At 39.1% G+C, this 72,089-nt stretch overlaps 1 protein-coding gene across 1 annotated transcript; it reads right to left on the bottom strand.

Annotated features, from left to right (window-relative positions):
* Window positions 1–24,151: 24,151 nt before the first annotated feature.
* LOC107826820 (uncharacterized protein At4g22758) lies at window positions 24,152–27,212 on the bottom strand. Its single transcript, XM_016653853.2, has 2 exons — window positions 26,373–27,212; window positions 24,152–24,510 (listed from the first exon to the last, which is right to left on the bottom strand). The coding sequence occupies exons 1-2, from the start codon at window positions 26,602–26,604 to the stop codon at window positions 24,332–24,334; spliced, it is 411 nt and encodes a 136-aa protein (XP_016509339.1). The 5' UTR covers window positions 26,605–27,212; the 3' UTR covers window positions 24,152–24,331.
* Window positions 27,213–72,089: the final 44,877 nt, after the last annotated feature.

Consider the following 72,089-nt stretch of genomic DNA (forward strand, 5'->3'; position numbering starts at 1 on the left):
GGTAGAGCTCAGCACAGCCTTTCATCCGTAGACTGACGGATAGTTGGAGCGGACAGTTCAAATCTTGGAGGATATGCTCAGAGCATGTGTGATTGACTTCGGAGAGCAGTGGGATCGATTCTTGCCTTTGGCCGAGTTTACATACAACAACAGTTATCATTCCAGCATCGAGATGGCTCTATTTGAAGCTTTATATGGTCGGCGATGTCGTTCGCCCATCTGATGGTTTGAGTCCGGCGAGGCTAAGTTATATGGTACTAATTTAGTGAAGGGTGCCTTAGAAAAGGTAAAGTTGATTCAGGAGCGACTTCACACAGCACAGTCATGACAGAAGAGTTACACGGATCAGAAGGCGCATGACTTATCATTTATGGTGGGCGAGAAGGTTCTCTTGAAAGTCTCGCCGATGAAGGGAATCATGAGGTTCGGGAAGAAGGGCAAGTTGAGCCCAAGGTTTATAGGCCCATTTGTGTGTTGAGACAGGTTGGAGAGGTTTCTTATGAGCTTACTTTGCCTCCCAGCCTATCGGGAGTTCATCTGGTTTTCCATGTGTCCATGCTCCGGAAGTATCATGCTGACAGGTCGCATGTGCTAGACTACAACACGGTTCAGTTAGATGAGAGCTTCGGTTATGAGGAGGAGCTAGTTGCCATTTATGACATACATGTTCTCCAGTTGAGGTCCAAGAAGATTTCTACGGTAAAGGTTCAGCGGAGGGGTCAACCAGTCGAGGAGGCGACTTGGGAGACAAAAGAGGACATGCGAAACAGATATCCACACCTATTCAGCACTCCAGGTATGATTCTAGACCCGTTCGAGGACGAATGTTTGTTTAAGAGGTGAAGAATGTAACGACCCAATCGGTCATTTCGCTTTCTAAATCCCCGTTCCCCTAAATAACACTCCTTGTATGTGCTTTTACTGTGTTATGACTTGTGAGGATGGTTAGTTCGGGATTTGGAAGGTTTCGGGTTGAAATCGGAATACTTAGTTTCTTAGTTTTGGCTTAAAGGGGCTAAGTTTGACTTGGGTTAATATTTTTAGTAAACGATCTCGGAACCGGAATTTGACGATTCCAATAGGTTCGTAAGATTATTTTGGACTTGGGGGTATGTTCGGATCGGGTTTTGGATGACCCGGGAGCGTTTTGGCGCATAAAGTTGAAAGTTGGCGCATTGAAGGTTTTAAAGTTCTTTAAATTTGGTTTGGAGTAGCTTTTGGTATTATCGAGGTCTGTTTGGGTTTCCGAGCCTGGGAATAGCTCCATAAGGTGATTTAATACTTGCACGCAAAATTTGGTGTCTCCAAGTAGTTTAAGTATGAATCGGCGCATTCGGAGTAAGTTGGAAGAATTTGAAGTTCATAAGTTGATTCAATTGGTTTTGGGTTGCGATTCTTAGTTTTAATATTGTTTTCCACATTTCGAGGGTGTGAGCGAGTCTGTTTTATGTTTATAAACTTGTTGGTACGTTTGTACGGGGCCTTGGGAGCCCCAGCTGAAGCATTAGAGTTCTGGTGCAATCGCACCAGCGGAGGGCCAGTCGCAGGTGCGAGCTCGCAAAATCGACCCAACAGCGGCAGAAGCGGCCCAATGGGGGCTGCCTAGATATGCAGGTGCGGAGCATGGTGCACACCTGCGGAAGCGCATGTGTGATGGGAGCGACCGCAGAAGCGGCAAAAGCCGCAGGTGCTACACGTGCGTAGCAGAAGCGGTCCTGTAGAAGCGGGTCAGTTTCCACAAATGCGGAAGTAGGCCAACTGGGGAAGAGCCGCATCTGCGATGATATTTTCGCAGAAGCATAAGTGCTGGAGGCAGTGAGGTTCATTTAATACGGAACTTAGGCCAGTTATGACTCATTTCTTTCACTTCTTGGACGATTTTGGAGCTTCTTAGAGAGGGGTTTTTACCTAGCTATTGGAGGTAAGTAATTTCTATCCAATGTACATTAAATACATAGATTATGGGTAGATTTTAACACGTAAAATTGTGAAAATTATGGGTTTAGATGAAAAACTTAGGTTTTAATAAAAATTACGATTTAACCACGAAAATGGTTATGTAATTGGGTGAAAATTATATATTTGAGTTCGTAAGGTTATGGTTAACAATTATCTTCGACAATTTTCGGAATCCGGGAACTTGGGCCCGGGGATAAATGATAGGAATCTTCCAATTAGAGTTGGGTAATCACTCTAATAGTTAGATCATGAATTTTTGAACATGTATTGATTAATTTACACAATATTTGACTAGTTTCGAATTGTTCGGCACCGAGTTGAGGCTTTAGAGTAAATTTGAGGCAGGGAAGCGAGCTTTGATACAAGGTAAGTCTCTTGATTAACCTTATAAGAGGGAATTTATCCCATATGTGATTTAAATTACTATTTGCTCCTAATTATGGGGGCTACGCACGCACGAGGTGATGAGAGTCCGTGCGTAGCTACTAATTATGTTTGTGTCCGGATAGTTTAGGACCCGAATCGTGAGATACTTGTAATGTTGTACCCTATTTTTTAATTAAAGTGCCTAAATTATATTGGAACTTGATAGAGGAATTGTAAAAGACCGACTTCCAATTACTTGAGTTTTGGCGGGATATTTGACCGTTAATAGACATTGTGCTCCTTTGTGTATTAGCTTTGTAATGAATTTTAAATAGAATGCTTATAAAGTATCTTCTCTTCTTGTGAAGCGGGCCGAACACCTCGGTAGTAGAATAGATGCAACTATGGTTCGTGTCGCTCGACCATCGGCAGTGTACATATTATTCTGGATCGGGTCGTACGACCTCGGCATAATCGAGCGTGATATTACTCGAAGCTTAATTATATTTGATATTATTTTATGGCCTAAGAGGTTAAAATTATATATAACAAAAATTGACTTGGGATTTACCATTTGTGAAAAAATTATTTATTCCCTTCTTGTTATTGAGATATCATTATTATTATTATCATAAACCATGCTCATTTAGAATTTCTGTATTATTATTATCATAAACCATACCATTTGTGTACTCACGCTACACTTCTGCACTAACTGTGCAGGATCTAAGGTAGGTGCATCTGGCAGTCATACCAGCACACACCCTTATTACCCTGAGGCCTAGTGGTGAGCTGCTTCCTGAGCCGTTCCGCAGCACCTAGAGTCTCTCTTTTGCACTTATTTTTCTATCTACTTTTATTTCAGACAGTAGTTAGAGTTTTGTATATTCTACTAGTTGCTCATACACTTGTGACACTAGGTCTTGGCACACATACTAATAGACTTTATGGTTTTGGAGTATTTACATCACTATGATTGCCACTCAGTTGCCTTTGTTTATTTACTAAATTGTTTACTCCTTAATTTCTTAATAAATAGAATTTAATTACTTGAAAATTGTTTAAAAGGAGCAATCAAATGGTTAGTTCATTGTTGGCTTGCCTAGCGGCGACGTTGGGCGCCATCACGGCCTATAGGAGAAATTGGGTCGTGGCAATCACTAGCTTGGGTATAATAGTAAAAATGACATGTTCTTCCCTTGTGGCTAAGGTTCTTCTCAAGTCATAGCACACATGAGCAAAGCAGCTGAAATTAAAGTTCAATAAATTAAATTACTTGAAAGCAAATAAATTTCAAAAATAAAATAAAGCCAAATTGATATTTTTCCAAAACTAGGACAGTAATACTCCTATATAGTTTGATATCTCAATTCTCACGAGTGCATGTGTGTGTGTGAGAGATCGTATCTAATTAGTTATTAGTGAACCACAACAACAACAACCCAGTATAATTCAACATGTACGGTCCGTGGAGGGTAGTGTGTACGCAAACCTTACCGATACCATATGAGATAGAGAGGTTGTTTTCGATATACCCTCAACTCAAGAAGATGGAAAAAAAAATAGAACAGTGACAAAGGTATTAGTGAACCATAAGACCATTTTAATATAATTTAGTTAATTCCATATTTTGGGGGAAATATATTCCATTGACAATATGTACGATTGGATACGCACGCGCGTGTGTGTTTGTGTAGTAGTCACATTGTTCATTAGTGTAAATCCATTATGAAGGTATAACTACGAGGATATTGCAACAATTAAATTGGAGGGAGAGTAGAAGCTATGGATTCGGCTTAACGTAATAGTGTTGGTCCAAATCATATATTTGTCTTCAAAAATTTATTGGATATGTAGAAATTATTAATTTAGAATGTAATAACTTAAAAGATTTAGAATCTCGAATCCATAAGCTTCAAATCTTAGTTCCGCCTCTGTCATGCTAGGGTTCTAGTTCTCTAGTCTAGTGTTAGCTCTTCGGATCACTGTCTATAAATTATTTTTAACTGGCAATCAGTTTCAATAATTTTTACGTAGCATGTCTGAGTGTATAAATGTATGTTAATAGATAAATCGTTGCTTACTCTTCGAAAAGAATAAGATATATTGAGTTTTAGATGTTCAAATTTCCTTTTAATTGCAACTTATTGTAATTATAAGACCTTGCCAGAATGGTAAAGCTGAAGTGACCAGAATCCTTGATCTTAATACTTATATGTTATATTCTACTTGAGAGGACAGTAAATTAGTATTATTTAACTCCCATTTATGTGAAGAGTATTTTAATTCGATTTAAATTTGATGTTATGTCATTACTCAAAATATCCCTAACAATGGATTGCTAGCTGGAATCAAGAAAGCAGAGTACAAAATATCGCTTCTGCAGAGTACTTGCCTTATGATGCATATTGGAGCGTCAGCTCATGAAATATCACATTCACCATTCATATCAGATTACAATGCATGTGAACTGCAAAGTTAACTCTACTTGTCACCAAAAGGAAGAAGGAGTAAATGTAGGAAAATTAAGTAGAAACGATGTGTATATAATGCCACGAGATAAATATATTAATTAGTTAACTGACGACAGAACAATCACATAAACAATTCTTCCAATAGGAAGGTGCAACTGAGGACAGAATATCACATAAATGATCTTTCCAAAAGGAAAGCTTCAAATGATTATAGAACAACAAAGAAAAACATAATGATCATATTGTTGCGGAAGCCAAATGTATATAGTGTGAATGAGTCACAATTACTATACCAAAAATTATGACAACCACTAAATAATAAACAAGACAATAAGACAACAATAAAAGAACACCAGAATTTACGAGGTTCGGCCAATTTTGCCTACTTCCTCGGACACAATCAATATTTTATTCCACTCCAAAATTACAAGTGAAATAATACTAAAGAGAGAAGATACAAATGCCTTAAGAAGATAAAAGGCAAATGAGAGGTGTGTATAAATCCTAAACATTAGGCCTCCTTTTATAGGGTGAAATTCTCATTCAAAATTATCATCCACCGATGTGGGACTTTTGACAATTTTAACAAATCTCCACCTTGGCAAAATTCCACATCTTCAATTTTCTCTCAATAACAAATTTTGGTTGTGTCTTCATCTTCAATCTTTAGTGTTCAACAATGTTGATCAAATCCAAACAATGTTGAAACTTGACCGCAGTCACCACTTTTGTCAGCATATCAGCAGGGTTCTCCGTAGTATGAATTTTCTTCACCGTGACTCCACCTTCTTCTATGATTTCTCGTACGAAATGATACCGAACATCAATGTGCTTTGTCCTTGCATGATAAACTTGGTTCTTCGCTAATTGAATAGCACTTTGACTATCACAAAAAATTGTAATATTTTTTTGTTCAATACCAAGCTCCTTTAGCAACCCCTGAAGCCAAATTGCCTCCTTCACAGCCTCTGTAATAGCCATGTACTCTGCCTCTGTTGTAGACAAAGCAACTGTTGACTGCAAAGTAGACTTCCAACTAACTGGTGCCTTTGCAAAAGTAAACACATAACCAGTAGTTGACCTTCGTTTGTCCAGATCACCCGCAAAATCTGAGTCACAATATCCAACTACAGACCGATTGCCTTCCTGCTCAAAAACTAACCCAACATCTACAGTACTATGAATATACTGTAGAATCCATTTCACAGCTTGCCAATGCTCCTTTCCTGGATTATGCATATATCTGCTAATAACTCCAACGGCTTGTGAAATGTCAGGTCTCGTACAAACCATTGCATACATCAAGCTACCAACAGCATTTGCGTATGGTACCCTTGACATATACTCCTGTTCAGTTTCATCCTTTGGCGACATAGTAGTACTTAGCTTAAAATGGGGAGCAAGTGGTGTACTAATTGGCTTAGTCTTCTTATCTATGCCAAAACGCTGTAGTACTCTCTTCAAATATTCTTTCTGAGATAAACAGAGTTTCTTTGAACGTCTATCTCTTATTATCTCCATGCCAAGAATTTTCTTTGCCTCACCCAGATCCTTCATCTCGAACTCCTCCTTCAGTTGAATCTTCAACTTATCAATTTCTTCCGAATTCTTGGAAGTTATCAACATATCATCAACATATAGGAGAAGATATACAAAGGAACCATCATTAAGTTTGCGTAAATACACACAATGATCGTATTTGCTTCTCTTGTACCCTTGCCGCAATATAAACTTGTCAAATCGCTTGTACCATTGTGTAGAAGATTGTTTCAATCCGTACAACGATTTTTCAAGTTTGCATACCATATTTTCTTTTCCAGCAACTTTGAATCCTTCTGGCTGATTCATGTAGATTTCCTCCTCCAAGTTTCCATGTAAAAATGCAGTTTTTACATCCATCTGAACTAGTTCCAAATCCAACTGTGCTACCAAAGCCAATATAATTCTAATGGAGGAATGTTTTACAACTGGAGAAAATACTTCATTGTAATCAATTCCCTCCTTCTGAGCATATCCTTTGGCCACCAATCTTGCTTTGTAGCGAACATCTTCTTGGTTAGGAAATCCTTCTTTCTTTGCAAATACCCATTTGCACCCAATTGTTTTCTTTCACTTCGGGAGATTGGCCAATTTCCATGTATGATTCTGATGAAGGGACTGCATTTCTTCATTCATGGCAATCCTCCACTTATCTTCTTCTGAACTTTGGATTGCGTCTTTATAAGTGGTAGGAACACCATCAGCTACAATTGAGGTTGCACAAGCAACCGTCTCTATGAGACGAACAGGTTTCATTATTGTCCTTTTTGGCCTGCTGGATGCTATTGATTCAAGTTGTTGTCGAGGTTCCTGAGTTGGAATCTCCCTCTTTACTGGCTCTTCTTCCAGAGGGTAATCTTCATGAGTTTCCTCCTCTGCTTCTTGTGTAGGAAAAAAAAAATTTCCCTCAAACTCCAACTGCTTTGATGCACCACCAGTTTGTTTGACATCTTCAACTGTCACCTTATCTGTTATGGCAGATTCATCAAAGGTAACATCTCTGTTGAATATAATATTGCTTGTCTCTGGACACCATAAGCGGTATCCTTTGACTCCAGAAGTAATCCCCATAAATATAGCCTTCTTTGCTCTCGGATCCAATTTTGACTCTTTCACATGATAGTATGCAATTGAGCCAAACACGTGCAAAGAGTCATAATCTACAACAGGTTTTCCATACCATTTTTCAAATGGTGTCTTGCCATCAATAGCAGCAGATGGTAGACGATTAATGAGGTGGCATGCATATGTAATTGCCTCAGCCCAAAATTTCTTTGCCCAAGCCAGCATTGGACAACATACACCATACCTTCTCCAGTAAAGTCCGGTTCATACGTTCTGCCACTCCATTCTGTTGTGGTGTATGTCTGACAGTGAAGTGTCGGACGATGCCATCATTTTCACAGACCTTATTGAAATGATAATTTTTATTCACCTCCATTATCTGTGCGAATACACTTGATCCTCCTGCCTGTTTGATTCTCCACCATCATTTTCCATTTGAGAAAAATTCCCAACACTTCATCTTTCCTCTTCATTGTATACACCCACACTCTTCGGGAAAAATCATCAACAAATGTTACAAAATAGTGCTTCCCACCCAATGAAGGTGTTTTGGAAGAACCCCAAATATCAGAGTGTACATAATCCAAAATACCTTTAGTATTATGGATCTCTGTACCAAATTTAACCCTTGTCTGTTTCCCTTTGACACAATACTCGCAAAACTCCAAGTTGCAAGTCTTTACGCCTTTTAACAATCCTTGATTAGATAGAGCTTTCAAGGATTTCCCTCCAGCATGTCCCAAGCGCATGTGCCATAGCCTGGTTGCTTCTGCCTCTTTGTCATCACTGGATGTCACTGTTGCTGTCCCAATAACTGTACTACCACGATAGCAGTACATGTTATTGTTCTTCCGATTGGCCTTCATTACCACTAGTGCACCAGAGCATATTCTCATCACTCCATTTTCTGCAATGATTTTGAACCCTTTTGATTCTAGGGCTCCCACAGAGATGAGGTTCTTCTTCAAACCCGGTACATATCGAACATCTGTTAATGTTCTGATCATTCCATCATGGCTCCTTAATCTTATTGAACCAATGCCATATGAGGTAAGAGGGCTGTTATCCGCTGTATGGATGACTCCATATTCTCCTTCTTGAAAATTCACGAACCAGTCCTTGTTGGGACACATATGATAGCTACAAGCCGAGTCCATCAACCATATGTCTGATGATGTTGATAACTCTGTTGTATCTAATGATAAGTCTGAATCATCACACTCAGCTACATTTGAATCCATAATGGCCTTTCCATTATTATTTCTGGCCTTATTCTTCAACTTCGGATAGTCTTTCTTCCAGTTCCCCTTTTCTCGACAAAAGGCACATTCATCTTTGCTGGGTCTAGATCTCGACTTGGATCTTCCCTTCTTAGTCCTCGTTTGATTTTGAGGACGACCCCTCACAATTAGTGCTTCTCCTTCTCCGCCCTTCTGTTTTTCTCCCTTTCTTTGTTCATAGCTGTACAAAGCCGAACAAACTTCTCTGAGAGAAATTTCGTCATTTCCATGGAGTAGAGTAGTTTCAAGGTGCTCGTACTCATTAGGAAGTGACCCCAACAACATCAAGGCCAAGTCACCATCATCAAAAGTTGCATCCATATTTTGCAAATCTGTGACCAACTTATTGAAACTGGTGATATGTTCATTCATTGTGGTACCAGGAACATAGGTGAAGCGAAACAGTCTCTTCTTCATGTACAATTTATTTTGACTGTTTTTCTTCAAAAATTTATCCTCCAGTACTTTCCATAATTTACTTGCAGAAGTTTCCTTTGTGTATGGATATTTCTGCTCTCTAGCAAGGTAGGATCGAATGGTACCGCAAGCAACACGATTGATAATTTTCCAATCTTCTTCTCCAATAACATCTGGCTTCTTTTCTTCAATGGCAAGATCTAGCCCTTGTTGAAAAAGAACATCTAGAACCTCGCCTTGCCACATCCCAAAATGTCCTGACCCGTCAAAAATTTCTACCGCAAATTTTGCATTTGACACAATTCTTGTCATAAGCGAAGATGCCAACAATGACATATTATTGACACTTGATGTAGATTCTTCTTGTTTACTGTCTCCCATTTTGACACAAATATTATTTAGTAGCTGACGACACAAATCAAGATTATTTCCTTTCTGGTGTGGAAGATCAGACTAAGCTGCAACCACAGAGCATACTCAGACAGAACCTTGACTCAGTTACCAAGATAGATCTTTTCTGATGTGGAAGATCAGACTATGCTGCAACCACAGAGCATACTTAGACAGTACCTTGGCTCTGATACCAATTGTTGCGGAAGCCAAATATATATAGTGTGAATGAGTCACAACTACTATACCAAAAATTATGACAACCACTAAATAATAAATAAGACAATAAGACAACAATAAAAAAATACCAGAATTTACGAGGTTCGGCCAATTTTGCCTACTTCCTCGGACACAATCAATATTTTATTCCACTCCAAAATTACAAGTGAAATAATACTAAAGAGAGAAGATACAAATGCCTTAAGAAGATAAAAGGCAAATGAGAGGTGTGTATAAATCCTAAACATTAGGCCTCCTTTAATAGGGTGAAATTCCCATTCAAAAATTGTCATCCACCGATGTGGGACTTTTGACAATTTTAACACATATGACACAATGAAGTGTAACATTTCAACAATGCTACTTCAGTGAGGCAAAGAGAATCTCATATGCCTCACACTCAAGGCTTCTTTGGCACTCGAGGGATTTCTGGCTTTGGCAACGTTGGCAATTCAGGCTTAGGAATGGCGGGTATCTCGAGTTTTGGCATCGTTGGAAGTTCAGGCTTTGGCAATGTTGGAAACTCCGGCTTTGGGATTTCTGGCAATTCAGCCTTTGGCAATGTTGGTAGCTCGGGTTTGGGAATTTCAGGGAATTCAGGCTTAGGTAAAGTCGGGATTTCTGGTAGATGTGGCAGTTCGGGCTTAGGAAGCTCAGGCATAGTTACTTCAAGAAGATGGCGCGCTTCTGCTTGAATTACATAGCTGCTTGTTAATGATAAAGTGACAAGTAATAACAAGGAAAAGGATGGGTTGTGGTGATAAGCCATTGTTGAAGGTGCGATAAATTCTTGAAGATTTGTATTTTATACTTTCAGTGATTATGTCTTAGGCTACTTTGGTTGAGTTTATATAGATATTGGATGTGGAGAATAGGAAGGAGAATTGAGCTTTGGTTGTGGTTGGTAGGAAAAACTGTTTGTTAGTTCATCTTCTCAACAATAACCTCATTTAATTTAAAGCAAACTCTCCATGCATAATATCTATTACATAATTTATGTTGAACTTCCTAAAAGCTTAGGTCATAACATAACAAAGTTCTTCTAGTAGGTAATCCAGCAAGAATTCACGTTTCTTCCAAGTTTTTAACGTTGCAAGATGGCAAGTAACCAGTTTCAACGCCTGGTTTAATCTATAATATTTTATAGGTCATAATTGTCTGTTTAATCTATTTTATTGATTAATTTACATAATATTTGACTAGTTTCGGATTGTTTGGCACCGAGTTGAGGCTTTAGAGTAAATTTGAGGTAGGGAAGCGAGCTTTGAGACAAGGTAAGTCTCTTGACTAACCTTATAAGAGAGAATTTACCCCATAGGTTATTTAAATTACTATTTGCTCCTAATTGTGGGGCTACGCACGCACGGGGTGATGAGAGTCCGTGCGTAGCTACTAATTATGTTTGTGTCCGGGTAGTTTAGGACCCGAATCGTGAGATACTTGTAATGTTGCACCCTATTTGTTAATTAAAGTGCCTAAATTATATTGAAAATTGATAGAGGAATTGTAAAAGACCGACTTCCACTTACTTGAGTTTTGGCGGAATATTTGACCGTTAATAGACATTGTGCTCCTTTGTGTATTATCTTTGTAATAGATTTTAAATCGAATGCTTATAAAGTATCCTCTCTTCTTGTGAAGCGGGCCGAACGCCTCGGTAGTAGAATAGATGCATCTATGGTTCGTGTCGCTCGACCATCGGCAGTGTACATATTATTCTGGACCGGGTCGTACGACCTCGGCATAATCGTGCGTGATAATACTCGAAGTTTAATTATATTTGATATTATTTTATGGCCTGAGAGGTTAAAATTATATATAACAGAAATTGACTTGGGATTTACCATTTGTGAAAGAATTATTTATTCCCTACTTGTTATTGAGATATCATTATTATTATTATCATAAACCATGCTCATTTAGAATTTCTGTATTTTTATTGTTAGCCCATAGTAAGTGTCGATGTCGACCCCTCGTCACTACTTCTTCGAGGTTAGACTAGATACTTACTTGGTACATGTTGTTTATGTACTCACGCTATACTTCTGCACTAACCGTGCAGGATCTAAGGTAGGTGCATCTGGCAGTCATACCAGCACACACCCTTGTTACCCTGAGGCCTAGTGGTGAGCTGCTTCCTGAGCCGTTCCGCAGCACCTAGAGTCTCTCTTTTGCACTTATTTTTCTTTCTACTTTTATTTCAGACAGTAGTTAGAGTTTTGTATATTCTACTAGTTGCTCATACACTTATGACACCAGGTCTTGGCACACATACTAGTAGACTTTATGATTTTGGAGTATTTACATCACTATGATTGCCACTCAGTTGCCTTTGTTTATTTACTAAATTTTCTACTCCTTAATATCTTAATAAATGGAATTTAATTACTTGAAAATTGTTTAAAAGGAGCAATCAAATGGTTAGTTCATTGTTGGCTTGCCTAGCGGCGATGTTGGGCGCCATCACGGCCTATAAGAGAAATTGGGTCGTGGCAATCACTAGCATGGGTATATTAGTAAAAATGACATGTTCTTCCCTTGTGGCTAAGGTTCTTCTCAAGTCATAGCACACATGAGCAAAGCAGCTGAAATTAAAGTTCAATAAATTAAATTACTTGAAAGCATATAAATTTAAAAAAAAAAAATAAAGCCAAATTGATATTTTTCCAAAACTAGGACAGTAATACTCCTATATAGTTTGATATCTCAATTCTCATGAGTGCATGTGTGTGTGAGAGAGAGAGATCATATCTAATTAGTTATTAGTGAACCACAACAACAACAACCCAGTATAATCCAACAAGTAGGGTCCGGGGAGGGTAGTGTGTACGCAAACCTTACCCCTACCATGTGAGATAGAGAGATTGTTTTCGATAGACCCTCAACTCAAGAAGATGGAAAAAGAAAATAGAACAGTAACAGTGACAGTAACAGAAGCCATAAAGGTATTAGTGAACCATAAGACCATTTTAATATAATTTAGTTAATTCCATATTTTGGGGGAAATATATTCCATTGACAATATGTACGATTGGATACGCACGCGCGTGTGTTTGTGTAGTAGTCACATTGTTCATTAGTGTAAATCCATTATGAAGGTATAACTACGAGGATATTGCAATAATTAAATTGGAGGGAGAGTAGAAGCTATGGATTCGGCTTAACATAATAGTGTTGGTCCAAATCATATATTTGTCTTCAAAAATTTATTGGATATGTAGAAATTATTAATTTAGAATGTAATAACTTAAAAGATTTAGAATCTCGAACCCATAAGCTTCAAATCTTAGTTCCGCCTCTGTCATGCTAGGGTTCTAGTTCTCTAGTCTAGTGTTAGCTCTTCGGATCACTGTCTATAAATTATTTTTAACTGGCAATCAGTTTCAATAATTTTTACGTAGCATGTCTGAGTGTATAAATGTATGTTAATAGATAAATCGTTGCTTACTCTTCGAAAAGAATAAGATATATTGAGTTTTAGATGTTCAAATTTCCTTTTAATTGCAACTTATTGTAATTATAAGACCTTGCCAGAATGGTAAAGCTGAAGTGACCAGAATCCTTGATCTTAATACTTATATGTTATATTCTACTTGAGAGGACAGTAAATTAGTATTATTTAACTCCCATTTATGTGAAGAGTATTTTAATTCGATTTAAATTTGATGTTATGTCATTACTCAAAATATCCCTAACAATGGATTGCTAGCTGGAATCAAGAAAGCAGAGTACAAAATATCGCTTCTGCAGAGTACTTGCCTTATGATGCATATTGGAGCGTCAGCTCATGAAATATCACATTCACCATTCATATCAGATTACAATGCATGTGAACTGCAAAGTTAACTCTACTTGTCACCAAAAGGAAGAAGGAGTAAATGTAGGAAAATTAAGTAGAAACGATGTGTATATAATGCCACGAGATAAATATATTAATTAGTTAACTGACGACAGAACAATCACATAAACAATTCTTCCAATAGGAAGGTGCAACTGAGGACAGAATATCACATAAATGATCTTTCCAAAAGGAAAGCTTCAAATGATTATAGAACAACAAAGAAAAACATAATGATCATATGACACAATGAAGTGTAACATTTCAACAATGCTACTTCAGTGAGGCAAAGAGAATCTCATATGCCTCACACTCAAGGCTTCTTTGGCACTTGAGGGATTTCTGGCTTTGGCAACGTTGGCAATTCAGGCTTAGGAATGGCGGGTATCTCGAGTTTTGGCATCGTTGGAAGTTCAGGCTTTGGCAATGTTGGAAACTCCGGCTTTGGGATTTCTGGCAATTCAGCCTTTGGCAATGTTGGTAGCTCGGGTTTGGGAATTTCAGGGAATTCAGGCTTAGGTAAAGTCGGGATTTCTGGTAGATGTGGCAGTTCGGGCTTAGGAAGCTCAGGCATAGTTACTTCAAGAAGATGGCGCGCTTCTGCTTGAATTACATAGCTGCTTGTTAATGATAAAGTGACAAGTAATAACAAGGAAAAGGATGGGTTGTGGTGATAAGCCATTGTTGAAGGTGCGATAAATTCTTGAAGATTTGTATTTTATACTTTCAGTGATTATGTCTTAGGCTACTTTGGTTGAGTTTATATAGATATTGGATGTGGAGAATAGGAAGGAGAATTGAGCTTTGGTTGTGGTTGGTAGGAAAAACTGTTTGTTAGTTCATCTTCTCAACAATAACCTCATTTAATTTAAAGCAAACTCTCCATGCATAATGTCTATTACATAATTTATGTTGAACTTCCTAAAAGCTTAGGTCATAACATAACAAAGGTCTTCTAGTAGGTAATCCAGCAAGAATTCACGTTTCTTCCAAGTTTTTAACGTTGCAAGATGGCAAGTAACCAGTTTCAACGCCTGGTTTAATCTATAATATTTTATAGGTCATAATTGTCTGTTTAATCTATTTTATAGAAACAGGAGCAACTCCAGTACTAAATTAATGCTTATTATCTACATCAAGTAAAATCCTGTTTACTTTTCTCTGTACATGCTTAGTGGTTTTCTAGACTAGTCATTGAACCATTTTTACAGGACCACCGTAAATATGCCCCAGGACACTGGTAATATTGGCAAATGCTAAAACTCGTGGCCAAGAACTGCGGTCTGTCTATTGTTTAAGTACTGTTTGTTATGTCACATGCAATTCTGACACTGAATTCCGGGATTAGAAGTAACATGCAATTATTTGACAATTTCTGACACTGAAAACGAAAAATAGCTTTCATTTATTTTCTAAACCTTGCTTCAGATTATAGTCCATTCCTGATATTCTTTTTGCTTCATGTCTCTCCTTTCAGATGGAGGTAGATATGTAACTACTTAATCTTGCTTTTCTTATGCTGAAAATTCTATGCTTCCTTCTACTTCTTCATAAATCAAACTGCTCGATCGATTCTACTGTTATCTGCTCCTAATTTTAGTCTTGTGTTCCTCTGCGTCACCAGAGATAAATTAGGCTTATAATCTGACATTTTTTGCAGTGTCTCGAGATGTAAGAAAAAGTAATAAGAGTCTAAGCTCAGCTAAGAGCAATTTTCCAGGATAGTCTTTAACTGGATATGAACACTATGTATTTATCCTCTAGAATTTAGACTAAGCTTCAGCTTCATACCTAGAGGAATTATGCACAATTTTCTTATGTCCTTGAGCAGTCTCGAATATGAAACATGAATCAAAAACTAAGATTATTTTGCCTAGAATGAGAAGGAACCAACGACAAACTTTTGGAACAGATTTTAAATTTGCAACGATAATATGGATACATAAGAGAATGTTCTGATGATTGTTGCATGATAAAAGTTATTTGTCAAATATTGAGTTTGCTAGAACTCTAGGAATTGCAATTATAGTCATTCTATAAGCATTGCAAGTTTCTTTAAATACAAAATAATTGTATATGAATGCCATTAGAAACACAAATACAGTAGTGAACTGATGATAGAACAATCACATAAATATTTCTTCCAACAGAAGCTGCAACTGATGACAGAATATCACATAAGTAATCTTTCCAAAAGGAAAGCTTGAAATATCTCTAGTACAACAAAATTTAACAAAAAGAAAAAACATGATCACATGACACAAGGGAAGTCTAACATTCAAAATTGCTGCTTCCATTAAAAGAGGATGTCATTCGCATCAAACTCAAGGCTTTTTAGGCACCTGAGGGATTTCTGGCTTTGGCAAAGTTGGAAATTCAAGGTTAGGTATGGCAGGAAGCTCGAGTTTTGGCAACGCTGGCAGCTCAGGCTTTGGAAATGTTGGCAACTCCGGCTTTGGGATTTCAGGAAATTGTGGCTTTGGCAGAGTTGGCAACTCAGGTTTTGGAATTTCAGGGAATTCAGGCTTAGGCAAAGTTGGGATTTCCGGGAGATGTGGCAATTCAGGCTTAGGAATCTCGGGCATAGTTACTTCAAGAAGATGGCGCGCTTCCGCTTGAATTACATAGCTACTTGTTAACGACAAAGTGACAAGTAATACCAAGAAAAAAGACTGGTTGTGGCGATAAGCCATTGTTGAATGCGATAAATGCTTGAAGACTATAGTATTTTATGCTTTTAACGATTATGCCTTAGACTTTACATTGAACAAGTTTATATAGACATGGGATGTGGAAAATAGGAAGGAGAATTGAGCTTTAGTTGTGGTTGGTAGGAAAAATTGTCTGTTAGTTCATCTTCTCAACAATAACCTCCTAATTTAATTTAAAGCAAACTCTCCATGTATAATGTCTATTACATACTTTATGTTGATCTTCCTACAGGATTCATCATAATATAACAAAGGTCTTTGTAACACCACAGAGTCCCACACCGGCAAAACACAAGAGAGATGGTGGGTATATAAGTTAAGAAGCCTTAGACCCTAATGACACGTTTTAAACCCGTGAGGACCTAGGCCCATAGCGGACAATATATATCACTAGCGGACTGCGCTGTTATAGTCTTGTAGTAGGTAATCCAAAAAGAATTCACCTTTCTTCAAACTTCTTAACACTTCAAGATGGCAAGTAATTGGTTTCAACTCCTTGTTTAATCCATAATATTGTATAGGTTATAATTGTATGTTTAATCTAGTTATTTGAAACATGAGCAACTCCATTACAAAATTAATGCTTATCTACATCAAGTAAAATCCTGTTTACTCTCCTTCCGGATACTGAAGAAGTAAAGAAAAAAGATACAAATCCATTAGCATCTATATACATGCTTAGTGGTTTTCTAGACTAGCCATTGAACCATTTTTACAGGACCACATAAATATGCCCCAGGACACTGGTAATATTGGCAAATGCTAAAACTCGGGGCCAAGTACTGCTGTCAGTTTATTGTTTAAGTACTGTAAGTTATGTCACAAGATCCTCACTAAATTCTAGGATTAGAAGTAACATGCAATTATTTGAAAATTTCTGACGCTGAAGACGAAAATATAGTAGTTTTCTTTTATTTTCTAAACCTTGCTTCAGAATGTAGTCCATTCCTGATGTTCTTCTTTTGTTTCATATCTCTCCTTTCAGACGGAGGTAGATATTCATAAAGAAAACTGCTCAGTTTTACTGTTATCTGCTGATGATTTATTAGTCCTGTTTTTCATCTGCTTCAATACTATTGTTACTTTAACCGTGAATTTCTCCAGAGCTAAATTAGGCTTTATATACTGACAGTTCTTGCAATGTCCCACAATGTAGGAAAAAGTAAAGGAGGCGCAGCTAAGAGCGATATCCCAGGATAGTCTTGAACTGGATATAATTAAACACTTTGAATTTATCCTTTAGAATCTAGACTCAACTTCAACTTCATACCTAAGAGGAATTATATATGCTAGTTCCATGTGATGCACAATTTTAAGTTCTTGAGCAGTCTTGAATAGGAAATATGAATCGAAAACCAAGATTATTTTGCCTAGCATAAGAAGAAACCAACAACATAAGCTTTTGGCACAGATTTAAAATTTGCAGTGACTTATGGATATTGATAAGAGTGTTCTGATGATTGTTGTATGAAAAAACTATTCTCAAATGTTGAGTTTTGAATATTCTAGGAATGCAGTAGTGAACTGAAGATAGAACAATCACATAAATATTTCTTCCAACAGAAGCTGTACGCCACTGATAACAGAATATCACATAAATAATCCTTCCAAAAGGACAAAGCAACAAATGACTGTATTACAACAAAATTAACCATAAAACAGAAAATGTGTGATCGCATGAGACGAGAAGTGTAACATTCAAGAACACTGCTCGGTCAGGCAAAGAGGATGTCATTCCTCAAAACTCAAGGCTTCTTTGGCACTTGTGGGATTTCAGGCTTTGGCAAAGTTGGTAGCTCAGGCTTAGGAATGGCAGGGATCTCGAGTTTTGGCATCGTTGGAAGCTCAGGCTTTGGCAATGTTGGAAGATCCGGCTTTGGGAGTTCCGGCAATTGGGGCTTTGTCAGAGTTGGCAGCTCGGGTTTTGGAATTTGAGGGAATTCAGGCTTAGGGAAAGCTGGGATTTCCGGGAGATGTGGCAATTCAGGCTTAGGAAGCTCAGGGAAGGTTGTTTCAAGAAGATGACGCGCCTCTGCTTGAATTTTATAGCTACTTGTTAACGACAAAGTGACAAGTAATAACAAGAAAAAAGATTGGTTCTGGTGATAAGCCATTGTTAAAGGTGATGAATGCTTGAAGACTAGTATTTTATGCTTTCAATGACTATGCCTTAGGCTTTACTTTGAACAAGCTAAGTTTATATAGACATGGCATGTGGAAAATAGGAAGGAAAATTGAGCTATGGTTGTGGTTGGTAGGAAAAAATGTCTGTTAGTTCATCTTCTCAACAATAACCTCCTAATTTAATTTAAAGCAAACTCTCCATGCTAATATCTATTACATATTTTATGTTGAACTTCCTACAAGCTAAGGTTATAACATAACAAAGATCTTCTAGTAGGTAATCTAATGAGAACTCGCTTTTCTTTAACTTTGTAACACTTCAATATGGCAAGTAAATGGTTTTCCAATGTATACTCCTTGCTTATTAATCCATAATGTGTATAGGTGACTGTATGTTTAATCTAGTTAAAGAAACATGAGCAACTCCATTACTAAATTAATGCTTATTTACATCAAGTAAGAAACTTTTTACTCCATTAAATATTGTTATTTATGTAGCAAGGTCCTCTTTAAACTCCAGGATTAGAAGCAACATGCAATTATTTGGCGATTTCTGAACCTTACTTCAAAATGTAGTTCATTCTTTATCTTCTTCTTTTTTTCATGTCTCTCCTTTCAGATGGAAGTAGATAAGTTACTACTTAGTCTTGCTTTTCTTATGCTGAAAATTCTATGCTTATTTCTACTTCTGCATAAATCAAACTGCGCAATTTTACTGGTATGTGCTGATGATTTTATTCTTTTGCCACTCTGCCTCACAATTGTCACTTCAATCTTCAATTAATGTGGAGCTAAATTACGGTTATAATCCAACATGTCATGAAGTGTCCCGAGATGTAAGAAATCGTAGAAGAGTCTCACCTCAGCTAAGAGTAACATCCCAGATCTTGAACTGTATGTAAAGGCTATGTATCTAATTATCCTTTGGAATTTCGACTCGAACTTCAACTTCATATATACCTAGGAGGAATTATGTTAGTTCCATGTAATGCGCAATGTCATGTTCTTAAGCAGCCTTAAATAGGAAACATCAATCAAAAACCAAGACTGTTTTGCTAGCATAAGTTGGAACCAACGACAAACTTTTGGCATAGATTTTAAATTTTCAGACGAAAGGTCATTCTAGGACCATTGTAAGTTTCTTTTTATGAAAATAATTGTATGTTGTAATGTCATTGAAAACACAAATACAGTAGTGAACTGATAATAGAACTATTACATAAATATTTCTTCCAACATAAGATACAGCTGATGAAGGAATATCACATGAAGAATCCTTCCAAAAGGAAATCTGCAAATGACTCTTGTACAACACAATTACCACAAAAAAGGAGGAAAAGAACATGATCACATGACACAAGGTAAGCGTAGCATTCAACAATGCTGCTTCCATGAGGAAAAGAGGATGCCATTTGCCTCAAACTCAAGGCTTCTTTGGCACTTGTGGGATTTCTGGCTTTAGCAAAGTTGGAAGCTCAGGCTTAGGAATGGATGGTATCTCGAGTTTTGGCAACATTGGCAGTTCAGGCTTTGGCATTGTTGGCAGCTCTGGCTTTGGGAATTCAGGCAATTTAGGCTTTGGCACAGTTGGCAGCTCGGATTTTGGAATTTCAGGGAATTCCGGCTTAGGCAAAGTTGGGATTTCTGGAAGACGTGGCAGTTCAGGCTTGGGAAGCTCCGGGATAGTTACTTCAAGAAGATGACGTGCTTCTGCTTGAATTATGTAGCTGCTTGTTAGCGACAAAGTGGCAAGTAATAACAAGAAAAAAGATGGATTGTGGTGATAAGCCATTTTTGAAGGTGATGAATATTGCTTGAAGATTTGTATTTATGCTTTGATTGACAATGCATTAGGCTACTTTGATCAAGTTTATATAGATATAGCATGTGGAGAATAGGAAGGAGATTTAAGTGTTGGTTGTGGTTGGTAGGAATAATTATCTGTTAGTTCATCTTCTCGACAAAACAACCTACTTAAGGGCAGCCCGGTGCATAAGGCATCTCGCGTTCACGTAAGGTTCAGGGAAGAGCCGTAGCCAAAGGGTGTGATGTAGACAGCCTACCTTAAGGCAAAGCATTAGTGTCTGCTTCCACGGCTCAAACCCGTGACCTATAGGTCAAACGGAGACAACTTCACCGTTGCTCCAATTCTCCCCTTCAACAAAACAACCTGCCAATTTGATTTAATTAACACAGACTCTCCATGTCTAAAATCTGTTACATATTTTATGTTGATCTTTCTACAAGATTCATCATAATATAACAAAGGTCTTGTAGTAGGTAACCTAATGAGAATTCACCTTTCTTTAAGTTTGTAACACTTCAAGATTGCATGTAATCGGTTTCAACTCCTGTTTTAATCCATAATATTGTATAGGTGATTGTATGCTTAATCTAGTTATAGAAACATGAGCAACTCCAGTACTAATTTAATCCTTATTTGCATCAAGTAAAATCGTCTTCCTCTCCTGGATTCTCTAGTAAAAAACCTTTTTTAAACTGAAACTATGTGTCTTTCTATACAGGATTATTGGTTTTCTAGACTAGTCATTGAATTATTTTTGTGAAAACTCCATACTTAAGCCCCAGAAAAGTAGTAACTGGTAACATATGCAATTCGTAAAACTCGAAGCTAAGAACAGCAAGCAGCCTAATGCTGAAGTGCTGTTAAGTCATTTCACAAGATCCTCTTTAAACTCCAGGATTAGAATCAACATGCAATTATTTGACGATTTTGACGCTTAACCAGAAAATCTAGCTCATTTATTTTCTACACTAAGCCTCAGAATTTAGTCTATTCCTGATATTCAGTGTATGTGCATGTAGAGATGCACTTGTTGCTTTTTTTCCAAAATGAATGCTATATTGAGTTTGAGAACAAAGCCTTATAGTCTGGTAGTATCTGTGAAAATCTCACACGCAATAGGTATAGGTTCGATTCTCATCACTCTCTTCTCTTCCCATTCCACAGTTCCCTTCTGTTATGGAAAAACTTTATAAAAACATGTTGAGTTTGAGATAATCAGATATTCTTTTGCAAATAATGAGATCTTCCAGAATGGCAAGATAATGTGACAAGAAACTTGTATTCAATTCCATTCATGTAAGCAAGTCTGTAATGAAATTGATATATTCCATTAGGCATTAGATAAAATCTCTGCGGCGTAACAGTGAATCACTCATAAGTTCATTTGCTGCACCTCACCCAAGAAACGATAACAAGATTTCTGTACATAGTTCGGGATGCATCAGCTCATGAAATATCACATTCACCAGTATTAGGAGGTTATGTGAACTATAAATGTAAGATCACCAAAGAAAGAGGGGAAGTATGAAATAAGAGAAGCACCAAAATAAAATCACCATAGGTAAATCTCAAATATTGTAGGCGTAATGCCACTGGAAACAAATACAGTAGCGAACTAATTACACAAAAATCACATAAATATTTCTTCCTAGAGGAAGCTGACACTGATGACAAAAAGAAATCACATAATTAATTGTTCCAACGGGAAGCTGCAAGAGAAGTGTAACATTCAAGAATAATACTGCTTCACATGAGGCAAAGAGGACGTCATTCACCTCAAAATCAAGGCTTATGAGGCACTTGAGGGATTTCTGGCTTTGGCAAAGTTGGTAGCTCAGGCTTAGGAATTGCAGGGATCTCGAGTTTTGGCATCGTTGGCAGTTCAGGCTTTGGCATTGTTGGAAGCTCCGGTTTTGGGATTTCTGGTAATTCAGGTTTTGGTAGAGTTGGCAGCTCGGGTTTTGGAATTTCAGGGAATTGGGGCTTAGGGAAAGCTGAAATTTCCGGCAAATGTGGCAATTCAGGGTTAGGAAGCTCAGGCAGAGTTACTTCAAGAAGATGGCGCGCTTCTGCTTGGATTGTGTAGCTGCTTGTTAAAGACAAAGTGACAAGTAATAACAAGAAAAAAGATTGGTTGTGGTGATAAGCCATTGTTGAATGTGATAAATACTTGAAGACTAGCTAGTATGTTATGCTTTGATTGACTGTGTTTTAGGCTTCATTTTGAACAAGTTTATAAAGTCATATGGGTTGTGAAAAATAGGAAGAAAAATTGAGCTTTGGTTGTGGTTGGTAGGAAAAATTGTCTGTTAGTTCATCTTCTCAACAATAACCTCCTAATCTAATTTAAAGCAAACTTTCCATGTATAACTCTATTACATATTTTATGTTGGTATTGCTACATGGTCTTTTAGTTGGCAATCTAAAGAGATCTCATTTCTTTAAATTTGTAGCAATTCAAAGAAGCAGGTAACCAGTTTCCAGATAATGTAAATACTCCACAAACTGTAAGATTTTGTGGTTTAACCGAAAGTGCAGTAGTCAATCTGACTATAGTGCTTCATCGCTTTTAGCATTTTGCACGAAACAAACATCCTTAATAAATCAATAAAAAAGTAAGTGTCTTAGCCTTCCACCTCCTCTATCGTGATAATTTAGCTCGTCACAACCCAAGTTCATGGCACATATTATTCACTTTGGCCCAACAGACCTAAGATTTGTCCCCGGGTTATGCAATCATTGTGCCTAAAAGCGTGTGTACCATGTGAACTTATGTTATGTCTTCTATAGTAATTCGCTCTTCTCTCCCTTTTTGAAGTGAGATTTACATAAAGTGTTATATGCATCCTTTCTTCGGAAGCTTGTTACCTCGAAGTTGCTGGTCTCTTTTATCCGCCCTCATCAAACTGTCCTCTGTCATGGGCGCCACATACACCCACCTCTAAGGATTCAGTGTCTTGCTCCACCATTGTGCTACGGGAGTCTAGCTCCGATACCATATCGGTCACAACCCAAGGTTATGGTAATGTATTGTCCGCTTTGGCCACAAAGACCTTACGGATTTGCCCTTGCAGCCAATCATCATTGAGCCTAAAAGCACGCACATCCAGTGAACTTATGATCTATGATCTATTTTATGTAGCACTTTACTCTTCTCCCTTTCTAATGTGGGATTTGCCTAAGATATCAACCGCATCCCTTCTACATAAACTTGCCAGTCTGAAAACCTTCAATATCCAGTGAACTTATGATCTATGATCTATTTTATGTAGCACTTTACTCTTCTCCCTTTTTAATGTGGGATTTGCCTAAGATATCAACCGCATCTCTTCTTCATAAACTTGTCAGTCTATAAACCTTCAATCCTTCTCTTTGAACCGCTCTCGTCAGTCCGCACGCCATCATGGACATCACATTTTTATGTTTATATTCACATCATAAAATTTAAACCCTCAAAAGAATAGAGGAAAATTTACAACGGATGATGATTATTACTACCAGAAATTCTTACATGGGAAACCCAATAAGTGCTGCTACACATTTTCTGAGGTCCCAAAGCAAAGCAATTCAGAGTCAACAGAAAACTTGTGTAGTGAGAACAAAACCTCTAGGATTTGCAAAAAAAAGTTAGGACTCCTTAAATGTGCAAATAATCTCACAGAAAATATTCTCCATTAAAAACTGTAGAGTTTTCATGTAATGACAAAAAAAGTTGCTTTGGTTTCACTTAATCTAAGATGAATGGAATTTGTTGAAAGTCTAAAGACGGGAAAATGCTTTGCTTGATTTTGACTTTGCTACAAAGCCCAAGTAAACATAATGGGGAAGGAGAAGCATAAGCTCCTCACATAGTTAGCAAAAATCATTCATTGCACTGGCACTTACAGAAATCAACCAATATACATTATGAGCGGAATATAATAAGAAAAGTTGACAATAAATCAGTTGGAACTCTGTCATGATTTGCTTAGTTTCAAATGACTAAATCAAGAAAATACGATCACAGGAAAACACTAACAAGATTTCACATTTGTTAGGCACAGGGAACTGTAAGTTCACAGTACGAAAACATAGCGACGTTAACAAAGAAGGAATCGAACAAAATACCAACAAGAACATAGACTACTTTGTGTCAACTCTGCTCAGTAAGAAACTATCTTGCGAGTGAGTGACTTATTGAACCATGCCTTCCAACTCGCAGCTCTCTTCCGAGCCATTGCTGCTTGTTTCCCATCAAGAATTGCATTCTCAGCCTGCGGCTTCTTGAATAGCACAAAGTTACGAACCCCAACAGATCCAATTGTCTCCCATGGACTCAGAACTGCAATGACAATACAAATATAAGCAAAATTATATCAACATAAATTGAAAAGGTAAGCCTACCAAAATCTTTCTAACATTTAATAAGAAAAAGCAGTAACAGCCTCAAGTTCACAACTCCACAATGTCATATTCAATGAGCAGCTTAGACAACAGGCATCAATACAAAGGTAGATATTTAGCAGAAAGATGCAGGTGGAGAAACCAATACTAGAGAGCTAAGATAAATTTAGGGATGGCAACGAGACTGGACCGGAGGGGCAGGCTGAAGCCTTAAACGGCAGGTAGGAAATTTTCCATTTTGCAAGTAGAGCAGGGGGGTTTTGCAACTTTTTTTAGCTTCCAATATCCTTGTTAATTTCCTTTCAGCATTCTCAAGTCATTATATTAAACTTCAAATATATTGAGATTTGACTTCTTTCATTTAGCTTATAAATAAAAAATGATAATAAAAAATATTGCTGATCGATGACATAACAAGAAAGATTTGAAAATGATGAGAAAGTAAACAACAAATAAGTATTAAAGAAATAACTAACATGGAAATGAAGAAAATAATTTAACCTGACCAGCTAGGGAAGGACACAAAAAGGGTACGAGTGGGTATAAAATCCGAAAAACCGAAAAAAACGGATCGGGCAGAATTAATTCGGTATTTCGGTATCTGTTCTTCGGTTGTTCGGTATTAATTCGGTATAAATATTTCAAAATTTTGATACTTCGGTACAGTTCTCGGCTATGTTGCTCGGACTCTCCAAATTGATGTCGCACCCGTGTCGGATCCTCCAAAACTATTTTTGGAGGATCCGACACGCACCCGGCAACATTTTTGTAGACTCCGAACAACATAAGTTCTCGGTATTAAACTTTCAATACTTAAATAAATCAAAATACAAAAATACCGAAATATTTCAGTAAGCCCAGCCCAAGTTCCCATTTCCTAACCCAAGTCCAACTGTCTAACCCCTAAAGCCAGTAAGCACAACCCAGTCCAATATTCTACTTTTGACCTGCAATCAGATATGTATACCAAGATTCCAGAATCCAATTTGGTTCATCTGTCCTTTTTTGGGTTACTGCGGATTCTCAGTTAGAACATAAATTTGGCAGATTTGATTTTCAAGGCTGGAGCTTTTAAAGACTAGAAGGAGCAATTAGTGATTAACATAAATTTGGATCAAGTACAGTACTAATCTTAGACATTTGAAGACAGATTGAGTGCAATGGATGAAAGCATTATTCCTTCAAATCAGTTGTTGACAAACCAATTCGACTATCTCATGGAATTGGATTATATGGATGGACTATTGTTAGAACTCCAGTCGAAGATAAAGAAAACTATCAGCTAACCCACCGAACAGTACCGAACCAAACTAAGAAATATTGAACCGTACCAAACTACTTTGGCATGCACAATTGAGATACCGAACACCGAAGTGTACCAAACCGAAGTTCTTCAATACCGTACCGAGTACAGTACGCCTGCCCCTGTTATTATAGGGCAAGGGTTGATAGGTGAAATATTGGAGGAAAAAGTTAAGCAGGGCAGAGAAACATTCTGACAGATAAGGCTTCACTTGCCCTGTCTACCTTGTGCCGGGCCTGTTAACTTGAGCAATAAGATGACAACCAAATAATTTCTGCAAAGCCAAACTGAAACAATTTCCCAAACTTCAATTGATTGCCTAAATAAGCAATTTAGTGGGGAAAATCCCTTAAAGACATCTACCTTATGATATCAACTGCTAACACATGCAACCAAAGCTAAACCACAGATGAAATATTCAACTATTTATCAGAAATTCAATGGAAAATCCAATGTTAATTATGCATACATAATCACAAAAATTAACAATACAATACCTTCTGTTGTGACAGCCGGACAATATAGCACAAAATTGTTCAAATCCGACCCAAGAACAGGAAGCCGCCCCTCCCGAGCATAATTTTTCAATGCAGTATTAATAACATCAGCCACAAGATCCTCTTCTTTCACAACAAAACGAATCGGCCCCGCACTCCCAAGAACCGTTATGCTGATCAACAACCGGTTTCCTTTCCCCTGTTGAATCTTCTTTGTCTTGTAAAGCAACATCTTATCAATTAATCTCAAAGATCCCAATAAACAAAAACAAAAAAATCTTTCCAATTAAATTTAGAGAGAAAAAATATTTTTTGGATTTATAAATGAAATGTGTTTACTGGCCTACGAACCGAGAGACAGTTTCTAGTAAAAATAGCGCCGACTGATCACTTTTTTGGCCTTTGCCTTTAAAAAATAGTCACTGTCCTGGACGTAGGCCTAGATTCGGGCCAAGGTGATCAAGGGTCGAGGCCGACGCTACGATAATACCAACCTTCTCTGCAAGAACCGAAGGAAAAGAAAGAAGATACGGAGATTCCCCTTATAGAAGATAAAGGGGTGCTCATTAACAAGTTCTTGAAAATTTCCACCATTAACAATAAGAATTCAAGAAACTAAAGAAGAAAAAGGGATCAACCAAAATGAATTTGGGATACCTAGCAGATACTTAACTTTTAACAGAAGAGATCAGATCTCTAGAGAAAAGGGGGAAAGGATGGTGAAGAATGAGAGAATTTATAAGGGAAGATTGGTTTAGAAGAAAGATTGGTTCTCAGGGTTAGGGTTTGGCTGAATTTGGGGAATTTCTATTTTTAGAGGAGAGAGGTGATTTTTTGTTTATATGCTTTTCCGCATGACTCGGGCTTTTCGCTACTCTCGTGAAGTAGTAACCGCCCGTCTTTGTTTTCCTTTTTTGCAATAATTTTGTCATTTAAGTTTGAGAAAATGAACCTCTCTACCCCTCAAAAATTTAATAACCCATATTTTTTTCCCATTAATACGAAATATCCCTCCGGTCCAAACATATTACATCTAATAGTCCGAAATATCTATTTTATATATTTTTTATATAGTGATAGTCTATTTTGTATATATTTTGTATAGTGAAAGTCTATTTAGTATATTTTTTGTATAATGATAGTCTATTTTGTATAGTGACAGTCTATTGTATATAAATTGTATAGTGATAGTCTATTGTATATAAATTATATAGTGACAGTTTATTTTGTATAATTTTTATATAGTGACAGTCTATTTTGTATATAAATCATGTGGAGAATTTAATATCAAACTATAGCCCATCGGATAAACTAAGACAAAAGCAAATTGGTACATTTTTTTTTTTTTGTCTTTCCTAGATATTTTTGCCTTCCCAATAACACTCATTTTCTCTTTCGGCAAAGGGCCAAATATACTCATGTACTTTCAAAAATGGTTTAAGAATACCCCTCATTATATTATTGGACTATATATACCCTTCCCGTCATACTTTGGAACAAATATACCCTTATTTTGGATGGAGTGCCACGTGTCAGCACCAGATGAAAACGGCCCATTTCATTTTTTTACCCTATCCATTTTAAAAAATTCACCACCCGACCCGTTTTAAAATTCAGTTTTTTTAAAGCATATATTTTGTAAAAACTAGAATTTGTTTTTGTAAAAACTGGAAAAAAAAAAGAATTTGAAAAATATATATTTTTAAGTCTTTTCAGTTTTTTTAAAGTATTATTTTTGTAGAAACTGAAAAAAAAATATTTTTTAAAAAAATATTTTAAAAATTAAAAAATATATATTCTGTAAAAACTGAAGAAAAATAAATTGCAAAATATATATTTTTCAGTTTTTTAAAGTTTGTTTTTTGTAAAAATTGAAGAAAAAAAAAGATTTTGCAAAATATTTTTATTTTTTAAAACTAATGCATATGTAGTCCACTGCTTTAGGAGAGTCTTATTTTTTAGTTTTAAAAAAAAATTAGTTTTTACAAAAACAATACTTTAAAAAAACTAAAAAGACTTAAAAATATATATTTTGCAAATTCTTTTTTTTTTCAGTTTTTACAGTATATATATTTTTCAGTTTTTAAAGCATTTTTTCAAAAAATATTCTTTTTCAGTTCTTACAAAAAAAAATACTTTAAAAAAACTGAAAAGACTTTAAAATATATATTTTGCAAATTTCTTTTTTTTTTTTCACGTTTTACAAAAACAAATTCCAGTTTTTACAAAATATATGCTTTAAAAAAACTGAATTTTAAAACGGGTCGGCTTTTGGGTTTTTTAAAAATGGATCGGTTAAAAAAATAAAATGGGTCGTTTTCATTTGATACTGACACGTGGCACTCCATCCAAAATAAGGGTATATTTGTTCCAAAATATATCGGGAAGGGTATATATAGCCCAATAATATAATGAGGGCATTCTTAGACCATTTTCGAAAGTATAAGAGTATATTTGGCCCTTTGCCGTTTCTCTTTTCGACGTCTTTGCACTCAACATTTTACACTTTCTATGTATTTCACCTTTTTCAATTCTTTTTACTCTAACATTATTTTTCTCACCCTTTTATTTTTTTAATTAATACTTTTTATAATTTATCTCTTATCTTTTCCTAGCATAACACGTGGATTTACATAGCCACTTGTCTAGATTAAGACAATATTTATCCATCACCACTTCTCATCTAATCCTTTTCCCTTTTTTTAATGGTTATAGTTGTCCATTTTGCCATTATTTAATCTCTCCCCATTCTTTGTGTGAGTATATTTTGGGAATTTTGTCTAAGTGCCTAGAAAAAATCACCAAAATTTCAATTTAAGTCTTAAATAAGTTTTTCGGTTAATGCTACGTGAATAATTTTAGGAGTGAAAGTAGAATGAGTGGAATTTTCTGGTCAAGATCTACATGTTGTTGATGATGTATGTTGGTGGGCATATTAATTTTTGTGAGAATGTGAGATTCTATAGTCAAGTTGTGTATATTTTGTTTTCGTACACTACTACTACTTCTTCTTCTTCTTTGTGAGTGAAGATATTTTTAAGTGGGTATTAGTGGTGGGTTTGAGTTTAATAGTGGTGGGTTTGAGTTTAATAGTGGTGGTTGGACGGCATTTATATATGTAATTTTGTATAAATATTTTTAATACATAGTTATACAATGCATAAAAATTATATATACCATGATTATATTATAATTTTGTATAAAAGTTATATATGTATATTTTATTCTAGATTTGGTAGTGTATATACAGTATATAAAGTTGTATATACACGATAATTATATCATGGTATATAGTATATAATGTGGTTGTATCCCGATTATATTTTTATATCATGGTGTATAGTGTGTTTGTATAATGTATTAAAACTGTATATATATTGTGTTTTATTTTTTTTCTTCTTCTTATTCTTACTTTTCTATGTTTTCTTCTTTTTTTGTGGCATGTGCTTATGTAGTTTTATCCTCTCTTTTTCAGTTTTATCCTCTCTTTTTCTATAGATTGTTTCAATAAAAATTTCATAAAAAATATATATCAAATAAAAGATAAGTTTTAAATTCAAGCGTCTTGATTTTATGGGAATATTTTTTTTTTCATCTTTAATCATCGATGATATTTGTGGTTCGCGTCCTTTGGTGATTCTGGAAAGTTTAAATTGTTTGGGATTATCATGTGGTTGTTCGTTAGAAAAAATATCGCTGGTGGATTTCTTTTTATTTTTTTTGCTACAAGGTGTTGGGTCAATGATATGGCTCACTATTTTCTATTTGAAGTGCTGAGTTTTATGATTTCGGTTTATAGCCGTTATAATTAGTTTTGGGCTATAAGATGTATGGTATAATTTTATGGCTACCAATTGTTATAAATTTTCAGCGGATGACTATATATGATTTTCTCTCTTTAAGTTTTAGTACGATAGTACTAAAGGTGACTACCGAACGGACCGGATTGGGTTGGTGGTGGAAAAAGGCTGGTTAGTGGGTTGGTGTACCGGACCGTTAGTGAATTGAAATTTTTCGCATTCTATTGGGCCCGTTCATGTTTAGGATTCGAACCGTGCCTGGCTATTTCATTTTTTAATTTTCTGTTTATTTTGTTTTATATTTCAAATTCAATGTAATTAATACTTGAGTTTTACAAACTTTTAGATCATAAATAAGTACTTTAAGACATAAATTTAAACTTTAAAAGTCTTAAATTTAAAATTTAAAAATTGAAATTAAATGTTAATAAGACCAATATGTAAGGATAAAGCCACAAAAGCTTTCATTGATAGTACTTCAAATTAAATTTGCAAGTTCTATTTTGAATATTTTTTAACTTGCAAATTAAAATTTTATAGCAATTATTAAAAATAAAAAAGTGTACATTGCATGTTTTGCATCATTATTGTAAGTTCTTCCATGTCAACATAAGCTTCTTGATTTCCTGCGGTGCATGAATCGAAAAGCCATTATATCTCCATTTTATGGTCCTCCGGTTAATCTACCTATTCATGTACGTTCTTAATTTCGTCGTTCTGATCGTTCAAAGCATTGCTACCCAATGAGTGACGGGTATCTCCTAGTTGTTGTCTTGTTTGGCTTAATGTGATCCCTGATGCAACTATTGAAATTGATATTGTAACGACCCGGCTGGTCGTTTTGAGTATTAGCGCCCCGTTCAATGGCTTAAGGTCTCGAGCAGCTGTGTATTATGTGTTATGACGTGCGTGCATAGTCGAGTTCAGACTTTGGATGATTCGGGAATTGATGTGGAAGAAGGGTTCGTGTTTTAGAAGCTTAAGCGGTAAGCGTTGACCGGAATTTAATTTTTGTATAAATGGCTCTAGAATGGGGTTTTGACGGTTCCAATAGCTTCGTATGGTAATTTTGGACTTAAGCGTACGTCCGGATTTGGACTTGGAGGTCCGTAGGGTAATTTGAAGCATTTCGAAAAAAAATTAGAAAGTTAAAGTTTTGGAAGGTTGAGAGGGTTGACCGGGAGTTGACTTTGGTGATATCGCAGTCGGAATGTAATTCTGAGAGTTGGATTAGCTCCGTTATGTCAATTGGGACTTACATGCAAAATTTGACGTCATTCCGGATTGGTTTGACATGTTTCAGCACGAGTTTTGGAAGTTAGATGATTTGGAAATTTATAAGTTTAATTCGTGGTGCGATTCGTAGTCCGACGTTGTTTGATGTGATTTCAGGCCTCGAGTAGGTCTGTATTGTGTTGTAGGACTGGTTGGTATATTCTGACGGGATCCCGAGGGGCTCGGGTGAGTTTCGGACGAGCTTCAGACCATTTCCTCATGTTTTGAAGAGCTGGTTCTGTCATCTGGTGTGCCTTCACCACATACCCATCAATTCCTCCACGTTCGCGAAGTATAATTTTGGAGGAAGGAATATTTGTTCTTCGCGTTCGCATGTACCTGTCCGTGATTGCGTATGTGTGCATCAGCCTTCTCTGCCTTCGCACCTCACTGCCCGCGTTCACATAGCTCAGTTGTAACAGCTTGCGATTTCCTCTTCTCATTTGCGATCGCATGCGATCTCACGCGGTCGCGTAGTGCTGCCCTTGGCCTTAGATTTTTTTCCCTCTTTGCGATCGCACTCATCTATACGCGATCGCGTAGTACATTTTGGGGTAGTGGCCATTTTCTTCTTCGTGATCACATTAGTTCTTCCGCGATCGCGATGTGCAAATACCTGGGCAGAATATAAAAGTGCTCTATTCCGAGGGAGCCATTTTTACCATTTTGGAGTTGTGGAGCTCGATTTTGAGCGATATTTCGTGGGCTTTTCAAGCATTTCATTGTGGTAAGTGTTCTTCACCCGAAATTTATTATATTCCATGATTCTACCTTTATTTTTATCATTAAATTAGTATTTTGAGTTGAGGAAAAATGGAGATTTTTGAGGAAAACTTTCAAAATGTAAAATGATGATTTGGGGAATGAATTGGTATCGGAATTTGATAATTTTAGTATGGTTGAACTCGTATCAGAATGGGTATTTGGGTTTTGTAAAATTTATCGGGTTTCGAGGTGTGCGCCCGGGGCTTGACTCTTGGGTTGATTTTTAGTTTTTGATAAAGATTGAAGCTTTATTATCCGGAATAGTTTCTTATGAGTTTTATTTATGCTTTGAAGTTACTTTTCCGACGGTTATTCATCGAGAAGTTCATTTTAGAGTAACGGTTTATTTTCTTTGAGGTAAGTATCTTGCCTAACTTTGTGGGCGAGAACTACCCCTTAGGATTTGAGTCTTTGGTGCTAATTGTGTCATGTGAAGTCCGTGTACGCGATGTGACGAGTATGTGATCGAGCTTATTTGTGGAAGGTTGACCTTTTAGGGCTATTAGGTCCTTATGTCCACTTGATATGAAGGTTAACGTGTCTTTATTGGAATTAATTTGATTCATGTTCCACCCCTATTGCCTATTTGACTCTTGTGTTCCTTAATGGAAGTTGTTGCCTCTTCGAGTGCCATGCTATCCTTGTCCTAACTGCTTATCCTTAATTAAATATATTATTATCTCTTCTGTAATTATCTATCCATATTTGAGGTTATGATTATCTTTTCCGTTGCCTTTCCTTAATTGAATTTGTTGTATCTCTTCGTAATTGCTTGACCCTAAATAAAGTTTAGTTATCCTTTATCGTAGCTGTCTTATCCCTATTTGGAATCATTTGTTACATATAATTTCTCCCTTGTTGAGTCGTTCTTATTGAGACTAGTATTCCCTATTGTGTTTATTCTTTGTGAGCTTGTTCTACCACTTCTTTGTGATCCAAAACTCTTGAGTTAATTTACTTGTCGTATTCTCGTGTTGTTGTTGTTGTTGTTGTTGTTACTGTTGTACTCAGTTTGTTGAGTCGAGGGCTATTGTGATGTTGTCATCTTGGCACGTGATATTGTTGGGAGGTTTTTGTCGGGTATTTGCACGAGGTTTCTGCCATGATATTGTTACTATTGATATTTGCACATGCGGTGTGACAAGGCGGGTTATATATGTGGGTTTGCTCATGTGGCGAGACAAGGTGAGAATATTATTATGCGCGTGCGATGAGACAAGTCGGGCATTTACTTTATTATTATGCATGTGGCGAGACAAGGTGGGCTATGTCGGGGATTGATTTATGGTGAGTTGTGATGGACTGGGGGCATTGTTATTATTGTTATTTGTGTAATGGCGTATCTACCCTGTATGTGATTTATACCGTGTACATTTCATAGTGATCGTTTTTTATGTGTCATTCATTGTCTCTACTCTTACTCGTTGACTTGAGTTGTGGTAGAATACTTGCACAAGCATACACATACTTTATCAACCCTATCGATTTAAGAAGATGAACCCTGATACTACCGGTCATTTGTACGTACTATGTCTACTTGTCTTATATGTGAGAATTGTTCTATTGTCACGTGAGTTGTCCGTGCAGTTATTAGTTGAAATGAGGGCACAAGATGCCAAGGGACCAGGGTTCATGAATTGGGACCCGTGAATTGTGTGAGATTTGAGGTTTGGTACCTCGTGGGGATTATCAAATAAACCTGGTACGAAAGCGGTCATTCTTATCAAGTTGCTACTTGTCTCTCTTTTATTTGTTTTTCACTGGATTTAGACTGTGTCCAGCATTACTCTACTGAGTAGTTGAGGTCTTCATGTTTATCGTATCGTTGTCAGTGCTGTGAAGGTTTGAAACAGGGTTCTAACGGATATTTGGCTAATTACGGGCAGCTATGGTGATCAGAGATGTTGTTATGGGCATATGTGTGATGTATTACGTCGTAAGGCTGTACCTTGTGGGTGTAGGCATAATTTGTTGCAGCCGGTGGAGGCTGATACCGGGCGTGGATGTAGGAATCAGGTCTTTTGGAGATGATCGGATGGTGAGGATTTCAGTTCTAAGGTTTATTGATATTGGTGGAAGGGGTAAATTTCAGTTGAGGTGGTGCCTTCAGGCATATGTGGATTGGGGTGACGTGAGGTCACCCGCGGGTGTATGTATGGTGAATACACCCAGTGATTTGATGACTTCAGAATGATTCTTAGCATGTACGAGGACGAACGTTTGTTTAAGAGGGGGAGAATGTAACAACCCGATCGGTCGTTTTGAGTATTCGCACTCCGTTCAGTGGCTTAAGGTCTCGAGCAGCTCCGTATTATGTGTTATGACGTGCGTGCGTAGTCGAGTTCGGACTTCAGATGATTAGGGAATTGATGTGGAAGAATGGTTCGTACTTTATAAGCTTACGTGGTAAGAGTTGACCGAAATTTGACTTTTGTGTAAACAACTCCGGAATGGAATTTTGACGGTTCCAATAGCTTCGTATGGTGATTTTATACTTAGGCGTACGTCCGGATTTGGATTTGGAGGTCCGTAGGGTAATTTGAAGAATTTCGGCGAAAAATTGGAAAGTTGAAGTTTTAGAAGGTTGAGAGGGTTGACCGGGAGTTGACTTTGGTGATATCGGAGTCAGAATGCGATTCAGAGAGTGGGATTCGCTCCGTTATGTCAATTGGGACTTGCATGCAAAATTTGACGTCATTCCGGATTGGTTTGACATGTTTCGACACGGGTTATTGAAGTTAGAAGATTTAGAAATTTATAAGTTCGATTTGTGGTGCGATTTATAGTTCGACATTGTTTCATGTGATTTGAGGGCTCGAGTAGGTCCGTGTCGTGTTGTAGGACTAGTTGGTATATTCTGACGGGTTTCTGAGGGGCTCGGGTGAGTTTCAAACGAGCTTCAGACCATTTCCTTATGTTTTGAAGAACTGGTTCTGTCATCTGGTGTGCCTTCATCACGCTCGCATCAATTCCTCCGCGTTCACGCAGTGTAATTTTGGAGGAAGGAATATTTTTTCTTCGCTTCGCATGTACCTGTCCGCAATCGCGTAAGTGTGCATCAGCCTTCTCCGCGCTCGCACCTCACTGCACGCGTTCGCATAGCTCAGTTGTAACGGCTGGCGATTTCCTCTTCTCCTTTACGATCGCATGCAATCTCACGCGGGCGCGTAGTGCAGTCCTTGGCCTTATAATTTTTCCCTCTTCGCGATCACACTCGTCTATACGTGATCGTATAGTACATTTTGGGGAAGTATCCATTTTCTTCTTCGTGATCGCCTTAGTTCTTCCGTGATCCCGATGTGCAAATACCTGGGCAGACTATAAAAGTACTCTATTCCGAGGATTAGCCATTTTTCATTTTTGGAGTTGTGGAGCTCGGTTTTGAGCGGTTTTCGTAGGCTTTTCAAGAAAATCATTGGGGTAAGTGTTCTTTACCCGAATTTTATTATATTCCATGATTCTACCTTTATTTTTATCATTAAATTAGTTTTTTGATTTGAGGAAAAATGGAAATTTTTGAGGAAAACTTTTAAAATGTAAAATGATGATTTGGGGGACGAATTAGTATCGGAATTTGATAATTTTGGTATGGTTGAACTCATATCAGAATGGATGTTCGGGTTTTATGAAATTTGTCGGGTTCTGAGGTGCGGACCCGGGGTCGACTCATGGGTTGATTTTTAGTTTTTGATAAAGATTGTAGCTTTATTATCCGGAATAGTTTCTTATGAGTTTTATTTATGCTTTGAAGTTATTTTTGCTAGATTTGAGCCGTCCGGAGATTATTCACTCGAGAAGTTCATTTTAGAGTAACGGTCTATCTTCTTTGACGTAAGTATCTTACCTAACTTTGTGTGGGGGAACTATGTCACGACCCATTTCCAATATAGGTCGTGATGGCGCCCAACACCATTGTCAGGGACGCCAATACTAATCAAACTAATGGTTTCCCGTTTAAATAAATTTACTAAGTGGAAAACATTTCCAAATTTGTTAAAATGATTCAGAAATTTGCAAATGTGATGTAATTTAACGGAAACAACAAGTACTAATCGTAATCATGTAAACAAATCCAAATCATAAGTCTACTAGTGCATGTGCCAAGACCTGGTGTCACAAGTATGTGGGCAATCTAGTAGAATATACAAAAGAGTACTAGCCTACTGTTTGGAAAGAAATAGACAGAAAAATAAATCATAAGAGAGACTCCAGCTGCTGCAGAACGGCTCAGAAGACAGCTCACCGTGAAGTCTCGAGATGGGGATCAAATCTGCGCACCAGACTAGTAACCAGATGCACCTGCCTCAGACCCTGTACAATTAAGTACAGAAGTGTAGCGTGAGTACATAAACAATATGTACCTAGCAAGTATCTAGTCTAACCTCGAAGAAGTAATGACGAGGGGTCGACTCCGACACTTACTAGGGCCAATAACATGATAATATGAAATTCTAATTAAGCATGATATACAACAATAAGACTCAGAACAAGAAATAACCGAACAAGTCTTCACCATATTTAAGAGCTTAAATCACTCCCTTCCTTTAAAACATATGATCACACAAACAATGAATTTATATCGAATATGAAAGGAGCATCCAGATCTATTATCACACACGAATACTACCGAGGACGTTCGACCTGATCCAACATAAATGTAAACTGTGCACCGCCGAGGGTCGAACGGTGCGGACCATAGATGCATCTATTACCCTGCTCGTGAATCATACATGCGACGCGGTCAAATATAAATTTATCAATGAACTATAACTCTTTCTTAATTCTTTTCAAAATAAAGACAATTCGACTTGAAGTTTTTAAATCCTTAAAAATCCTCAACTCAGTTCCATCTGATACAGTTAAAAAATATAATCAAATAACGATGTCCACAAGCATAGTGTAATCCTAAAACTACCCGGACATAAACAGGAATAGTAGCTACGTATGTACTCTCGTCACTTCGTGCGTGCGTAGCCCCCACAAATAACAACACATATTAATTAAGTTCACCTATGGGGTTAATTCCCTATTACAAGGTTAGAAAAGAGACTTACCTCGTCTCGAAGTTTGCTTCCCAATTCAAGAATGCGCTCAAACCTCCAAATTTGATGCCAAACGACTCGGAACTAGCCAAACATTATATAAATTGATCAATCTATGCTCAAACGTTCATATCCCCACTATTTAAGTGATTACCCAATCCAAATTGCAAGATTCCTAAAATTTACCCCTGGGCCCACGTGCTCGTATTTCGAAAATATTTGAAGAAAGTTATTACCCATAACCTCATGAACTCAAATATATGATTTTTACTAAATTCCATAATAAATTTCTTGGTTGAATCTCATTTTTATCAAAAACCTAGATTTTCACCTAAACCCGTAATTTTTACTAATTTACATGTTATAATCTACCCATAAACTATATATTTAACTCACATTTGATAGGAATTACTTACCTCAACTAGTTGATGGAAATCCCCTCTCTAACCAGCTCCAAAATCGCCCCCAAGAAGTGTAAGAAGAGAGCAAAATGCTCAAACCCCGATTTAAAACATCACTGCCTTCAGTGATTTCCGCACCTGTGGTTCAAGGTCAGGCTGCCTCATCTCGCTTCTGCGCCCAGGTGATCGCACCTGCGGCCATGCATCAGCGACCAACGAAGCACATCTGCAACACTTCTCGCTCCTGCGATGCCTGCCTTCGCACCTGCGGTTTCGTGAGTGCGGCCCTTCTTCCGCTTCTGCGTTGTCTAGGCAGCCTATGCTCGGATGCTTCTGCGATTATGGGGCTCGCACCTGCGGCTGGCCAAGCGCAGGTGCGATTATGACAGTATCTGGAGCTTCATCTTTGGCTCCTAATTTCCAACTTGGTCCAAGCCTCGTCCGATCGACACTCGGGGCCACCAGGCCCCCGCCCGAACATACCCACAAGTCTGGAATCAGAAAACGGACTCGCTCGAACTCTCGGAACGTCCGAAACAACACTAAAATAAATAATCGCACCAGAAAACCAATTGATTCAAACTTAAGAACTTCAAGTTCTTCAATTTACTTCCAATGCGCCGAAACATACTTAGACTACTCGGAATGACACCAAATTTTGCGTGCAAGTGTTAAATGACATTACGGAACTATTTCTAGTCTCGAAAATCCTGTTTTGACCTCGATATCACCTAAACTCGCTCCAAACCAAATTTAAAAAAATTTCTAAAACCTTCAAGGATCAACTTTCACTAGTAGGCGCCAAAACGCTCCCGGGTCATCCAAATCCCGATCTGAACATACGGTCAAGTCTGAAATCATCATACGAACATATTGGAACCATCAAATTCTAATTTCAAGGTCGTTTACTCAAAATGTTGACCCAAGTCAAACTTGACCTTTTAAGCCAACCTTAAGAAACCAAGTGTTCCGATTTCAACCCGAATCCTTTCAAATCCCGAATTAACCATCCCCGCAAGTCATAAAACAGTAAAAGCATGTACAAGAAGTCTTATTTAGGGGAACGGGGTTCTAGAAAGCAAAACGACCGGTTGAGTCGTTACATTCTCCACCTCTTAAACGAACGTTTGTCCTCGAACGAGTTTAGATTCATGCCTGAGGTGCTGAATAAGTGCGGATATCTGCTCTGCATGTTCTTCCCGGACTCCCAGGTTGCCTTCTCGACTGGTTGGCCCCTCCACTGAACCTTTACCATGGAAATCCTCTTGGATCTCAACTGGTGATCCTGTCTAGCAACAATGGCAACTGGCTCCTCCTCATAACCCAAGCTCTCGTCTTGCTGAATAGTGCTGAAGTCTAACATATGTGACAGGTCGACGTGATACCTCCGGAGCATAGACACGTGAAAAACCGGATGAACCCCTGATAGGCTGGGAGGTAAACCAAGCTCATAAGCAACCTCCCCAACTCGCCTCAACACCTCGAATGACCCTATAAACCTGGGGCTCAGCTTGCCCTTCTTCCCGAATCTCATAATACCCTTCGTCGGCGAGACTTTGAAGAGAACATTCTCGCCTACCATAAATGACACATCACGCGCCTTCTGATCTGCGTAACTTTTCTGTATGGACTGTGCTGTGCGAAGCCGCTCCTGAATCAACTTTACCTTTTCCAAGGCATCATTCACCAAATCAGTATCATATAACTTAGCCTCACCGGGCTCAAACCACCCGATAAGAGAACGACATCGCCTACCATATAAAGCCTCAAATGGAGCCATCTTGATGCTGGACTGATAACTGTTGTTGTAAGCAAACTCGGCCAAAGGTAAGAACTGATCCCACTGTCCCCCAAAGTCAATCACAGATGCTCTGAGCATGTCATCCAAGATCTAGACTGTCCGCTCTGACTGCCTGTCGGTCTGTGGATGAAACACAGTGTTGAGCTCTACACGGGTCCCTAACTCACTCTGTACGGCTCTCCAAAAATGCGAAGTGAACTGAAGGCCTCTATCTGATATGATGGAAACAGGCACACTGTGCAACCGAACTACCTCCCGAATATAAATCTGGGCTAACCTCTCTGAAGTATAAGTAGTTGCAACAGGAATGAAGTGTGATGACTTGGTCAACATGTCAACAACGACCCAAATTGCACCGAGCTTCCGCAAGGTCCGCGACAACCCAACTATGAAGTCCATAGTAATGCACTCCCATTTCCACTCCGGTATAGTCATCTGCTAGAGTAAGGCACCTGGCCTTTGGTGCTCATACTTAACCTGTTGGCAATTTAGGCACCTAGCTACATACTCAACTATGTCTTTCTTCATCTACCGCCACCAATAATGCTGTCTCAGGTCCCGATACATCTTCGTAGCACCTGGATGAATAGAATACCAAGAACTGTGTGCCTCCTCTAGAATCATCTCCCTCAAGCCATCGACATCAGGAATACATAGATGGCCTTGGAGTCGCAGGACACCATCTTCGCCAATAGAAATCTCCTTGGCACCACCGTGTAGTACCGTCTCTCTAAGAACTGCCAAGTGCGGATCATCAAACTGTCGAGCCTTGATCTGCCCCAATAGTGAAGACTGGGCAACAACACATGCAAGAACTCGGTTGGGCTCTGAAATAACCAGCCTCACAAGTCTGTTAGCCAAGGACTAAATGTCCGAAGCTAGTGGCCTCTCCTCTGCTGAAATGAATGCCAAGCTACCCATGTTCTCTGCCTTCCTACTCAAGGCATCCGCGACTACATTCGCCTTTCCCGAATGATAAAGAATGGTGATGTTATAGTCCTTCAATAACTCAAGCCATATGCACTGCCTCAAATTGAGATCCCTTTGCTTGAACAAGTGCTGCAAACTGCGGTGATTAGTGTAAACCTCACAAGGCACCCCGTATAGATAATGCCTCCAAATCTTAAGATCATGAACAATCGCGACCAACACCAAGTCATGCACAGGATAATTCTTCTCATGGAGCTTCAGCTGACGTGAAGCATATGTAATAACTCGCCCTTCCTGCATCAATACACAACCCAAGCCAACGCGTGAAGCGTTGCAATACACAATATACATCCCCGAACCAGAAGGCAATACTAGAACTAGTGTTGTAGTCAAAGCTGTCTTGAGCTTCTGAAAGCTCGCCTCACAATCATCAGACCAACAGAACGGAGCACCCTTCTGGGTCAATCTAGTCAAAGGTGCTGCAATGGATGAGAAGCCCTCCACAAATCGGCGATAATAACCTGCTAGCCCCAAGAAACTCCTGATCTCAGTCGCCGAAGTAGGACGAGGTCAACTCTGAACTGCCTCAATCTTCCTGGAATCCACCTTAATACCCTCGTCTGATACAACATGCCCCAAGAATGCCACAGAATCTAACCAGAACTCACACTTGGAGAACTTAACATACAACTTCTATTCTCGCAATGTCCGGAGCACTACTCTCAAATGCTGCTCGTGCTCCCCCAGGCTACATGAGTAGATCAAGATGTCATCAATGAAGACAATGGCAAACGAATCAATATAAGGCCTGAACACCCTGTTCATCAAATCTATAAATGGTGCGGGGGCATTAGTTAAGCGGAAGAATATTACTAGAAACTCATAATGGCCATATCTAGTACGGAAGGCAGTCTTCGAAACATCTGAGTCCCGAATCTTCAACTAATGGTACCCTGATCTCAAGTTGATCTTAGAAAACACCCTAGCACCCTACAACTGGTCTAATAAATCATCAATACGCGGCAACGGGTATTTGTTCTTAATGGTGAATTTGTTCAACTGGAGGTAATCAATGCATATCTGCATAGTCTTGTATGTCTTCTTCACAAATAATACTGGTGCACCCCAAGGTGATACACTTGGCCTGACGAACCCCCTTACTAACAATTTCTCAAGTTGTTCCTTCAACTCCTTCAATTCTTTCGGGGCCATATGATATGGTGGGATAGATATAGGCTGTGTGCATGGAGCCAAGTCAATACATAAATCAATATCATGATCTGGCGGCATGCCTGGAAGGTCAGAAGGAAACACATCGGCGAACTCCCGGACTACTGGCATCGAATCAATGGTCGGAGACTCTACGGTGGTATCCCGAACATAGGCTAGATAAGCCAAACAACCCTTCTCGACCATATATTGAGCCTTCAAAAAAGAGATAACCCGACTAGACGTACTGACAGACGAACCCTTCCACTCCAATCTAGCCAAATCTAGCATTGTTAAGGTAACAATCTTGGAATGGAAATCAAGGATGGCGTGATATGGGGATAACCAGTCCATGCCCAGGATGAACTCAAATTTGGTCATATCAAGTAACAGAAGGCCCTCTGTAGTCTCGTAACCACAAAATGTGACCACTCCAGGCCGATAGATCCACTCCACAACCACAGAGTCGCCCAAAGGAGTGGACACATAAGCAGAAGTACCCAAGAACTCACGAGGAATATCCAGGAAATGAGCAAACATAGATGATACATATGAATAGGTAGACCCTGGATAAAATAATACCGAAGAATACCTACCGCAGACAGAAATAATACATGTGATCACAGCATCTGAGGCCACTGCATCTGGTCTGGCCAGAAAAGTATAGAATTTAGCTGAAGCGCCGGCCGACTAGCCTCCACCTGGATGAACAATAGCTGGCTGACCTTCCCCTGCCTGGCCTCCACCTCTAGGCGGCCGGACGGCTGGTGCTGCAATCATGGGCTGATGACCCTGCTGTACTGCCTTGACCCGAAGTCTGGGGTAGGTTCTCTTCACATGACCCGAATTCCCACACTCGTAACAACCTCTCGGTACCATAGACTGCTGCCCCAAAGTCTGACCCTGATGGCCTGAATACCCACTAGAAGAACCCCGAATGACTGGTGGGTGGTATGAACTCTCTGACATGGCGCTGAAATTGGCGCTGGAAGAACCCTGATTAGCTGGTGGGCGATAAGAACTCTCTGGTATAGCACTAAAATAGGGTCGCACCGGAGCGCTCAAAAAGGTGGTGGTGCTGGATATGTAGGCCTGCTGGGCTGACCCCTCCCAAACTGACCTTTGCCCCTAGCCGGGGCACCTCTAAACTCTCCAGAGAAATGAGTCCTCTTGTCCTGCTGCATCTACTCTCTACCCCTCTGGCGGTAGCCCTCAATCCTCCGAGCAATCTCCACTACTAGCGGATAACCAGTACCCATCTCAACCTCCCGAGCCATACTAGCCCGAATATTGGGGTGCAATATCACAACGAATCTCCGAACTCTCTCTACGTCGGTAGAAAGTATCATAAGTTCATGGCGAGAAAACTTAGAGAAACGCACCTCATAATCAGTCACTGATATCTGACCCTGCTCGAGTTGCTCGACCTGATCTCATAACTCTTCCCTCTAAGAGGGAGAAATATACCTATCCAAGAAAAGCTATGTAAACTGGTCCGAAGTCATGAGAGGAGAACCCGCTGGTCTGACAAGAAGATAAGACTGCCACCATCTACTGGCCCTGCCCTCCAGCTGGAAAATAGTGAAATCCACCCCATGGGACTCCAATATCCTCATGTTGTGCAGTCTGTCCCTGCACCGGTCAATGAAATCCTGAGGATCCTCATACCGCTTGCCCCTGAAGATAGGAGGTTGTAGCCTAGTCCATCTGTGCAATAGCTTCTGCGGATCACCGTCAGCGGCTGGTCTAGGCTCAGGTGCAACCGCCACAACTAGCTAGGCTCCGCCCATGGGTAGTGTACCCGGAGTCTGATATACTATAGCTGCATGCCCCGGAGCCTGGGCAGTAGGGGTCTGCGCTCCCCCTCCCACCTGAGATGTGGTTGGGTCTGCTGGAAATAACCCAGCCTGAGTCATAGTGTCTATGAACCGCAACATATGACCCATGACCTCCTGAAAACCCGGTGCTGACATGTAATCTATCGTGGTTGGCTCTACGGTAGGCACCTCGCCCTACTTCTCAATGATGGGATCCTCCACTGGATCCGCTGGTGGTGCTACTGGGGCAGCTTTGTAACATTCTCGTCCCCTACCTCGGGCTGGTGCCCTCCCCCGGCCTCTGCCATGGCCTCTAGCAACGGGGGGAGCAGCTCCTCCCGGGTCTGGAACATCCGCCGTACGCGTCCTCACCATCTGTGAGAGAATGAGAGAAAGGAATTTAGTATACCATCAACTGCATGATGAGAGATGAATAAAGAGTAGTTTCCTAACACCCTATAGCCTCTCAAAGATAAGTACGGACGTCTCCGCACCGATCCGCAAGACTCTACTAGGCCTGCCCATAACTCATGAGACCTACGTAAACCTAGTACTCTGATACTATGTTGTCATGACCCAATTCCAATATAGGCCATGATGGCGCCCAACACCATTGTCAGGCAAGCCAACACTAATCAAACTAATGGTTTCCCGTTTAAATAAATTTACTAAGTGGAAAACATTTCCTCATTTGTTAAAAAGATTCAGAAATTTTCAAATGTGACGTAATTTATTGGAAACAACAAGTACTAATCGTAATCATGTAAACAAATCCAAATCATAAGTCTACTAGTGCATGTGCCAAGACCTGGTGTCACAAGTATGTGGGCAATCTAGTAGAATATACAAAAGAGTACTAGCCTACTGTGTGGAAGGAAATAGACAGAAAAATAAAGCATAAGAGAGAATCCAACTGCTGCAGAACGGCTCGGAAGGCAGCTCACCGTGAAGTCTTGAGATGGGGATCAAATCTGCGCACCATACTGGTAACCAGATGCACCTACCTCAGATATGGCAGCAGTTGGAACTTCAGCTTTGGCTCCCAATTTCCAACTTGGTCCGAGCCTCGTCCGATCGACACTCGGGGCCCCCGGGGCCCCGCCCGAACATACCCACAAGTCTGGAATCATAAAACGGACTCGCTCAAACTCTTGGAACGCCCGAAACAACACTAAAACTAAGAATCGTACCCCAAAACCAATTGATTCAAACTTAAGAACCTCAAGTTCTTCAATTTACTTCCAATGCGCCGAAATGTAGGTAGACTACTCAGAATGATACCGCATTTTGCTTGTAAGTCTTCAATGACATTACGAAACTATTCCCGGTCTCGAAAATCCCGTTTTGACCTCGATATCACCAAAACTCACTCCAAACCAAATTTAAAAAATTCCTAAAACCTTCAAGGATCAACTTTCACTATTAAGCGCCAAAACGCTCGCGGGTCATCCAAAACCCGATCCGAATATACGCTTAAGTCTAAAATCATCATACAAACCTATTGGAATCGTCAACCCGATTCCAAGGTCGTTTACTAAAAATGTTGACCCAAGTCAAACTTGGCCTTTTAACCCAACCTTAAGGAACCAAGTATTCCGATTTCAACCCGAACCCTTCCAAATCCCGAACTAACCATCCCCGCAAGTCATAAAATAGTAAAAGAATGTACGGGAAGTCTTATTTAGGGGAACGGGGTTCTAGAAACTAAAACGACCGGTCGGGTCGTTACAAACTACCCCTTAGGATTTAAGTCTTTGGTGCTAATTGTGTCATGTGAAGTCCGTGTACGCGATGTGATGAGTATGTGCTTGGGCTTATTTGTTGAAGGTTGATCTTTTAGGGCTCTTAGGTCCCTATGTCCACTTGATATGAAGTTGTTTTGTTATGATTAAGTTCCCCATTTACTAGTTTCACATCTACGTGTCTTTATTGGAATTTATTTGCTTCATGTTCCATCCTTATTGCCTATTTGACTCGTGTGTGCCTTAATGGAAGTTGTTGCCTCTTCGAGTGCCATGCTATCCTTGTCCTAACTGCTTATCCTTAATCGAAATTATTGTTATCCCTTCTGTAATTGTCTATTCTTATTTGAGGATATGATTATCTTTTCCGTTGCCTATCCTTAATTGAATTTGTTGTATCTCTTCTTAATTGCTCGATCCTAAATGAAGTTTAGTTATCCTTTATCGTAGCTGCCTTATCCCTGTTTGGAATCATTTGTTACATATAATTTCTTCCTTGTTGAGCCGTTTTTATTGAGACTAGTATTCTCTGTTGTGTTTATTCTTTGTGAGCTCGTTCTTCTGCTTCTTTGTGATCCAAAACTCTTGAGTTGATTTACTTGTCGTATTCTCGTGCTATTGTTATTGTTGTTGTTGCTGTTGTACTTAGTTTGTTGAGCCGAGGGCTATTGTGATGTTGTGATCTTGGCATGTAATATTTTTGGGAGTTTTTTGTCGCGTATTTGCACGAGGTTTCTGCCGTAATATTTTTACTATTGATATTTGCACATGCGGCGTGACAAGGCGGGCTATATATGCGGGTTTTCACATGTGACGATACAAGGTGGAAATATTATTATGCCTGTGCGGAGAGACAAGGCAGGCATTTGCTTTATTATTACGCACGTGGCAAGACACGGTGGGCTATGTCAGGAATTGATTTGTGGTGACTTGTGATGGCCTGGGGGCATTGTTATTGTTGTTATTTTTGTAGTGACGTGTCTACCCTATGTGAGTTATACCGTGTATATTTCGTAATGATCGTTTCTTATGTGTCATTCATTGTCTCTACTCTTACTTGTTGACTTGAGTTGTGGTAGAACACTTGCACAAGCATACACGTAAACAAATCACCCTATCGATTTAAGAAGATGAACACTGGTGCTACCGGTCATTTGTACGTACTCCATCTACATGTCTTATATGTGAGAATTGTTCTATTGGCACGTGAGTCATACGTGCAATTATCAGTTGAAATGAGGGCACAAGATTCCAAGGGACCAGGGTTCATGAATTGGGACCCATGAATTGTGTGAGATTTGAGGTTTGGTACCTCGTGGGGATTATCAAATAAACCTGGTACGAAAGCGGTCATTCTTATCAAGTTTCTACTTGTCTCTCTTTTAATTGTTTTTCACTGGATTTAGACTGTGTCCAACATTACTCTACTGTGTTATTACTTGTGGTGTCCCGCTTCTAATTGTTGCTTCTATTTCCTATTGTAAACACCGTATTATTGTTGTCATTATACGTAGTTCTGTAGAGATATCGTACTCTGTTAGTTTTATACCTATACTTGTTCAGATTATCTAGTCCAGTAGGTGTCTTGACTGTTCTTCGTCACTACTCCATTGAGGTTAGTCTTGATACTTACTGGGTACCGTTGTGGTATACTCATACTATACTTCTGCAAATTTTTGGGCAGATCCAGGTAATTCGGAGTCAGTCGATCACTAGCTAGCTGTATGAATCTTGCTGTGGAAACTCAAGGTAAACCTGTCGTTACGTTCATAGGCCTCAGAGTCACCTTCTGTTAAATTACTTGCATTATTTTATCTCTATTTCGGAACAGTTGTATTTATAGGTTTATGTAGCAAACTCAGTAGAGCTTATGACTTGTACTACTAGTTTTGGGATTGTAAGTTTTGTATAGAGATTTCTATTTCGTATTTGTTAGACATCAGTTAAATATGGTTATTATTTTAGCAAATGTTAGGCTTACTTAGACCTTAAGACTAGGTGCCATCACGATATCTTACGGAGGGAAATTTGTGTAGTGACAGATATTTTAGCACGTCTCGAGCCATCACCATATGAACAAGAAATTGTTTTGAGTTGCTATTCCACCAAGCCAATGGTAGATATTTCTTTGTGTGGGGATACATTGCCCTTTGCAAGTACAACTGTAGTTCATCAATATTCATGCTACTGGATTATTGATGCTCACTTAGTATAGAGCAAATAGAATAAACTTCAACAACATCATCTTCTTCCATAGCACCGAATGCGGATACAAATGAAAAACTGAACTCGAAGGAATATTTGCATTTGCATCTATAGTAGAAGAAACATCAACTATGTTAGCATAATAATTATATAAAGCCTGCAAATTTTTGTTTAGATCATGTAAGTATATAAAATATTGATTAATTGGTGACAAGTAGCCATCTTGATATAAGGGTTTAAAATAGAATTAATTAAGTAATTACGAGAAATATGATAGAAATATTTCAAGAATTTTTCTAGTATAGATTCAACAGCAGAAATATATCCTTCTTTCTTCTTAAAATACTATAGTAAAAGAGAAATTTCAACTATATGTACTAAATCATTTGCAATAGTAGGATAATAAACTCCAGAAACTCAAGTGTAGCAACATTAAATTTTTGTAAAATTTTTATTACATCTTCAATGGCATTCCAAGTATTATTTGTTAACAAACGGTTATGATCAGTATAATATCTATTAGCAATTTCAGTTATAGGGAATCTATATTTATTACAACATCTTAGAAATAAGTAAGTATAATTTCACCTAATAACTATTTTTTCAAGCATGAGCCTTGGTTTTAGTTTATATTGTTTACACTTATCCTTAAATGCATTTAATCAGCACTCCTATTATTTTCTTGAATTATACCAATAGTTCTTCTAGCTAACGCAATCTCATTTTAAAATAATTCAAGGCCACTCATAATAATTAAATTATAAATAAGACATGCGCACCTAACATAAAATATTTCAACAAGTGGTGGTCTTAGGTGCATTTTTAGTAGTGAAATAGTAGCATTGTTGTTAGAAGTATTATCAAAATACATATACAAAACGTTTTCTTCAAGGTTATAAAATATATCAACTTCATGGATAGTATTACTTACAAATATGGAAGTATGACTTTGATCTTCATCGTATTTAAATGCGATAATACATTTTTGCATTATAAAATTATCATTTTGTAATGATCCGACCTGTCATTTTGCTTTATAGATCCCTATTCCCTAAATTAAGACTCCCCATATATACTTTTACTATTTTATGACTTGCAGAGATAGGTGGTTTGGGTTTGAAAGGGTTCAGATTGAAATCGGAACACTTGGTTCCTTAATAGTGGCCTAAGATGGTCAAGTTTGACTTGAGTCAATATTTTGAGTAAACGACCTCGGAACCAAGATTTGATGGTTCTAATAGGTTTGTATGGTGATTTTGGACTTGAGCGTCTATTCAGATCGAGTTTCAGGTGATCTGGGAGTGTTTCTGCGCTTAATATTGAAAGATGGAGCATTGAAGGTTTTTAAGTTCTTTAAATTTGGTTTGAAGTAGACTTTTTGTATTATCGATGTCAATTTAGGATTCCGAGCCTGTAAATAGGTCTGTATGGTGATTTGTGACTTGTACGAAAAATTTGGTGTCATTCCAAGTTGTCTAAGTAAGATTTGACGCATTCAGAGCTAGTTGAAAGGTTTGAAGTTCATAAGTTGATTTTATTTGTTTTTGGGGTGCGATTCTTAATTTAGATATTGTTTTACGTGTTCCGAGGGTTTGAACAGGCCCGTACTATATTTATGGACTTATTGGTGCAGTTGCACGGGATCCCCGATGGCTCGGATGTGTTTCGGACTGCCCGGAGCTAAGTCCAAAACTACTGAGTTGCTAGTTCTGGTTTCCTTTTTCGCGAACACGGAGATGCCCTCGCGTTCACAATGAAGGAAATAGGGGTTGTAGGTTTTATTCTACGTGTTCGTGATAGGAGGGTCGTGATCGCGAAGCTTTGGGGTACTGACCTCCGCGTTCGCGATCCACTGTTCGCGTTCGCGTAGAAAGCCTGGGCCTGAGGGATGGGCAAGCTAGATTCCCTTCGCGAAGGGAGGATCGCGTTTGCGATGAGAGGGCGGCTTATTGCATCGCGTTCGTGTGAGTATTCTTGCGATCGCAAAGAAGCTTTTCAAGGGCTTGGGCAGTTTTGCTTTCGCGATCGCGAGGGCATTTTTGCAATCGCAAAAGAGGAAGACTTGGGCAGAGACTTGTTTCATTTTATCTCATTTCACTTTAGGTTAGCCGATTTTGGAGCTCTTGGAGAAGGATTTTTCACCTAGCATTGTAAGGTAAGTAATTACCACTTAATATGTAAATTGTGGAAATTATAAAATTTTGTTGAAAAACCTAGGTTTTGATAAAAATGGGATTAGAACACGAAAATGATTATGGAATTAGGTAGAAAATATATATTTTTGTTCGTGAGGTTATGAGTAATATTTATTTATAAATATTTCTAGAATTCGGGCATGTGGGCCCGAGGGTAAATTTTAGGAATCTTCCAAATTGGGTTGGGTAATTATTCTAATTGTTAAATTATAAACTTTTGAGTATATATTGATTAGTTTGTACAATTATTGGCTAGTTTCGGATTGCTCGGCACCGATTTAAGGCTATTAGTGTGAATTGTGGATCGGGAAGAGGACTTGGGATCGAGGTAAGTCTCTTGCCTAACCTTGTAAGAGGGAATTATCCCCATAGGTATTTTAAATTATTATTTGATAATAATTATCGATGATACGTACGCACAATATGATGAGAGTCCGTACGTAACTAAAATCATGCTTATGTCCTGGTAGAATTAGGACATTATCATGTATTATTTTTATTATTTGTACCTAAATTATTATTTTAATCATCTAAATTTGTAATTGACATTGGATAAAGAATTGTAAAAGGCTGAGCTTCATTAATTTTAGTTTTGGCGGAATACTTGATTGTTAGCCAAATTTATGCCTTCTTTGAGTATTATTCCTATGTGGTAGTCGTTGATCAGAGTTCGTAGAGTATTCTCTATTTCCTGTGGATCGGGACGAACACCTCGGCAGTATGTTAGATGCATATATGGTTCACACCGGTCGACCCTCGGCAATGTACACACTATTCTGGATCAGGTTGTATGACCTCAGCATAAATTATGCGTGATATTGCTTGGAGTCCGATTATGCTTGATATTCCGATTTGAGACTATTAGTGTGAATTGTGGACCGGGAAGAGGACTTGGGATCGAGGTAAGTCTCTTGCCTAACCTTGTAAGAGGGAATTATCCCCATAGGTGTTTTAAATTATTATTTGCTAATAATTATGGATGATACGTACGCACAATATGATGAGAGTCCGTATGTAACTAAAATCATGCTTATGTCCTGGTAGAATTAGGACTTTATCATGTATTATTTTTATTATTTTTACCAAACTTGTTAGTTTAATCATCTAAATTTGTAATTGACATTGGATAAAGAATTGTAAAAGGCTGAGCTTCATTACTTTGAGTTTTGGCGGAATACTTGATTGTTAGCCAAATTTATGCCTTCTTTGAGTATTATTCCTATGTGGTAGTCGTTGATTAGAGTTCGTAGACTATTCTCTATTTCCTGTGGATCGGGACGAACACCTCGGCAGTATGTTAGATGCATATATGGTTTGCACCGGTCGACCCTCGGCAATGTACACACTATTCTGGATCGGGCTGTATGACCTCAGCATAAATCGTGCGTGATATTGCTTGGAGTCCGATTATGCTTGATATTCTGATTTGAGACTATTAGTGTGAATTGTGGACCGGGAAGAGGACTTGGGATCGAGGTAAGTCTCTTGCCTAACCTTGTAAGAGGGAATTATCTCCATAGGTGTTTTAAATTGTTATTTGCTAATAATTATGGATGATACGTACGCACAATATGATGAGAGTCCGTACGTAACTAAAATCATGCTTATGTCCTGGTAGAATTAGGACTTTATCATGTATTATTTTTATTATTTGTACCAAACTTTTTAGTTTAATCATCTAAATTTGTAATTGTGGATAAAGAATTGTAAAAGACTGAGCTTCATTACTTTGAGTTTTGGTGGAATACTTGATTGTTAGCCAAATTTCTTTGAGTATTATTCCTATGTGGTAGTCGTTGATCAGAGTTCGTATAGTATTCTCTATTTCCTGTGGATCGGGACGAACACCTCAGCAGTATGTTAGATGCATATATGGTTTGCACCGGTCGACCCTCGGTAATGTACACACTATTATGGATCGGGCTGTATAACCTCAGTATAAATCGTGCGTGATATTACTTGGAGTCCGATTATGCTTGATATTCCGATTTGAGGCTATTAGTGTGAATTGTGGATCGGGAAGAGGACTTGGGATCGAGGTAAGTCTCTTGCCTAACCTTGTAAGAGGGAATTATCCCCATAGGTATTTTAAATTGTTATTTGCTAATAATTATGGATGATACGTACGCACAATGTGATGAGAGTCCGTACGTAACTAAAATCATGCTTATGTCCTGGTAGAATTAGGACTTTATCATGTATTATTTTTATTATTTGTACCTAACTTGTTAGTTTAATCATCTAAATTTGTAATTGACATTGGATAAAGAATTGTAAAAGACTGAGCTTCATTACTTTGAGTTTTGGCGGAATACTTGATTGTTAGCCAAATTTATGCCTTCTTTGAGTATTATTCCTATGTGGTAGTCGTTGATCAGAGTGCGTAGAGTATTATTTATTTCCTGTGGATCGGGACGAACACCTCGACAGTATGTTAGATGCATATATGGTTCGCACCGGTCGACCCTCGGCAATGTACACACTATTCTGGATTGGGCTGTATGACCTCAGCATAAATCGTGCGTGATATTGCTTGGAGTCCGATTATGCTTGATATTCTTTTCTTGATTTGAGGCTTGAAAAATACCTCGGTGTCTCTTATGTGTTAAAGACTTGGTCTGTGACAGTTGGAGACTTTAAATTGATATTATGCTTAAGAATCATTATTTACTGCTTCTTATTTCAGTGTTATAGTTTTATTTCATGCCTATTAATGATTTCTATACTTATTTATTGACCTTTAGTAAGTGTCGCTGTCGACCTCTCGTCACTACTTCTTCGAGGTTAGACTAGATATGTACTAGGTACATGTTATTTATGTACTCATGCTACACTTCCGCACTAATCATGCATGAATTGAGGCAGGTGTATCTAGTGGCCAGTCAAGCGAGTACCCCCCGCTACCCGGAGACTTAGTGGTGAGTTGCTTCATATGCTCCATTCTGCAGCACCCGGAGTTTCATCCTTGTTATATTTATTTTTCTGTCTATCTTACTCCAGACAGTAGTATATGAGGTTTTGTATATTCTACTAGTTTGCTCGTGCCCTTGTGACACCGGGTTTTGGAAAATTCTAGTAGACATTCATGGATTTGATTACTAAATTCATTACTTCACTCTTATGTTTATTTTATGCTTTACATTACTACAATCACCTACTATTTGTTTCTATTAAATAAATCCAATGACTTTAAAAATATTAAATGAACAATTAAATGGATAGTTCTCCGTCGGCTTGCCTAGCGGCGACGTTGGGCGCCATCACGACCTATAGAAGGAATTGGATTTTGACACATTTATTTAGTTAGATGTAACTATGAAATAATCATTTCCATTAACATCACAACCAATATCAGAAGTAAGAGAAGCATCACAAGGAAGATAGCAAACACATAATGGATATATGTCTGATATTGTCCAAAAAGTCTAAAAATATCAGATCTACAAGTACTTCTAGGAATACCTATAAATAAAGGGTTATAAATTCTTTGAATGTAAGTAACAAGATATGGTGAAGAAGCAAAACTAAAAGGTAAATAACTTAAGTTAATCATTTTAGATAATTCTTCCCGATCTTTCACTAGATCATATTTACTAAATCAACCGTCGATATTTGGGTTAAGTTTTTGTTGGTCGGATTGGTCATCAGTACCCCATTGGAGGTAAATAGCTTAAGACAATCATTTTAGAAAATTCTTCCTGATCTTTCACTAGATCATATGAGGTTTTGTATATTCTACTAGTTTGCTTGTGCACTTGTGACACTGGGTTTTAGGAAATTCGAGTAGACATTCATGGATTTGATTACTAAATTCACTACTTCACTCTTATGTTTATTTTATTCTTTACATTACTACGGTTTCCTACTATTTGTTTCTTTATTAAATAAAATCAATGACTTTAAAAATATTAAATGAATAATTAAATGGAAAGTTCTCCGTTGGCTTGCCTAGCGGCGACGTTAGGCACCATCACAGTCTATAGCGGGAATTTGGTCGTGACAGTTTGGTATCAGAGCACTAGGTTCATAAAGGTCTCACAAGTCATGAGCGGGCCTAATAGAGTCTTGCAGATCGATGCAGAGACGTCCATACTTATCTTCGATAGGCTATAGGGTGTTAGGAAACTTCTCTTTCTTCATCTCTTATCGTGCAATTGATGTTATGCTAAGTATCTTTCTCTTATTTTCTCAATGATGGTGAGAACGCGCACGACTGATATACCCGGCGGTGGAGGAGTTGCTCCCCCCGTTGCTAGAGGCTGAGGCAGAGACCGAGGGAGGGTTTCAGATCCTGCTAGAGGATGAGAGCGTCCTAGAGTTGCTCCCGTTGTGCCACCAGCGGAACCAGTAGAGGATCCTATCATTGAGGAGCAGGATGAGGTACTTACATCTAAGCCGGTACCGACAGATTGCATGTCCGCACCAGGATTTCAGGAGGTCATGGGCCGTATGCTACGGTTCATGGACTCTATGACGCAGGGTGGTTTACTTCCGACGGACCCAGCCACTTCTCATGTGGGAGGGGGAGCATAGAACCCTGCCGCTCAGGCTCCAGAGTACGTTACTACCATATATCATACCCCAGGTGTAATACCTGTGGGCAGGGCTCATCCAGTTGCAGCGGCAATACTAGGGCCCAGACCAGCCGCGACCGGTAAGCTGCATAAGCTGTTGGATTGATGAACTAGGATACATCCTCCTGCCTTTGGCAGTGAGCGACATGAGGACCCCCAGGACTTTATTGATCGTTGTAGGGACATACTTCACAACATGGAAGTATTGTAGTCCCACGAGGTGGACTTCACCCGGAGACTTAGTTGTGAGTTGGTTCATATGCTCCGTTCTGCAGCACCCGGAGTTTCCTCCTTGTTATATTTATTTTTCTGTCTATCTTACTCCTGACAGTAGTATATGAGGTTTTGTATATTCTACTAGTTTGCTCGTGCCCTTGTGACACCGGGTTTTGGAAAATTCTAGTAGACATTCATGGATTTGATTACTAAATTCATTACTTCACTCTTATGTTTATTTTATGCTTTACATTACTACAATCACCTACTATTTGTTTCTATTAAATAAATCCAATGACTTTAAAAATATTAAATGAACAATGAAATGGATAGTTCTCCGTCGGCTTGCCTAGCGGCGACGTTGGGCGCCATCACGACCTATAGAAGGAATTGGATTTTGACACATTTATTTAGTTAGATGTAACTATGAAATAATCATTTCCATTAACATCACAACCAATATCAGAAGTAAGAGAAGCATCACAAGGAAGATAGCAAACACATAATGGATATATGTCTGATATTGTCCAAAAAGTCTAAAAATATCAGATCTACAAGTACTTCTAGGAATACCTATAAATAAAGGGTTATAAATTCTTTGAATGTAAGTAACAAGATATGGTGAAGAAGCAAAACTAAAAGGTAAATAACTTAAGTTAATCATTTTAGATAATTCTTCCCGATCTTTCACTAGATCATATTTACCAAATCAACCGTCGATATTTGGGTTAAGTTTTTGTTGGTCGGATTGGTCATCAGTACCCCATTGGAGGTAAATAACTTAAGACAATCATTTTAGAAAATTCTTCCTGATCTTTCACTAGATCATATGAGGTTTTGTATATTCTACTAGTTTGCTTGTGCACTTGTGACACTGGGTTTTGGGAAATTCTAGTAGACATTCATGGATTTGATTACTAAATTCACTACTTCACTCTTATGTTTATTTTATGCTTTACATTACTACGGTTTCCTACTATTTGTTTCTTTATTAAATAAAATCAATGACTTTAAAAATATTAAATGAATAATTAAATGGAAAGTTCTCCGTTGGCTTGCCTAGCGGCGACGTTAGGCACCATCACAGTCTATAGCGGGAATTTGGTCGTGACAGTTTGGTATCAGAGCACTAGGTTCATAAAGGTCTCACAAGTCATGAGCGGGCCTAATAGAGTCTTGCAGATCGATGCAGAGACGTCCATACTTATCTTCGATAAGCTATAGGGTGTTAGGAAACTTCTCTTTCTTCATCTCTTATCGTGCAATTGATGTTATGCTAAGTATCTTTCTCTTATTTTCTCAATGATGGTGAGAACGCGCACGACTGATATACCCGGCGGTGGAGGAGTTGCTCCCCCCGTTGCTAGAGGCTGAGGCAGAGACCGAGGGAGGGTTTCAGATCCTGCTAGAGGATGAGAGCGTCCTAGAGTTGCTCCCGTTGTGCCACCAGCGGAACCAGTAGAGGATCCTATCATTGAGGAGCAGGATGAGGTACTTACATCTAAGCCGGTACCGACAGATTGCATGTCCGCACCAGGATTTCAGGAGGTCATGGGCCGTATGCTACGGTTCATGGACTCTATGACGCAGGGTGGTTTACTTCCGACGGACCCAGCCACTTCTCATGTGGGAGGGGGAGCATAGAACCCTGCCGCTCAGGCTCCAGAGTACGTTACTACCATATATCATACCCCAGGTGTAATACCTGTGGGCAGGGCTCATCCAGTTGCAGCGGCTATACTAGGGCCCAGACCAGCCGCGACCGGTAAGCTGCATAAGCTGTTGGATTGATGAACTAGGATACATCCTCCTGCCTTTGGCAGTGAGCGACATGAGGACCCCCAGGACTTTATTGATCGTTGTAGGGACATACTTCACAACATGGAAGTATTGTAGTCCCACGAGGTGGACTTCACCCGGAGACTTAGTGGTGAGTTGGTTCATATGCTCCGTTCTGCAGCACCCGGAGTTTCCTCCTTGTTATATTTATTTTTCTGTCTATCTTACTCCTGACAGTAGTATATGAGGTTTTGTATATTCTACTAGTTTGCTCGTGCCCTTGTGACACCGGGTTTTGGAAAATTCTAGTAGACATTCATGGATTTGATTACTAAATTCATTACTTCACTCTTATGTTTATTTTATGCTTTACATTACTACAATCACCTACTATTTGTTTCTATTAAATAAATCCAATGACTTTAAAAATATTAAATGAACAATGAAATGGATAGTTCTCCGTCGGCTTGCCTAGCGGCGACGTTGGGCGCCATCACGACCTATAGAAGGAATTGGATTTTGACACATTTATTTAGTTAGATGTAACTATGAAATAATCATTTCCATTAACATCACAACCAATATCAGAAGTAAGAGAAGCATCACAAGGAAGATAGCAAACACATAATGGATATATGTCTGATATTGTCCAAAAAGTCTAAAAATATCAGATCTACAAGTACTTCTAGGAATACCTATAAATAAAGGGTTATAAATTCTTTGAATGTAAGTAACAAGATATGGTGAAGAAGCAAAACTAAAAGGTAAATAACTTAAGTTAATCATTTTAGATAATTCTTCCCGATCTTTCACTAGATCATATTTACCAAATCAACCGTCGATATTTGGGTTAAGTTTTTGTTGGTCGGATTGGTCATCAGTACCCCATTGGAGGTAAATAACTTAAGACAATCATTTTAGAAAATTCTTCCTGATCTTTCACTAGATCATATGAGGTTTTGTATATTCTACTAGTTTGCTTGTGCACTTGTGACACTGGGTTTTGGGAAATTCTAGTAGACATTCATGGATTTGATTACTAAATTCACTACTTCACTCTTATGTTTATTTTATGCTTTACATTACTACGGTTTCCTACTATTTGTTTCTTTATTAAATAAAATCAATGACTTTAAAAATATTAAATGAATAATTAAATGGAAAGTTCTCCGTTGGCTTGCCTAGCGGCGACGTTAGGCACCATCACAGTCTATAGCGGGAATTTGGTCGTGACAGTTTGGTATCAGAGCACTAGGTTCATAAAGGTCTCACAAGTCATGAGCGGGCCTAATAGAGTCTTGCAGATCGATGCAGAGACGTCCATACTTATCTTCGATAAGCTATAGGGTGTTAGGAAACTTCTCTTTCTTCATCTCTTATCGTGCAATTGATGTTATGCTAAGTATCTTTCTCTTATTTTCTCAATGATGGTGAGAACGCGCACGACTGATATACCCGGCGGTGGAGGAGTTGCTCCCCCCGTTGCTAGAGGCTGAGGCAGAGACCGAGGGAGGGTTTCAGATCCTGCTAGAGGATGAGAGCGTCCTAGAGTTGCTCCCGTTGTGCCACCAGCGGAACCAGTAGAGGATCCTATCATTGAGGAGCAGGATGAGGTACTTACATCTAAGCCGGTACCGACAGATTGCATGTCCGCACCAGGATTTCAGGAGGTCATGGGCCGTATGCTACGGTTCATGGACTCTATGACGCAGGGTGGTTTACTTCCGACGGACCCAGCCACTTCTCATGTGGGAGGGGGAGCATAGAACCCTGCCGCTCAGGCTCCAGAGTACGTTACTACCATATATCATACCCCAGGTGTAATACCTGTGGGCAGGGCTCATCCAGTTGCAGCGGCTATACTAGGGCCCAGACCAGCCGCGACCGGTAAGCTGCATAAGCTGTTGGATTGATGAACTAGGATACATCCTCCTGCCTTTGGCAGTGAGCGACATGAGGACCCCCAGGACTTTATTGATCGTTGTAGGGACATACTTCACAACATGGAAGTATTGTAGTCCCACGAGGTGGACTTCACCCGGAGACTTAGTGGTGAGTTGGTTCATATGCTCCGTTCTGCAGCACCCGGAGTTTCCTCCTTGTTATATTTATTTTTCTGTCTATCTTACTCCTGACAGTAGTATATGAGGTTTTGTATATTCTACTAGTTTGCTCGTGCCCTTGTGACACCGGGTTTTGGAAAATTCTAGTAGACATTCATGGATTTGATTACTAAATTCATTACTTCACTCTTATGTTTATTTTATGCTTTACATTACTACAATCACCTACTATTTGTTTCTATTAAATAAATCCAATGACTTTAAAAATATTAAATGAACAATGAAATAGATAGTTCTCCGTCGGCTTGCCTAGCGGCGACGTTGGGCGCCATCACGACCTATAGAAGGAATTGGATTTTGACACATTTATTTAGTTAGATGTAACTATGAAATAATCATTTCCATTAACATCACAACCAATATCAGAAGTAAGAGAAGCATCACAAGGAAGATAGCAAACACATAATGGATATATGTCTGATATTGTCCAAAAAGTCTAAAAATATCAGATCTACAAGTACTTCTAGGAATACCTATAAATAAAGGGTTATAAATTCTTTGAATGTAAGTAACAAGATATGGTGAAGAAGCAAAACTAAAAGGTAAATAACTTAAGTTAATCATTTTAGATAATTCTTCCCGATCTTTCACTAGATCATATTTACCAAATCAACCGTCGATATTTGGGTTAAGTTTTTGTTGGTCGGATTGGTCATCAGTACCCCATTGGAGGTAAATAACTTAAGACAATCATTTTAGAAAATTCTTCCTGATCTTTCACTAGATCATATGAGGTTTTGTATATTCTACTAGTTTGCTTGTGCACTTGTGACACTGGGTTTTGGGAAATTCTAGTAGACATTCATGGATTTGATTACTAAATTCACTACTTCACTCTTATGTTTATTTTATGCTTTACATTACTACGGTTTCCTACTATTTGTTTCTTTATTAAATAAAATCAATGACTTTAAAAATATTAAATGAATAATTAAATGGAAAGTTCTCCGTTGGCTTGCCTAGCGGCGACGTTAGGCACCATCACAGTCTATAGCGGGAATTTGGTCATGACAGTTTGGTATCAGAGCACTAGGTTCATAAAGGTCTCACAAGTCATGAGCGGGCCTAGTAGAGTCTTGCAGATCGATGCAGAGACGTCCATACTTATCTTCGATAGGCTATAGGGTGTTAGGAAACTTCTCTTTCTTCATCTCTTATCGTGCAATTGATGTTATGCTAAGTATCTTTCTCTTATTTTCTCAATGATGGTGAGAACGCGCACGACTGATATACCCGGCGGTGGAGGAGTTGCTCCCCCCGTTGCTAGAGGCTGAGGCAGAGACCGAGGGAGGGTTTCAGATCCTGCTAGAGGATGAGAGCGTCCTAGAGTTGCTCCCGTTGTGCCACCAGCGGAACCAGTAGAGGATCCTATCATTGAGGAGCAGGATGAGGTACTTACATCTAAGCCGGTACCGACAGATTGCATGTCCGCACCAGGATTTCAGGAGGTCATGGGCCGTATGCTACGGTTCATGGACTCTATGACGCAGGGTGGTTTACTTCCGACGGACCCAGCCACTTCTCATGTGGGAGGGGGAGCATAGAACCCTGCCGCTCAGGCTCCAGAGTACGTTACTACCATATATCATACCCCAGGTGTACTACCTGTGGGCAGGGCTCATCCAGTTGCAGCGGCTATACTAGGGCACAGACCAGCCGCGACCGGTAAGCTGCATAAGTTGTTGGATTGATGAACTAGGATACATCCTCCTGCCTTTGGCAGTAAGCGACATGAGGACCCCCAGGACTTTATTGATCGTTGTAGGGACATACTTCACAACATGGAAGTATTGTAGTCCCACGAGGTGGACTTCACTACATTTCAGTTGGAGGGCAGGGCCCGTAGATGGTGGCAGTCTTATCTTCTCAGCAGTGTTGGTTCTCCTCCCTTGACTTGGGACTAGTTCACACGTCTCTTTTTGGAGAGATATATTCCACCCTATTAGAGGGAAGAGTTACGGAGTCAAATCGAGTGGCTCCATCAGGGTCAGATGTCTGTGATCGATTATGAGGCGAGATTCTCTTAGTTGTCTCGTAATGTATTTATGATACTCCCCACCGATGCAGAGAGGCAGAGATTTATTGTGGTCTTGCACTATGGTATCAAGGTTACTATGGACCTAGAGATTGAGATTGGGACTCCTTACGAGTAGGTTATGGAGATATCTCGGAGGATCGAGGGTATCCGTCAGCAGGGCCGAGAGCAAGCGCTGAGGGATAAGCGGCCTCAATATTCTGAAGGGTTCAGTAGTGCTCCTTCTTGGGGAAGAGGTCAGTTTGTGAGGGGCCAGTCTAGCAGGCCCACGTATTTAGCACCGCCACCTTCTCGGGGTGCTCCAGTATGGCCCTATTTCAGTACCATTCCAGAGAGCTCCTACCGTCCACCAGCTATTCAAGGTTCTTCCAGTGGGTGTTCAGGTCCCCAGGGTCAGTCATCTTCTACATCGAGAGGTTGCTATGAGTGTGGAGAGATTGGTCATGTGAGAAGCGTTTGCCCCAGGATTTGGGGCAAGGCAGTACAGCAGGGCCATTAGCCCATGATCATCGCACCAGCTGTCGCACCAGCTGCACGGTCGACTAGAGGTGGAGGGAAGGTGGGTAGGGTCTCCCTAGAGGTGGAGGCCAGTTACGTGGTGCTCAATATAAGTTCTATGCTTTTCCAGCCAGACCAAATGCAATAACCTCAAGCTCTGTGATCACAAGTATTATATCTGTCTGTGGTATGGATGCTTCGGTACTATTTGATCCAGGGTCTACATATTCATGTTTCATCTCTGTTTGCTTATTATCTGGGTGTCTCTCATGAGTCCTTGGGTGCTCCTGTATATGTTTCCATGCCAGTGGGTGATTTTCTTACTATGGATCAGGTCTACCGGTCCTGTATTGTGACTTTTTGTGGATATGAGACTAGAACGTATCTTTTGTTTCTCGACATGACCAACTTTGAAGTCATCCTGGGCATGGAATGTTTGTCTCTGTACCATGCCGTTCTTGATTGCCATGCCAAGACTGTTACCTTGACAATGCTACAGTTGCCTAGATTGGAGTAGAGGGGTTCATCTATCAGTACATCTAGCCGGGTTATCTATTTCTTGAAGGCTCGACATATGGTTGAGAAGGGTTGTTTGGCCTATCTAGCTTATGTTCGGGATACGACTGCAGAGACTCCCATGATTGATTTAGTGCCTGTTGTGAGGGAGTTCTCCAATATGTCCCCTTCTGATTTACCAGACATGCCACCAGATCGCGATATCGATTTCATTATTGATTTGGTGCCAGGTACCCAACCTATCTCTATTCCTCCGCACCGCATGGCTCCGAAAGAATTGAAGAAGTTGAAGGAACAACTTGACGAGTTGCTAGCGAAAGGGTTCGTTAGGCTGAGTGTGCCGCCTTAGGGTGCACCAGTATTATAAAGGTTTCAAATGTAATATTTTTGTTTTTGAAATACACATCGTAAATTTCTTAAATGAAATACCATATCAAAGTATCAAGATAATGTGATACAACCCTTCTGGAATAATCAACACATTAAAACAACTTCCTAATGAAATTGTACTTTTGTTCAACATCAGTGTGGTTCATATTGTACATGAATTTCAAACTAGCAAGTGTAAACGAAAAACTGGTCATCTCCTTTGTACATATTTATGAGACCAAGTGTAAATTTAGCATAATACAAGACTTGAGTTATTAACACACCCTAAAACAACTAAACAAGTCACCAAAATCAAGTTACAAGCTTATTGTCTTGAGATTCAACAAGCTTCCAAAGTTACATACATAAGTGTGACATATAGATCATGTACAATTCCCAAAACTATACAAAATCTAGGTGCATATGCAAATGTGATCTCCACAAAATCTCCCGAAAAGTCTACTCCAAAAGGCCTTCTTCAAATCTCTTCTCGTATATTACCTACGATAGAAAATAACTATCCCTAAACATAAAGTTTAGTGGTGTATACACACTAGGCTTGGAGCCATTAAATTCTTCAATTCCCCTTTTCAGTCATAGGTACCTCAAATGAAACATAAATTTAAATCAAGTAAACAAACATATCAAAAGTATCAAATATCAAACCTTGAAGTATTCCAAATATCAAAAACAATGTTCAAGATTGAAGTGTCAAGAAAGCGTATACTACCAATCCAAGAGAGTTTGCCAAATATTTATTTTTCACCCAATATGTACGTCATGCCATTAAACTAAGAATAATCAGATATAAAAATGGACCAAAGCCCCAAATCAAGTAGGGTCGAAACCCAATAGTCAAGAGAATCAAGTTCCATCATTTAAGACGAACTACAAATCTAAAGTCAAGATGGAAAAAGATCCATATCAAGAGGAATGTCGATATGAGTGAAAAAGTCACTGCCACAAGAAGGACAAAGTCCTAACAAGAATGCAAAATGATTAAGCAATCCGCACAAGTGGGAGAGTTAGCGAATATCTTGCAATACATGATTAACATGAATACAACGATATTGATTGAAGACAAGGGAAAGAAAAGATCAAGTTATTTCAAAACATTCCAGCAAGTAAAAAGAGTACAACTTCAAGTTTATATACAAACCTTGGTGTTTTACCACAAAACAATTCAACCACAACTTGAGGATGTTTGAATCGTCTACGCTATAGACCAACCAAATCCGTCCACTTCCTCAAACACTTCCCCTTAGATTTTACAAGGGTATATATACCTTAAATACATAATCAAATATCTATATAAGTTCAGTGATTTCAACATGTCGAACTAAACATGATATTTGTGAAAATCTCCCTAAATGTTTGAAACAAAAATTCTGGACAGTACCACTATCATATGTTGTGACTCAGTTTTGAAGATGTAAAAGGATAAAGTAGACTGTGTAGTCTCATTAAATATTAGATATATGTCTTAGGATTTCATTATATCTTGAATCACGCCCATATCGGTTTCGTATAATAAGTTATGCTAAAAATACTAACAGTAGGACATAGAGGGTTCGTAAAACTGAAAATCTGGGCAGCACCTGTCCTGTATTTTATCACCCTTTTTCGGGTAAGTAATCAAACTAGGTTTTGAAGCCTGAACAAAAGTTATAGAGCTATGAAATATATTTCCAAAAACGTCTGTCTCACTTAAAAAGGAGTTGTCTACAAAGTGATATGCTAAAACTACTAATAGTGTTCCAGTTCAAAAACGAGTTTGGTAAACTTACCTCAAAGGTGATAAGTAACTTGTGGCTCAACCAAGACAAGTCTTGTTGGTGACTTGATGGGAGAATTTTATTAGAGAAGATTAGTTTTTGAGGTTTTCGTTTTCCAGAGAAAACGAAATTAGAGGAGGTTTAAGGATATCTCCCAAGGATGATTGTATATATCACATTGGATAAGGATGAACAAAAGGTGGCTGCCCAAACGTTTTCTTCCTTGGATAAACACAAAAGGGTGGAAGCCCAAAATCTTAAATATCTAATGTGTTTTATAACAATTCATCAAAATTATATTAAGTGTAACACATAGCAACACCATGGAACTTCTTTGTTAATAGTAACACAATCTAAAGTAAGCAATTTTCATATATCGTCAAATTCACGTTTAGGAAGTGCGAAGTAAAATCTATCCTCAATTGAGAATGTAAATATTAATTAAAACTTTGGGGGTGTTACAACTCTCTCCCCCTTAAATAAATTTTATCCTAAAATTTACCTTATACTAGTCCCAAAACAAATGTGGATATCGAACTCGCACATCCTCTTCTCGCTCCCAAGTAGCTTCCTTGCAAGAATGATTTATCCAAAGGACTTTCACTAAGGGGATTCTCTTATGTCTAAGCTCTTTTAACTCATGCGCTAAGATTTGGATAGGTTCTTCTTCATAGGTAAAATCAAGATTGAGCTCAATAGATCCAACAAGAAGAAAGGAGATGGATATGAGCGGTATCTTCTAAGCATAGAAGCATGGAAGCATTGTGGATCTTGTCTAACTCTGGTGGAAGAGCTAGTTTATAAGCAACGGTGCCAACTCTTTCAAGCACTTCATAAGGTTCAATAAATTGAGTACTAAGTTTACCTTTTTGGCCAAATCTCATATTCTTCTTCCATGGAGAAACCTTTAAGAATACCTTATCGCTCGCTTGATACTCAATTTCATTCCTCTTAAGATCAACAAAAGACTTTTGCCCATCTGATTCAATTTATAAACGATCCTTGATGATTTTTACATTATCTTCAGTTTGTTGCACAATCAGAGGACCCACTAATTTTCTTTCACCGACCTCATTCTAACTGTAACACCTCAAAAAATTTCAAAGTACTTAAGTGTAAGGCCTGGTAAAATTTGTAAAGAAAATAATGTTTCATTGTGCCGGACTAGGCTTATGTGTTTGAGGATTATAGAAATTCTTCACGGTGATCTTGCGAGTCACGGCTCGGACATTTTGGGTTGAACAATGCATGGAATGAAAAGGAAAATTTTTGGCAGAAAAGTTCATTTCTGCGGTCCATTATGCGACCGCAGAACCAATCTGCGAACCGCATAATGGCCGCTGAGTGAGGCAGTTAATTGGGTCAGTTGGAAGCAACTATGCGGTCGACTATGCGACCGCATAACTGTTATGCTGTGCATTATGCGACCGCATAACAGTTATGCGGACCGCATACACATACAGTTCTTTTGGCTATTTTGTACCAACTATGCGACCGATATGCGGTTTGTATATAGGTTATGCAATCGCATACCTTGTTCCGGAGCTCCATTTTTGGGTTTTTAAAAGCCGACCCTATTTTATTAAATACACTCTTTGGGTCATGTTTGAGCTATTATCTGACATTTTAGAGTGAGAGAGGGTGCCCTAGAGTGAGAAGGTGTTCTCCAATATTTGTCCTTCAATTCTTGCCCAAGTTTGGAAGATTAAGAATGAAAACTCACTAGGTCTTCATCCTAGAGGTAAGATTCTACACCCTAACCATCAATTTCGAATTTTGTGTAGAAATGGATAATAAGCAAGATAATTTCTCAGCAAGAGGATTGGTTATCTTATATGCATGTATTATCAAAGGATGTAGGAAGATTGTTGAGCTGAAAATGGTAAAGATTGGGTTGTGGGATGATGGAATCCTCCATAAAAAAAGGACCTTGAAACCTTAATGCACACCTAGTGTTTGATAAAATGCTTAAATGAGCTAGAACCATAATCATCTTCCTAATTGTGGTTTAATTTGTTATATTTCTAAAATAGATTGAAGTTGCTAAGAATTCCGGAATGTTTTAGAGTTTAAGGAAGCTCAATTAAGGTATGTTGGCTAAACTCTTCTTTAAGAGTTGGAATTCTCATTATCCTTGTAAGTTCCGACATGTTGATTATAAATCTAGTATTCCGATAAGTTTTGTGATGAAGATATATGTTCAATCCACGTTTCAAATGCTCTTATCATATTGCATTATAAATTGAGGATGTGTCCTAAATTATGGATTACGTATCCACATATTATAATTTCTAGTCGTGATTTATGTGAAAGGTATTATGCCAAGTTGTGTAGAGATCGTGATTGTGATACACCTCCACCTGCATACATTGGGGTGAGGCGGCATGACCACTTTGTGTAGGGATTATGATATTGTGGGACTGCACCTCCACCCACTTACATTGGGGTGAGGCGGTGCGACTGCTTTGTGTATGGATTTGGTATTGTTGTGGCACCACCACCCGCATACATTGGGGTGAGGAGGTATAGCCGCTTTGTGTTGGTATTGGTATCGTTGATGCATTTCCACCCGCATACATTGGGGTGAGGCGGCATAGCCACTTTGTGTAAGTTCTTGGTACTGTGATTATACATCCACCCGCATACATTGAGGTGAGGCGGTAGGGCCGCTTGATTAGAGTTATGATATCATACGTACACCTCCACCTGAATACATCGGGTGAGGCGACGGGGCCTCTTTGTGTGAAGATGGTTATAGAGGATCTCATATTAAATCCTATAAATGTCATTGATAGCTTTTAATAAGCTTGCTATGGTTGAGACGGTTATCTATATTATTCTATTGCCGCACTAGTTCATCATATTTATCTTGTATATCTAAATTCTTAAATTGGTGTTTAGTTTCCATACTAGTACTATTCGACGGTATTAACGTCCTTTTTGCCGGGGGTGCTGCATCTTTCAATGGATGCAGGTGGTTCCACAACAGGAGATATTGATCAGTGATAGCAGTACACCTTCTTCCCAGCTGACTTGGTGAGCCTCACTTCATCCCGGGGTCATGAATCTTTTGTACTTTGTGTATTCTGGGCCTTGTTGCCGGCATTATCATTGTACTCTTGTTTATCTGTAGAGGCTCCGTAGACATAGTGTGGGTTGTGTATTGGTGTTGGGAAAGACAAACTATGCTATATTGTGGCTGTATTACTTGTCCATTTGAGACTTTAGAAATGGTGAGACTTATGGTAAGAAATTGGTAATTGCAGACATGACCACTTTATTATTTAATTAAGGAAAACATATATTCTCTTTATTCATGAATGAGTTTGGGTAGAAGGAATCTAATAGGATTGCTCAGTCGGGTTCACTCGGTTGAGCGCCGGTCGTGCTCCTCGGTTTTGGGGCGTGACAAACTTGGTATCAGAGCCTAAGGTTTTAAAGTGTCCTAGGATGTGTCGGACCCGTGTCTAGTAGAGTCCTTATTATCGGTGTGTTATCGACCACATCTATAATTAGGATGCTAGATGGGTATTTAGGAATAATACCCTTCTTTCATGTTCTTAATCGTGCGATAAAGCTGGTTGTAAGATTATTCTTCCTTTAACTCCTGCGTTGCTCTAATTTTCAGTATATGGCACCTAAGAAGAAGGCAAGAACTGGCCAAAGAGCCAATGTCACCCTAGGAGTGACAGTTGGCCCTATAATTGATGATGCGGGTGAGCACCCGAGGAGTGAGAATATTCCTCCAATTACTACACTGCCTGACTCTACTACAACTGATCAGACCGCACCTGTCCCTACACTTACAGAAGGTGCAACAGTTCCTCCAACTGATATTCCAGTTCCACCTCCAGCTCCAGCTTCTGATTCTGGTGTGTCTGATATTGATATTAGGGGAGCCATACAAATGTTGACACAGTTAGTAGCTTCTCAAGCCCAGAGATCGAGTGTTGGGCCTACTTTTTCCAGTCATCCAGGGGAATCTGCTAGTTCCAAGGTGAACAAGTTTCTTCAGTTAGATCCTCCAGTGTTTACGGGTACTGATCCCGAGGAGGACCCCCAGGACTTCATTGTTGAGATGCACAAAACTCTCCGAGTTATGCATGCTACAGAGATAGAGGGAGTAGAGTTGGCCTCTTACCACATGAAAAGTGTGGCCTATTCTTGGTTTGAGTTGTGGGAGGAATCCCGTGAGGAGGGAAGCCCTCCGGCAAGGTGGGGTGAGTTTACAGATGCCTTTATGGATCATTTCTTGCATGCCGAAACTAAGGAAGCTCGTGCCGCTGAGTTTGAAAGCCTGAAGCGGGATAGTATGAATGTGTGGGAGTACAATATGGAGTTTGCGCGCCTGTCCAAATATGTTATTCATATGTTGCCCACTATGGAGGCTAGAGTACGCCGGTTTGTACAGGGCCTTAGCCCCTTGGTTATCAATGAGGCCTCTACAGCTGCCTTGAATTCTGATATGAACTATGGTAAGATGGTGGCATTTTCTCAAGCCACAGAGACCCGCAAATTGAAGAATAGAATGGAGCGTCAGAGTAGAAGCAAGGCCTGGTCCATGGGCAACTTTGGTAGTTCTTCCGGTGGTGGTGGTGGTAGGTCAGCATTCAGGGGAGCGTCATCAGGACCATCCCAATCATTCGCCCAGTCTTCGATGGGTGCACAGTCATCTGGACCTAGTCAGGGCAACAAGGGACCCCACCAGTAGGGTCGGCCCAACAGAAGATTTCAGCAGCGGAGGCTTCCATGCCCTAAGTGTGGGAGGATGCACTTTGGGTCCTGTTTCATGGACCTACCAGTATGCTATGGGTGTGGTTTACAGGGTCACATTCAGAGAGATTGCTGCTCGTCCTGCCGAAATATGGGCAGAGGCACGGCACAGCCAGCTAATTCTGCAGCTACTACATCCACAGCACCTCCAGCTCGAGGCACCCAACACCCGCAGGTCTTGGTGCAGCTAGAGGTGGTGCACAAAATTCGGGAGGACCCAGTAGATTTTATGCTATGTGGAGACATCGGGAATCAGAGGCTTCTCTAGATGTTGTCACAGGTATATTGACTGTCCAATCTCATGATGTATATACTCTTATTGATCTCGGTTCCACTTTGTCATATGTCACACCTTATGTTGCTATGGAATTTGGGATAGAACCAGAACAACTTTATGAGCCGTTCTCTGTATCTACTCTGGTTGGTGTGTCTATTTTGGGCGCGTGGGTTTATAGGGATAGTGTGTTCACATTGCGTGGTCGAGACACCGTGGACGATCTTATTGAATTGAGAATGGTCGATTTTGATGTGATAATGGGGATGGATTGGCTTTATTCATGTTTTTCCAAGCTTGATTGCCGAACCAGAGCTGTTAGGTTCGAATTTTCAAATGAGACAGTTATTAAGTGGAAGGGTGATGATGTAGTGCCAAATGGTAGGTTTATTTCCTACCTTAAGGCCACAAAGATGATAAACAAGGGATGTATTTACCATTTGGTCCGGGTTACGGACACCGATGCTGAGGCATCTACACTTGAGTCTGTGCCTGTTGTGAATGAATTTCCAGGAGTCTTTCCGGATGAACTCCCTGGGATCCCACCAGACATGGAGATTGATTTTGGGATTGATGTGATGCCAGACACACATCTTATATCTATTCCACCCTACAGAATGGCACCAACAGAATTGAAGGAGCTAAAGGAACAATTGAAAGATTTGTTAGAAAAGGGTTTCATCCGACCTAGTGTGTCGCCTTGGAGCGCACCTGTTCTCTTTGTAAGAAAGAAAGATGGGTCACTACGTATGTGTATTAACTATCGGCAGCTTAATAAGGTAACAATAAAAAATAAGTACCCACTGCCAAGGATAGATGACTTGTTTGACCAATTGCAAGGTGCTAGGTACTTCTCCAAAATTGATTTACGATCCGGGTATCATCAATTGAAGATCAGAGAGCGGGATATTCCGAAAATAGCTTTTAGGACCCGCTATGGGCATTTTGAATTGCTGGTGATGTCTTTTGGGCTAACAAATGCCCCAGCAACCTTCATGGATCTTATGAATCGAGGTTTTAAGCTATTCCTTGACACTTTTGTGATAGTGTTTATTGACGGTATTCTTGTATATTCACAAAGTTGAGAAGACTATGCCGATCATCTTAGGGTAGTTTTGCAAACCTTGCAGTAGCACCAGTTATATGCAAAGTTTTCAAAGTGTGAATTTTGGCTTGAATCAGTTATATTCTTGGGTCATGTAGTCTCTAGTGAGGGAATTAAGGTTGATCCTCAGAAAATTTCAGCTGTGAAAAATTGGCCGAGGCCTACAACTCCAATAGAGATTCACAGTTTCTTATGCTTAGCTGGGTCTTACAGAAAGTTTGTGGAGGGGTTTGCTACTCTTGCCTCTCCATTGACTAAATTGACACAGAAGGCAATTAAGTTCCAATGGTCAGATGCTTGTGAAAAGAGTTTCCAAGAATTGAAAGCAAGATTGACTACGACACCGATGTTGACTCTACCAGAGGGTATAGATGGATTTGTGATATATTGTGATGCTTCAAGAATCGGGCTTGGGTGTGTATTAATGCATCATGGAAATGTGATAGCTTATGCTTCTAGGCAACTAAAGAATCATGAAAAGAACTATCCAACACATGATTTAGAACTTGCGGCGGTGATTTTTGCATTGAAAATTTGGCGTCATTATTTATATGGGGTCCATGTGGATATATTCACGGACCATAAGAGCCTTTAATATATTTTCAAATAGAAGGAATTGAATCTGAGGCAGAGAAGATGGCTTGAATTACTCAAGGATTATGACATTGATATTTTATACCATCCGGGGAAAGCTAATGTTGTGGCGAATGCTCTTAGCCGGAAATCTATGCGTAGTTTGGCCCACTTGGAGGCATGTCAGAGGCCATTAGCCAAGGAAGTTCACCGATTGGCTAGTTTGGGAATTCGTCTTGTGGACTCTAGTGAAGGAGGGGTAATTGTACAAAATAGGGCTGAATCATCGCTTGTTGTGGAAGTCAAAGAGAAGCAATACAATGATCAATTGTTGGTGCAGTTGAAAGAGGGGATTCATAAACATAAGACCATGGCCTTTTCTCTTGGCATGGATGATGGTACACTAAGATACTAAGGGTGACTATGTGTTCCAAATATGGATGGTGTCCGGGAAAGAATTATGACTGAAGCTCACACTTCTAGGTATTTCGTGCACCCAGGTTTTACAAAAATGTATCATGATCTTAAGAAAGTCTATTGGTGGAATGACATGAAGAGGAATGTGGCAGACTTTGTAGCAAGATGTCCGAACTGTCAGCAAGTGAAGGCCGAACACCAAAGGCCCGGTGGGATGGCACAGAATATAGAAATTCCAATGTGGAAATAGGAAATGATTAATATGGACTTTGTGGTAAGATTACCACGCACTCCGCGCAAGTTTGACTCAATTTGGGTGATTGTGGATCGACTCACGAAATCAGCACACTTTTTGCCGGTTAAGTCTACCGACACAGTGGAGCAGTATGCTCAGTTGTATATCAAAGAAATAGTCAGGTTGCATGGCACCCCAGTTTCCATCATTTCCGGTCGGGGGGCACAATTCACTGCTAATTTTTGGAAGAAATTTCAGCAAGGTTTGGGTACTCAAGTGAATCTTAGTACAGCCTTTCACCCGCAGACTGACGGGCAGGTATATCGGACTATTAATACGCTTGAGGATATGTTGCGCGCTTGTGTTATAGACTTCAAAGGTAGCTGGGATGATCATTTACCACTCATAGAATTTGCATATAACAATAGTTATCATGCTAGCATTCAAATGGCACCGTTCGAGGCTCTATATGGTAGGAGATGTAGATCTCCCATTGGGTGGTTCGAAATTGGGGAAACAGAGTTGATAGGGACAGACCTCGTGCATTAGGCTATGGAAAATGTTAAAATCATTAAGGAGCGGTTGAAGACTGCTTAGAGTCGTCAGAAATCCTATTCAGATATTCGTCGTAGAGATTTGGAATTCAAAGAAGATGATTGGGTATTTTTGAGAGTTTCCCCCATGAAGGGTGTAATGCAATTTGGTAAGAAAGGTAAATTGAGTTAGAGGTATGTCGGACCGTACAAAATCATTCAGAGGATCGGTAAGGTAGCATACAAGCTTGAGCTACCACCTGAGATGTCATTAGTACACCCAGTGTTTCATGTGTCTATGTTAAAGAAAGTAGTTGGAGACCCGACAGTCATTGTTCCGGTTGAGACTATTGAGGTAAATGAAGAATTGACTTATGAAGAGATTCCAGTTTCTATTATTGATCGGCATGTCCGAAAGTTGAGAAACATAGAAGTTGCATCTGTGAAAGTGCAATGGCCAAACCAACAGGTTGAAGAGGCTACTTGGGAGGCCGAAGAAGAAATAAAGAAAAAGTATCCTTATTTATTTGAATAACCATGTAATTATGAGTTGTGCCTTATGAAAATGCTAAGGGATATTCCTATGAAATATGTATGACTTGTACATTTAGTGTTAAGGGTGTTCCGTTCTGGTAATATAATTGCTTGTGAGGCCACAATTGGTGTTGTTTTGTATTATGTTACATTGTTGGATTATGTATATGCTGTTAGGAGTTGTTTCTGGGGCTCTCTGACAGGTG

The sequence above is a fragment of the Nicotiana tabacum genome, chromosome 12, assembly GCF_000715075.1.
Source record: "Nicotiana tabacum cultivar K326 chromosome 12, ASM71507v2, whole genome shotgun sequence".
NCBI classification, from domain to species: domain Eukaryota; kingdom Viridiplantae; phylum Streptophyta; class Magnoliopsida; order Solanales; family Solanaceae; genus Nicotiana; species Nicotiana tabacum.

Bases quoted from the DNA above. Each gene is read 5' to 3' on its own strand.
- LOC107826820 (XM_016653853.2), bottom strand. From the start codon at position 26,604: ATGTTGCTTTACAAGACAAAGAAGATTCAACAGGGGAAAGGAAACCGG. The intron at 24,511-26,372 runs GTATTGTATTGT...TTGTCATTGCAG, and splicing joins TCCGGCTGTCACAACAGAAG to TTCTGAGTCCATGGGAGACA.